Raw genomic sequence first — 72,089 nt, forward strand, 5'->3', positions numbered from 1 at the left:
AAGAGTATCATTGCTAGGAAACAACAATATTTAACTAATATCAACAGGCTTAAAGTAACAGTGTGATAAACGTATATAAAGAAGACGAGCATCATTCTTGGCACTTCAAATATCATTTTTTTTCATCATCTACAGTGGAAAATGCATAATTACACAGTTTCACATTGATAGTAAGTGAATACAAAATTTGAAACAAAAACAAGCTCAATTTGAAGAGAACATTCCAATAAGCCATTGTATACACAAGCAAATAAACAGCTGCCACCATTCATCTTGAACAATAAACACTGAGATCACCATAGGGATGTGGAAGGATGGAAGCTCCTGTTATCAATTACCAAAATGGGGGATGTTCTTCAAGTGCAAGTGGAGCTTATTATAGACTCATATATAAAGGCAGTGAAGAATTTGTCAACATTCAAATGAACCACTGCATTCAGAAAAACCACTGGATTGAAAAGATTCCAGTATTTGCTACTTTACAAAAGAAAATCACAAAAATTGATTTCATAGAAATTTGATCTGATTTTGTCTAATTCTGTTTAGCTTAAGCAATAGAAATAATCCATAATATTAAAAAAAGTTAAACTATGAAACAATTACTCTTTCCTCTAACCACACAAAATTTGTAGTGCAAGGTAAGTAGGTGATTAAATACAATTTGCTCCTGGTACTACCTCAGATTTCAATAGAGAGCAGTTGTTTCAGATTTTCCATTGCCCTGGGGCCTTCTCTGAAAGTTTCCCAAGTCTTCGTTCATCTACTTGGTTTTTCTGAGAACTGTGAAATTCTTAAAAATTTTCAAGACTCTTGCCAAGCAATAGAAACCAACCATAGGGATTTGAGGACCTGAAATGGTTTTGCTTTTTTTGTTTATTTGTTTTTGCTTTTAAATCTGGTTGCAGAAAAAGGAATCCTTGAGAGCGACAGAGACCTTCTTGCGTTACGTGTGCAAGAGTTAGTTCATATGTTGTACCAACAAACAGACACCAGAGCAAATGTAAGCCAGTGACTTCCTGGGGTTTTCTTCCATAAGCCCAAAGAATGACTTTTATAGACCTCAAAGCCCAACAAAACTGTAGGTTGTAATCTCTGATGAACACATATAAAAATTAAAAAAAAAAAAAACCTTGCAAGCTCAATCTAAGAACACATGGGAGAAAGAAAGAAGGTAGAATAGAGCAGGAGTCAGTCCCAAAAACCAGGCAATGCTGTGCTCCTGGTCTAAGGCTTTGCCTAAGATTTAATGGAGGATACTGTGGTAAAGCATGGGGCCAATCACTCCAGTAAGCCCATTTGAAGGGTTTCTAGGCAACTGTTTGAGTCAATCTTTTTCTATAGCTTACAATCAATGGGACTCATTTCCACTGTATAAAAAGAGAGCAAAAGAAAGAAAAGGATAACAAGAAACTAGAGTAGGAAGGAGAGCCAACCTCGAGCATTTCTGGCCTATGGCCTGGATAAAACCAAGGACATTTATGGTCAAGGATAACAATTGGTGTTGCTGTCTATAAGCTGTCGACAAGCTTCCACCTCCTATTCCTATGCTCTCTCTTGAAGAGGTAACTCTAGCTGTTGGGATGTTTGGGTGGTGACTGATCTTCCTGATGAATAAGGTTGTTAGGTATGGTGATTGAAGACCCAGCTAAGGGACCTTGGAAGTGCAAAGGTTGGTTCCATTTGCATAACAACCAGAAAAGTGAAGGAAAAAAAAAAGCATTGACTGGTGCCCAGACAGAAACATGAGTGAAAAAGAGTAAAAGTAAGAGAGGGGTCAGGGTGAGTCAAACTGGAGTCCTTGGAAAAGTAGAAATGACTCCATCCTGCCAGAAGCAGGCATGAATTTCTGTGTATTAGAATGGGCGGAGGTGGGGGGGTGCTGACAAGAGTCAAGAATTCTTTCTCCTTAGTGTGATTGCATCTTTGATCTAGAAACCCTTCAGATATGTCTGAAAGGGATGCTTGAAGATACGTTTCCATTTGTCATAGGTATTTGAAGCCTTTTATTAGAAATGATTATCTGAGATGTGTAGTCACAGAGAAGTTTGGGTCCCCTTAAGTCCATCTATTCATCTCATTGGACTGTCTGGAAGACCTCAGGACTTGGTGACCTTTGTTTCTAGGGACAATGAGCCATCCAGTGGTCTCTTTGGCAAATGGTCATGGCTTAGAGAATTTCTTTCTTTTTGTTGGAAAGTTCGTATTTGATGGAACCCTTCTGCCCATAACTAAAATGAGCAAAAGCTATTTTCTTTTCCTCCCAGGGACTTGGCCTCTGGCTGACTTCCTATCATGTGGCCATAAGGGCCACCATTTCCACTCATACCCCCCCTCCCTTCTCTTTTTTTCTTCTTTCTAATCTCCTCCTGGTTACACTTTGAAAAGATCTCAATAGGGATTTTAAGGAAGCAGTCTAGAATATGTTTCAATCTCAAGAGTAATATTATATTCCTCTGGGTTAAATCAAAGGATTGAATACTTCTCTGAAAACTGGCATGTACTTGTCTGGATCACCTGAATTTTTTTTTTCTCACACCAGCTTTTATCTATCCTGGACCTTGTAAGGAAAAGAGAACATGTACAAGGGTACATCTCCCAGTCTGAACAGCATCCGTTCCCTGTAAGAGGAGAAGAGAAAAATATGCTTATGAGGAAACACTAGGGGTCTTGGCAGGCTCTGAATCCTCAGAGTAATGAGGAAAAGACTTAGTATCAACTCTTGGCTCCTGGCCACATACACAACAGAAAAGAGAGGGCAAAGATTGAGCAGTTATCTATGGAAGATCAAAAGAACATGGGAGAACATCTCGTTCCTCCTTTCCACCAGTCCTCTGATGACTTTCCTCTCGTCCCCCTTCGTGTGTGACACCCCCCAAGGGGAAAGGTCTATTGGACCAGTCTGTACTTTCTTGCCCCAGCCTGCGGGAATTCAACGAGACTTTAGGGAAGGGGCGAAAGAATGAAGGGACAAGAGACACAAGGAATGAGAGCAAGTCTGGGGTTCTGATCAAGCTCTGAAACTTTAATTTTGGGTGCAGGTTATAAAGACACAGCAAACCAGGAAGTTTGGGTGAGGGTCATTGCTTAGGGCTATCCCACTATTGAATGCTTATTGCCCTAGACCATCCCACTGTCATAACCAGCTTCCAGGAAATGACAGACGTTCTTTAAGTTCCAGGGGCCTGAGACCCGTGAAAGTCCTTTCCTAACCTTGCACTGACTAGGCTTTCAAGAACAGCAGGTAACTTCCTGGGTTCTCTTAGAACAGCAGGTAGTTTCCTGGGTTTGGCTCCCGACACTCTCTGAAATTACTTTTTGCTCCCTGTACTATGATCTGAATGTATTTTGTCTGGTTAGCTTTTAATCAGTGGGAGAGAAGGAAAATCAATCAATCTGAGACTCAACAGTAGCATGTGCAGCTCAATAAAGGAGTTAATTTGCTTGGTATAAACTTTTGAAAAGCATACTGGGGACTGGTGTAGCATGTTCAGTCCAATAGACGGTGGAGACTAAGTTTCCTGACCCACAGACCTTGAAAAAGAAATGCCTGATAGATATTTTTCTGCACTCAAGTCTAGCCTGAAAATAAGCTGAAGAGTGGTAAAAGATGATCTCCATTTTAAACTACTAATTTAAATGTCATTTTACACACACATTTGCTCTGTAAGTGAGTAAGTAGTTTGAGAGACCATACATGAAGGTCTTCTGAATTCTAAGAGACAACCGGACTTATACAAGAGGTACTGAATCAAAACAACCCCTCCTCACCATCCTCATCACCTAGTGAGACACTAAGAGTTGTCTCATATTCAGCCACTTCAGAACGTAAAAGGGTGTCTCAGTAGCTGGTCTGGAGGCTCTTCTAGGGATTGTCACAGAGGCTGGGGTGAGGCACAGAGAAGGTATCAACAGTCCAGCTGGCCTGCCAATAATGTGTACACATTTCTCTCAGTTTCAGTCATATCCTCTCATATAGTTTGTAGGCAGTGGGGCTCACTTATGTTATAAAAGAGAAGAAAGGTAAGAAGAAACTACAGCAGAAACCACAGGCCCATTCTAGCATTTCTGGCTTTTGGCTTAGACAGAAACAAAGTCAATCCTAGCGAAGGAAAGGATCAGGGTCTCTGTACCAAGCTTCCTGTCCATTTTCTATCTTCTGTTCCCATCTGTTGCCAGTGCTGCTAATTTCCAAGCTAGAAGCAGGGAGCTGCTGCTGTGTTTTAAATCACAATGTTACCTGCCCCAAATGACGAATCATACCAAAGTGGAAAGAAAAGTGGAAAGGAACAGAGAGAATTCTAATTTCATTGTCTCTTGATTTTTTTTTCCCTGAAAACTGTTCTCATACTTACCCTTAGATTACAAATGACCCACTGAAAACAACAAAAACAACAAAAACAACAACAACACCCAAAAACACCAAAAAAAAAAGAAAAAAGAAAAAGAAAAAAAGAAAACCCTAACCTAGTAGTACTAGACTCTTTTCAGTTTCCGATGGTGGAAGAGGATTTGGTTTGGGTTTGGGTTCTATTGTTGTGGTGCTGGCCTATTTGTTGTTATTCCTTTTTCCTTTCCAGTTGACATTTTCCTCAGACTACATGAAGTCCAGGAAAAGAGGGGAAATGCTATCGTATATCCAGGTCCCCTCTGTCTCCCCCGCATCGAGGTGACTATATTAGAGACTTCGCCATAAAGAGACCAGGAACCTCTTAGTCTGGGTAAGATTCTGTCACAAAATGTGTCTGAATTTACACAGAGTGAAAAATAGGCTTAGGCAGAGTTTTAAATTGTATTCTTTTAATGTTAGGAACTGGAACCTAAGGTCACACCGAGTTCCAAAGAAACTGGAATTGTTTTCTTTGTAATTTTTTTCATACAATGTATTTTGATCATATCCTCTTCCCCCAAATCCTCCTAGACCCTTCCCACTTCCCTACCTATCCAGCTGCATGTTCTCTCTCTCTCTTTCTCTCTCTCTCTCTCTCTCTCTCTCTCTCCCTCTCTCCCTCCCTCCCTCACCCCCCCCCTCCCTCTCCCCCTCTTTCTCTCTCTCTCTCTCTCTCTCTCCACCCCCTCACCCCCACACTCACTCCCCTCCCTCTCTCTCAAAAAAGAAAAAAAACAGAAAAACAGAAAAAATATCGAAACAAGCTAAAAGGAGAAAACAAGCAAAAATACCAAAACTAAACAAAGGTGTGTACACATGGAGTCGATGTTTTTATTGGCTGACTACTCCTGGACATGTGGCCTACTGTAGAATGTGGTAGATACACCCAGTGACACTGAATCAGATCAATCAGAGAAAACTGAAATTCCATTTCCAGCCAAGTATCAATTGTAAATGGCGTCTTGATTGAAAGTAGCACTTTGTGTCCCCTTCTCCTTCTCAGCCTGCACAGAACCTATACCTGACACTACGAACATGGCCAAAACACTGAGACTATGTAGATTATGGGCCTAGGGAAAAAAACCTATGATTATTCTGCTAAAGGAACATAGCAATAAAATGACTCCTAATAACACATTGCTCTACAATAGATCAGAGTATCATTCTGCCCTCAGGAAAGCTTCTTCTGTATTAGATGGTAAGTAACAAAGAAATACACAACTGGATACTGTACAGAGTGAGAGACTTTGAAGTATTCAACTGCAAATGGAATATTCTTATCAAAGCACTCCTGTAATACTTAGATATTAAATGTGGAAACCGAAGTAGAAAGATTGTAAGAGCCAGAGGTAGGGTATGACTCCCAGGAGACAGCACGTACAGACACAACAGGACTGGTGCACATATGAAGTCACCAAGACTGTGACAGCACACACAAGACATGCACAGGTTCAAACAGGAACTGGGATTTCTAATACTTTTTCTTTCTACTTTGATGAGTTGGGATTCATAAACTACAAACATGTACAAAACAGTTTGAGAATTCTGATTGACTACATCTGAAAAATATCCTCTAGTCACAATATACTTTGACTAACTTGCCTGGGCTCAAGCTCAACCTAAAAGCCTGACACTTGGAAGTCAATGTACAGCTGTAGTCCATCTCTCTTATTTGTAAAGTTTATTATAGTATGTAGTATCTTGTTTCTCTTGATTCTTTTAATATCTTAACTGTTGGGAATAAAAATCTGTAGCTAAATTGAATAGTGTAAGCTCGAAAACAAGTAGCATTGTAGAGTAATTGAGGATGAGAGAAGCAGCTTGTATATGGAACCAACACATACCAGGAAGCATAGCTTTCATGAATATTCCTCCTTTAATGTGTTTCATTTTCCTCTGAGAATACTGCAACACTGAAATTTTGTTATTGCAAGAAAAACTGAAGATCTAGGAATATAGCACAATTAGTGCCTACCCATATATTGAAACCCTGGGTTTGATACACACTCTGGCAGAAAACAAACCAGTCATGGTGATATAAACCTGAAATCATCCCAGCACTCAGAGATTGAGGCAGAAGGATCATGAAAATAAAGTAACCTTTGGCTACACAGTGAATCCAAAGCCAGTCTGAATTACAAGGAACTTTGTCTTAAAAGAAAATGACAAAGATGGATGAGAGAAAGAGAAAAAGATACTTAGCATAGGATTTAGCTAAATGCCCCCAACAATGCCAGCTCTCACTAAGAACTATGTCTATTTGCCCATGTCCTTATAGGAACTCCATGTTCCTCACTGAAACCCTGCCATCATTCAAATAAGAACTATTACTCTTTCCCCAAAGGGCAGATTGGCTTACCAGATTATGAGTGAAAAAACAATGACCATAGTCACTCAGGCTTGTGTCCTCTGCCTGCTGTCTGTCTCTGTTGGTCTCTCTCCCTTTCCTCCCACATATGCACACACACACACACACACACACACACATACACAGAAGCAGATAAGAATATGAAGTATTCCCAACCATCCTAAATCAAAAGGGATCCAAGCCCACTAATTTCTGGCAGTGTCTCTCCAGGCCGTAGATACATAAATCTGCCTGTATAGATTTATGAATACATTCTACAGTGAATATTGAATATTGAAAATTGAAGATTACTATAAGTAGAGAATAGAAAGTGAATGTGTAAGGAAGCAACTGATCTAATGAGCTTCTCTTTTTTATTTCTTAGAGGACAGTTCTAAAATATTTACTTAGCAACATTGGGACTTCTATTTGTTTATTGATTTGTCACAGATTAATTACCATTGTGTAAATTAAAAATTATCTAAATATAGTGTCTGGATTATTTATAATGACTCTGGAAGAGGTGGGTCCTTTGTGTAAAACTGGAGGTGGACGAGATCGCTGGAAGCAATGAAAGTCAATGCTGTGATAACTAAAAGGAAAACAGCAAGAACAAAGGCCATAAACAGCCCTTCCCATAGACTGGACTCTGGCCTTCCTCTACTGCAGGAGAAGCTTGGGATGAGGGTTGACTGATTGAAAGCCAAGAGCTGCTAGGTGGAGATGGCTATGCAAAGCCAGAACATCTGCTTGGGAGACAGTAAACGCACAGGCATAAGGACTGTTTCTAGTCCAAAGTGAAAGCTTGATAAAGGAGTCAGGGTGGGTAACAACACGGTGTGGTCTCATTTTTCAAGCTGTGCTCTCTGTGTATTTGTGTGATCTATTTCAATTAATAGTTAAAGAATCAACAGCATAATATTACAAAACACAGGAAGGCAGAGGAGGAGAGAGGAGAGAAGAAAGGGGAAGGAAAGAAAAGAAAGGAAGGGAAGAGGCAGGGAGAGGAGGGTATTTTGTCTCAACATGATTAGTGGGGAAGTAATACATTCCTAGACTTTGAGTGTATATCAGTAGTCGCATTAGGATGCTAACAATGCTAACACTTTAGGAAGTTGTAGGTGGTAAGATAAGCTGGAGAGGAAAATAGAATTTCTGGGGAAAGATGAAACTGAAGACCTCCGCAGAGGGGAGATCCTCTCTCAAGTCTCAGAAAGTCGCGACCACCCAGTAATCTGCTCGAGACACCATGTACCGGAGCAATTGCGAGGTTGTTTATTAGGGCGTGACAACTAGCTGCAGGTCAATTCGTATGCCCACGCAGGAGCTGAATTGACCCCGACAGACAGTTTGAGAAGGGTTTTTAAGGGGAAAAACCACAAACCAAGGACTGGGGAGGGGGTGAGAGGTTGCTAGGGTGGTGTAACATGAAAATAGTGGAACATTCCAAAGGAACCCAACCTACGGGAGTCAGGGTCAGGTGAAAACTCTCTGTACGCTTATCTTTCTCAAGAATGTGGTCCTGCCCTGTTACTTCGGCCTTGCCCTGTCACTATGGTTCTCAGCTTGGTTCCACCTGGCTAAATTGCATTCTAGCCAGTTCCCGTAATTAGTCTGTCCACATTCTTAACTTGCTTCATGCCTCCATGTCTTTGTAAAGAAAGCCTAAAGAATATTTTATGTCTAAAAAGAATTCTATATACCCAGTATCTATAATTTTTCACTCTACAAAAACACACATTACTTGGGACTCTTGTTAAATCCCCATGGACCAGCATATAAGCGTCTGTGCTGTGGAGTTTGGGACATGACAAAGAAAATGAGGCTAGCATCCCAAATTCAATATCATATCCTCAGTCTTTAGAGAATATCATCAATTATAGCTTCCATGTCAACTCTAAGACATTAAGACTAGAGAACTTGAGAGACCTAGTCTGTTCAATGGGTAGCAACTGCAAGGACTCTGGGAAGGCTAAAGACTTGTAACATGACTGTCAGAAAAGGAGGTAAAAGAGAAGGTGGCTTTATCTTTTTTAGACTTTTATTACATTTTCTTTTTGCAAACTGTTGTGGTTTGATATGAAAGGTCCCCTATAAGGCCATGCATTTGAACACTTGGTCCCTGTTGGTCATGCCAGTTTCTGTCCTGGGACCTTTAGAAGGTAGAACATTGCTAGAAGAACTGTGTTCCAGTGAGGAGGGCATGGAAGTTTCATAGCCTGGCTCTACTTTCTGTTGTCTTTCTCTGCTTTCTGTATAAGAAGGAAGTGTGACTGACGCAGGCTGGCCTCACACTCCTAGTACTGTGTCTTCCTACCATAGGAGCTTGCAGAACTGTGAGCCAAAATAAACCTCATCTTCTTTAAGTTGCTTTATGTCTAGGTGAATTATTACAGCAACAAGAACAAAAATATAGCCAATACAAGGACTACACAATTGTAGCAGTTCTTTTGAGCCTCTGGCTACGTGTGGGACTGCGTAAGGGTATTCTGGGTCATGGTTGGGCAGTCGCCTAGAACCCCGAGACTGAGTGAGAACCTGCAGGAGGAGTTTGGTGCGCCCCAAGAACCCAGGGTCCTGAAAAGCAGTCCAGTCTCCATAGAATTACATTGTTCGGTTAAGTAGGCCAGACAATAGGCCTTGGGCCCTAGGAATTTACATACTAATGAAGACCAGAGGGCCCCTCCCAAAGTAGACAGGTAGAGGGTGTGACTAAAGGCCTCAGGGCCTAGGGATTTACATACTAATGAAGGCCAGAGGGCAGAGCAAATTAAGCATGCCTCCCCAGATCCTCACCATATCCTCCCCCAATCCTCCCCTTTTCCCCTCTCTATATAACTCAGGACTGCCCTGAGTTTTATGGGACGTACTTCCAGATTCATCTACCATCCGCCATGACAATAAACCCTTTTGGAACCAATGACTTCCTCGTGTTATTGGGGCCTGCCACCTCCAAAGCCTCCAGGCTGCTGGAACCTTAGACATCCTCCCGCATGTGGGACCAGCTGCAGTGTGAAAAGCCTCCGGGCCACCACCACAGCGGCCTGTAATTTTCCCCACAACTACGAATAGTTTATTTGATGCCTAAAAGAAAGTAGAATGACATTTTAAAAAACTATAAAAGTTTCATGTCATTTGCTGGATGTTAAAAACTAGTGGCTGTTTAGGAAGTACTTGAGAGGTCACTAGACATAACTTGGCTACTATTGTAGTAACGAAGCAGAAAAGAGAACAGTAATTAATTTAGGGAAGCTCCAAGAAGGGAGCCTTTCTGAGCAAATCTCTCTATACATACCGAGTTGCACTGCTGTTATTTTCCTGACTCTGGAAGACAGCAATTTGGAAAGAGGAGGGAATGGAGGCACATTGATTAGATCAAGTGCTGATGTCCTCACAGGCCTCACAGTGGCTCATCCTAAAAATAAGCAGCAAGTCCAAGGCTGGAGACCAAAATCCTGATTCTAAATCTGAGTGTGCTTTCCATATTACTTCAACCTAACTTAGTCTGATAAGGGAAAATCAAGACTTAAAAATTTATGTATACATATACCTGTGTGTATAGTGCATATATACACAAATGAGTGTGCGCGCATGTGTATTTGTGTGTGTGTGTGTGTGTGTGTGTGTGTGTTGGCACCAGTGCAAGTATTATTGTCTTTGAGTCTAAGGTAAACCAACCAAGTTGCCACCATCTCTCCAACAGCATCAGCGATACAGTTTTACTTCTGAAAGGCTAAAAAAAAACAACAAACTCTATGAAATGTAGTATTGGTATTGTTGTACAGCTTCTATGTGCCAAGCACAGTGTTAGTGACTATCACCATCTGTCAGCCACATTCTTCCAGAATCAGCTCTACCCAGGAAAAGTCCTTTCTGTATTGAGTATATTATATATCAGAACCAACACAGGTCAAGTGAAATAAAAGTTATGATACCCTTAAGTAAATGTTTTATGAAAATTGTATTTTACTTTTTACTACATATATAATTATGCACATGGAATATAATATATGTTATTTGCATATTAGATAAAAACAGTTGTCAGGTTGAAACAGTTGATGTAGAACTAGTCTCATTCTATGATCATATTGTTTTCCCATCACATTTCTCAATGCAAAAGTCCCACTAAGTAAGCGATATGTGTTGAGAAAACAAAAGTCTATGACAGCCTTGAAGCCCCTGGGATGAGGACATGTATAAGTTTCCTGTATTACCATCTCATCAGTTACTCATTTTAATAGCATGTTTTACCCAAATAATTATTGATTACTTTTAAAGCTACAAAATGACTAGCTGATGATTGTTTTTAAAAAGTATATACTTGGGCACCAGGAAAAACCAACCTAGTAATTTTCCACCAGGCAACTTTTTCCAAAGCTCTTGCTTTCAGATAACACAGTGTGTTTTTGATTTTAAGTTTCAGACTTGGCATGCCTGTACTTCAATGAAAAACACATTCTTTAGGAAGAGAAAGCTCTGTTAAGAATGTGAACAAAACATTTAAGGACAATGAGAAGTTGTATCCCCCTTCAGAAACAGGCTGTGTTAAAACTGTAGTGCAATTTAACACATCCCAAGGACATCACTGGCATTCACTACACTGGATTAGATAAAAAGGCAATTGCCAAACTCCATTGTTGCCTCTCAGGAAAATAGTAGGTGTCAGAAACTAAGGCCTTACAAGTGGCAATGGTATTGCAATAACCCACATGGAAGTGACATATTGGAATCCTGAGGGTGGGATATCAGTGGCCAGTGATGAAATGATGCAGTGATCCAATGATATAGTGGCCAGTAATGAAGGGATGATGCAGGGATGATGCAGGGATGCAGTGGCCAGTGATGAAGTGACAGAGTGAAACAGTGACCAGTGATTCAGTGGACAGTGATGAAGAGATGCCTGGAAGCATAATGAATCAATGAACTGAAGAGAATTAATGCTAATAGGAAAGCCTTAAAGGAAGCTCTGGCTGATGATTGCTGATTCCACTTGCACTTACTTGAACCTTCCCATTGTAGCCCAAATACCATGGCATCTTAACCAGAAGCCAGTGCTCAAAGAGAGAAATACAAGATAGCATGTTCTTACTTTTTATCACATGAAAGGATTTGTTAATAAGTTTATAATAGGTAATAAATAATCCTTGGTGGCTTAAATGCATATTCTTCAAGATAATGATGAGTTAGGAATACTGAACAAACCCTGCCACTTTGCCTAAGCCTACAAACCACAGTGCAACATTCAGGATAAAGAGAACTCCTGGTGGACAGTCATACTGATCCTGCCTCAGCCTTTCCATGGAGAACCAGATAGCATGGTCTTTTTATAAGAATGGATGATCCTGGTATCAGAAAAGCAAGATGCCCTTTTTGAAACTGAGCATTTTTTTGTACAGCTATATTCTTAGGACACAGACAAGACCTCAAAAGACTCAGCGGAATGGAGAGCTCTTTCAGTGTTTGGTTGCTAATGAGTTAATCTTCAAAGTACACAGTTTTCTCATATCATATTGGGTTAGGAAACATCAGTGTTTCATGTGTGATTAGCAGTGTCTCTGCAAATTTTACCCTCAGTGCTCAATAAAATCCTTGTGCATATTATAAAAATGGCATCTCAGATCTATAAAACTTCCCATTTCACATGATTTAGTTTCAGAGCTCTACTCTATCATCTGGATGCACAGTTGACAGAGGAAACCATATCATTCAATATTTATGATGCTAGAAGATGACCAGTATTCCCCAGAGAGAGGTTTCCTGAATGTCCAGATTGGTTTTGGGGTAACTTTGCAACATAATAAACTTTGGAACATTAGGGGATTGTGTCTAGAGCCTACAGCTAGATATGAAACTATTAAAATGGTTTAAGTCCGTGACTAAGTTTGGGAAATATCAATCTAGTTAAAATTTACAACAAAAGACATTAACCAGGCAAGTTTGGTGACTTGACCAAGAGTACATTGCAAATCTGCTATGCCTTGGTTATCCACTACTGGATAATAAATAACACTGACACTTAGTAGTTTTAAGCAATATTAAATCTCAATTCTGTGAGTTGGGATTGCAACTACAGCTTGAATCAATCAATATCTCTGCTCAGAATCTTTTATTAAAGCTGTACCTAGGCAGCTACCAATGGTGAAAGAACATTTGAAAGCTGACTGAAGGAGAACGTCAGTCTCCAAGATCATTTATACAGCTATTGAAAATAGTTATACAATAACACAGGCATTACCAAAACCCAAGTATCCCTGCAGGTCACTTAGTGTACTTGCAATAGTTACTAGTGACACTTCAGAATGCATTGACTTTTCTGAAATCAGGGAAGGGACACAGACAAAGTTATTGAAGGATGGAAATTATACATGCTACATGATTTAAAACACATATACAGGAAAAAAACACAAAAAGAAAACCCACTCTTTGATTAATAAAACTATGAAATTTTATTCTTTATCATATTCCTCTAGTTATACAACTTTTAACAAGTAAAATGCAAATTATTATAAGTGAACTTTTAATGCTTTAAAACTGTTTAGCCATTTAAAGTAAGTTATGATTTCATGTTTTCTTTTAAAAGGTATTGCTGACTACATTTAGGATTTTTTTCATTTTTAAATTCATAATTATAACTCCTTGTATATAATTTTTATTCCTGAATATGTCTAAACCCAAAGGAGATTTTTAATAGGCTATTCCAAATTTGCAACTCATGACAATTTGCAGAAGTAGGAAAAAATATGGAAGAAAAGGCCAAGTACCTCTGGTCTCTCAGACAGAAGTGGTCAGAAGGTCAGATGAATATGTACTTGAACATCTGCCATTTTGAAGGGGAAGATCAGTTTACAGTCCTTTGTTTCTGTTGAGCCACTTCTCATAGAAAAATGGGTGCAGTCTAGAAGAAGCCCTGTATGATGAAAGTGTATTGCAGTGTCTACAAAAGCAGGCTTTCAGATGCCTGTGCCCTCATGCATGCCCTCACCAATGCCCAGCCTCTGGCACGGTGTCGGGTATACAACAGCTTCAAATGTTCTCTTTCCTCATTGTGCTTCAGCCTGACCAGCAACCAGTGTCCCACTAGTCTGAAGAATAAACCCTACTCCAGCAAGAGAAGCCCCAGGGCCAGAACCAAAATAAAGAAGAGGAACCTGGAATGATGCTGATTTCGCCTAAAGAGATTTTTTTTGGTAAAATCCAATTATTGACACTGAGACGGTCAAACAACTGTGTAAGTTTTCTACTGTCCCTGTGAGAGCACTGAGCTGTGACTCCCTACAAAGAAGCTGATAGCTTTGTCCCTAGTGTGATTTATTTTCACTAAATCAAGGTTGTTTACTTCATTAACAGATCAGTAAAGCTTAATTTTGACTTAAATGTTTCCAGAGCATAATTCTTTCAGAGGACCCCAGTACAGTAATATAAACTGTGCATATGGTCACACACAATTATAAGCTTAGAAGAGACTGCAACTCCATGACTTCATCACAGTGGCTTTTGGGACTGGAATAGTAATTACAGCTGTGTTTGCTGCATTCATGATGGTCCTTCATATGAAATAATAGGCTCCTTCCATTTTTTGTGAAAAATGGGTCTTTCAGAAATAGAGAATCTGAGTAAAAATTCATACTTGCAATGTAATGAACTATTCCTGTCAACTTGTGATCATTTCCTTCCTTTAACTTAGGATTTCCAATTTAAAAATAAATTATGACAGAAGGCCTGGTAAAAGTCACATCATGCAATCCAACACAGGCTTGAAGAAACCAGGAAAGTTAATTTTTATATAACTTCAAGTTAGGAGAAACAGTGGTGAGAAAACACATCAAGCAATTTATGGTTGATATTAGTATTAAATATTACTCTTAAGACTTTGGAAACTTTCCAACTCACTGTTTCATCCCTGAGAATTTTTTTATATGAAAAATATGTTTAAAACTGTCAAGAAAAAAGTTGTTTTCATGTCTGAACCCTACTTCTTTGTTCTAGTCTAAAATTTAGATTCCTGCCTGAAATTACTTCTTTGTTCTAGCCTAATGTCAGATTCCTGCCTGAAGCCCACTTCCTTGTCCTTGGCCAATGTCAGATTCCCGCCAAGTAGCCCATTTCCTTTATTGTCATGCTTGTTCCTTGAATATTTGCATCTATTGTATTGCTAGTTCCTCAACCTATAACTGACCTTAATACTTGCCTATAATTAAAATGGTATAAAAGCAAAGAGGAGGAGGGGGAATGGGATAGGGGGTTTCTAGAGTGGCAAAATGGGGAAAGGGGAAGGCATCTGAAATGTAAATAAATAAAATAGCCAATAAAAAAATTGTCAAGAAGTAGTCCTGTGAAACACAGATTACAAACAAAATCCTATCTCGATTTCTCCTTATTTCCCCCAAACCATTCCCATGAAATTACACATTAGGCAAAAAGTATAACGATCGTCAGGATAATTAAAGCCAATATCATAGGAATGGTTAATGCGATAGATTCTAAAATCTACAAAAAGTAAAAAAAGAATGTGGCAGGAAAAATGCAAAAATCTAACAAAATTTAACAGCAACTAGAAACTTTATATCTTGAAACTTTAATTTATTTAAAAATTGCAGGGGCCTATTATATAGTCTTTCCAAGAAAGGGCTGAGGGGCACTATAATACTTGCAATGAAGTCTTTTCCTGAGAGCATCCCTCAGGGAAGAAGATATACACCAACATCAGTGCATTCCTAAGTGTGGTCAGTATGCACCAACATCAGTGTATCCTTCAAGTAATCGATATACACCAATATCACCTTCTAAGCTATAGTGACACAAGTGCCCAAATGACAACTACAATGCTTTTATTCTCCCCAAGAAAATGTTACTAGAATCTACTTTCTGTAAGTCTTTGCTTTCTTCACCTAAGAAATGGTCACTATTCCCAGGAGAGTCAAACCAGATTCTCTCAGAAAAGCATATGTCATATTTACCCACTTTAGGCATTAAAACTGCATGAAAAAGAAACCTAGTGGATATATTTATCTGTGAAGACACCCTTAGTAATGATAAAACAGTATTTATGAAGATAATCATGCAATATCTCAAGATCATTATATGTTGTAATGAAAAGCCTCCTTGGTTCACATATTAATGACTAGTTGTACATAAAAAGAAGATGGGTCTCATCCCTTATGACCAAACTGGATATAGGTCCTTAATTGCCATAAAGAGAGTAGAATCTAATCATGATCACTATATAAATTCTCAGAAATATATTCATAGTCCAGCAATATAAGAATAATATTTTTAACAGTGTTGTCATAGATTTATATCATTTCCTCCTATCATAAACTAGACCCTTAGAATCTAGATCATAGAGAGATGTTCTCTTCAAGCGTTCTGTGAAGGTCCAGAAAAGCAGGATATTTGCTTGTGTATAGCACAGGGAGAAGAGGACTGAAAGACTTCCTTGGGCCTCTGTGGTCAACTAGGAAAAGGCAGGCTGCCAGGGCCCTGAGCCTCAGTGGGCTTACAACTCAGGAAAAGAAAATGTTGCTCTGGAAAAAAAATAAATAAATAAGTAAGGTAGGACAGCAACAAAGCCTGGCATGAGCTGAGACAGATTGAGAGAAGATACACAATCAAAAGAAGTCAAATAGACATAAACAGGGCATTTTAAGTGCCTCGGGGGCCAGACGGTTCTCTCAAGTCAAAGATTATCTGATTCCTGAAGAGTCAAAGCTACAGAGACACCTAGGTTAATTTGGAGAAACTCTGGAAACTCTGAGCTGATCTGGAATTGTGTGATGTTTCTTACCATCACACAGACTGAATGCTCAGAAAGTGAGATTAAAATCATTTGTAAGACAGGGTTACACTTGGACACACCTTTGTGAAAACAGTACCTACTAAACAGTGGCATGCATAGTATGTTCAGTAAGTTCTGATTTCCAAGTTATTTCTCTCAGGAAACTGAACAGCATCATCAAGACCCAGAAGCTGGCCTCCTCAGAACGTCTCTACCTTGCTCCCTGAAGTCAGCACAGATATGGCTGCTTCTGAGTTTTCATTCCTAAGCAACCATTTTTTCCAGATCTAATTTTAGCTGGAATTGTTTGCTCATCAACTGATCCTCAAGGCAGTTACAGTTGTCTTCCAATGTACTCATTAATATATTGGCTCCAAGCAGACAATTTTAATAGGCTTCTCATCTAACTTCAAATTGTAATCTGTGTCTGTGGGTCAAGGAACTGTTTTCTATTCTGGTGGATAGTTCCTGGATAAGAAAGAAGACACAGAAGATGGAGAGAGCACTTATAACAGGGAGATTTGGGTGCTCTTTGTCATGTCTGTACACTCCTTGAGTACTTTCTGGAGGCGAGGAGGTAGGTGGTTGGGATACAAATAAAGGAATTTTTGCTGAAAAATAGACTTTCCTTTGCATACTTTAGTGATCACTGGAATTTTTATGCAGAAATCTTTGACTCCAAAGGCAGAAGCTGAGAAACATCTAATACCAAACCAATTACACTAACTTCTAAAGATTATTACCACATTATCCTATGATCATAGATGACCTTGTTGACTTTCTAAATATGAATATTGTCTCCCTGAAAGCAAGAGCTATCATTTGTCCATTGTTATCATTACCAATCCCTACAACGATGCCTGCTTCTAATATGCAGTAAATGCTCATAGAGGGAGATAAAATACTGAAATAAATTTGTCAGCATGACATTCACACATTTGTTTGGTTTTCTGAAATATACAACCAAACCAGAGTTAATTGTTCTTTCTCCTGTCCTTCTCTATGTTTAAATGAGAACATTTCACTGAGGACTGGAATGTCCTCCAATCATTAAGAACAAACCACAACATCCACTTCAAGGTAAACAGGAAATCGTGTTCTGGGATGTTGGTCAGCTAAGAGAATCTTTCTGTAAAAGCAAGATGCTCCCATAAAAATACAAGTTCACCGGTTTAGATTGAAGCTAAACTCGGACTCTATTCAGTCAGTGATGTCACTATCAACTTTTACATGTTTAGCATTTGCACTCTTAATGTTAATAGTTAAACTTCTCCTATTAACATATAGGACCCACTAAAGGAGGGGTCCTATCGTGTCTTTCAGTTCCTGGTAGACCAAAAAGACTAAGTCCCTGTTTGTGTAGCTGTATAATATTAGAAGTTTTTTTATTTGTACTATATAATTTAGTCTTTTCAAACTTTGTTTTCACTCTATGAATTAGAGATTACCTTTTTCTTTTTAATAGATGTGTACAGAGTGGCTAAGGGACCAAGCAGTCAAGGTAATATGGCATTTTCTTTTTCCTCTTGAGCTCAGTATTCCATTGCCTCAATCCAACTTCTTCTTTGCTGGGATTACAGTCTACCTCACCACACCTCGTCTTTGTGTCGCTTTTAAATGGCAAATCTGGGGCTGCTAACCCTACAGTGCCCTAGCTCTCTTTCATTCCATCTTTCTCTCTTTCTATAGAAAACTGGGTTATTTGGTACTGCTCTTTTAGAATGCAGGGAGATTTGTTACTTCATATAAAAGCATACAGGGGAGTCTTAACTATGATTGTGGATCAGTAACTCTACAGAGAAAGAAGAACCAAGTGCAACTGCTGTATATCTACTAGATGTCTAAGACATTTAGAGCCTAAACACAGATCTTAGGGTTATGTATTTTCCTGAGGTGATACATGAATTTAGAGATGCATTATCTCATTTCCTGTGGCAAAACTTTCTTGTCTTGGCTCTGAGAACGGTCTCAGACAAGGTGCCAGTTCTTAACTACTGATAGAATCCTGGCCCAAGGATCCTGGCTTCACTACAGCTTCCTGTCACCCAGAAAGGTTAGCGAATATGCAAACGTTCCATGCAGAGCTGGCCTGAAAAGATTCAATTGGAAATACTTATCTTCTTTCTTTAATCACACTACACTGACTTTCATTCCATGCATAACCTTGGATTCTTACTAACTGTTTTCATAACTTGACTATAAATTCAAAAGGAAAAGAAAACAGACATTGCTAGTTAACTGTTTCAGCAGATCGCTTAAATCCTGATGTAAAGTACTCATAGGGCATGATTTCCATGTGTTACCTGGGTAAGATGTTAATTAGAAAAAAGAGATTTTCTGCCTTCCTTCTAGGAAAACTAGATTGATGATCAGTGTAGTAGATATAGAAATGCAAAAATAACAAAGAAAGGCAAATATTTACATAAAGCCTCAGCAGATTTTTGAGCTCTGATTCAGCTATTTCCTTGTTTACTAGATCTCTCTCTCTCTCTCTCTCTCTCTCTCTCTCTCTCTCTCTCTCTCTCTCTCTCTGTCTCTCTCTCCCTCCCTTCCTCCCTCCCTCCCTCCCTGCTTCTGTGTGTGTGTGTGTGTGTGTGTATGTGTGTGTGTGTGTGTGTCTGTGTGTGTTCTTAGACTTTTAGAATGAGAAGAAGCCTCCATTTTTTTTTATCTAAGTATCTCTGCACAGAAGAGGAACCAAGCACAGAGAAAGTAACTGACTTCTATTTGATCAGATTTAAGTACCACTGTGCATTGCACCATGGATTATATATTTCTACAAATGGAAGGAGTGCTGTAAATTAAACCTGAACACAGGTTTTTATCATTTAGAATTTGATGGCAATTCCATTATGAAACAAAAGTCTTTTTATCAAAAATAGCATTAGGAAGAAATTATCTATTATAGATTAAAACCAACTGAAGACATATTAACTGGATATAATATATAGATCTATTGAATCCTGATTTCCATAAACCAACTGTAAAATTTACTTTTTCAAATAGGTAATGAAAATTAAATATGGATATGGTACTGGCTTTTACTGATGAACCAATATTAACAATACTGAGTCTACTAGACATGTTTTTAAGTCTTATAAAAAAAAAAAGATGGGGTGTTCAGACTGGTGAGGTGGCTCCATGCTAAAGTGTCTGGTGAATAATCATCACCCCCTTGGTTCAAATCTCCAGGACCCATATAAAAATCTGGGCATGATGGCATGCAACTTTTATCTCAGCACTGAAGTGATAGAGACAAGCAGACCCCAAGGACTCCCTAACTAGAGAGTCAAGTAGAAATAGTGAACTTCAAGTTCAGTAAAATTCCGTGTCTTAAAGATAAAGTAGATGAAAGACATCTGATGTCAACCTGTGGCTTCCACATGAGCATACACCCATACCCTCCTCCCATAAACAGTGTTCAAAGGGTTACTTACATTTTGAGTTTAATCATAGTTATACATTGTGGTGGCTTGAATGGGATGACCCCTATAAGTTTCATAGACTTTTGAATACTTAGTCTCAGGTGGGTAGAACTGTTTGCAAAGGATTAAGAGGTGTGGCCCTGTGTGAGATGGGTCTCTAGGGATGGGATTGGAAATTCAAGGGACCCATGCAATTCCCAGTGTCCTTTCTGCTTCCTGCTTGTGGATCAAGATGTGAGCTCTCAGCTGCTGTTCCAGCTGTCTGATGTCAGCCTTTGCTTTGCCATGATAAAGTCTAAAATCATAAGTCAAATTAAAGCCATTATTCTACAAATTGCTGTGGTCACAGTGTCTTACCACATCAGTAGAAAAGAAACTAAGACAAAGTATATATTCAATATATGTAAAATATATTTTTTAAATTTCCTCACACTCAAGGCCAAACTCTTTTGACTCCCATTTGAAACTTAAGTATTTTACATAATACCAAGTTCACAGAGAAGATGCAAAGATAAGTAGTAAGAGCAGAATTTCCATATAGCAAACTCAACATATTTTACTGTTATTTTCAGGTGAATATTTAGTATATGTGTATGTGTGCTTGCATATCCTATGTGCGTGATTATATCATCTATCTTTAGATGCTTTTCTTTTAATATATTTGGACCTTGTGAGAGTCTTCCAAAGGTATTTATACTAACACCTGTAATAGCTTTGCAGCCTTGAAATCTTTTTTGTACAGATATATCTTACACTCTCAGAACTAATGCCAAAGGGCTAGGTGTGAGCATGGTGTACCTACATAAACACAGCTGAGTACTTTTCTGCATAGATTGTATTCCTCAGAACAAATACTATAAGTATAAAAATTCTAATTGGTTATAACACTAGACTGGTGAAAGGGGTTCAAACCCAAGTATTGTAGACATTTTTTTTCCTGAAACATATATAAGGAGCAGCCCTTAATTCTGGATAGCTTGTCAGAGGATCTTGGCAAGTGTTATGACTGAATCATTGTGAATCCATCCCTACTATCAACAAAGTTCAGAACATGTGCCCCCCAGATGGTGGTTCAGTGCCATATGCACATGTAAAATAGGATGTATGTAAAATTATCTCATGTGCCTCAGAGAGCTACATCCTGGGAGTCTACAGGTTTTATGCCACATCTATCAACTATTGCCAGCATTCACCCACTCACAGCAACTAACTGGTGGACAGATTCTCTACAGCTAAAGAGGATACAAATTCTTCTGTAATCTATCTAAAGAAGTAAATAAAGGAAAATGATTATATCATATTCTTTGCTACATGAACCTTTATATTTTCATTATTAAAGGTTAATAACTAGATATCTCTTGATTATTGTAAAAATATATTTTAAGTGACTGTCTAAAGTTTGTGAGCTGAATTATTATTAAATGCTATTATTGGCATTTCTGAAATTTTCTCCTTACTTAAAATAGAACAATTTTATTACTTATATAATTGAGCTGAGACTACTGTGTATAGTTTTACAGTGCTAAACATAGTAGTGACCATATTTTTTAAGATAAAATGCCTTATGCTTTAAATAGTTAAAAGCCAAATTGAGTGACTTTCTTTACTATATGTTCTAGAAAAACAAGTCTAATATTCTAGTACTTTACCAAATTGTAAGTAATTTGTTTTCTGTATGTTTTCACAACTATAATCCACTTTGCCAGTATAATATTGTCATACTATATAAAGCAGAATATAAAATACTTCATATTTTTAAATTAAAAACTGGTATGTTTATTTTCTAGATGATAATTTAAGAAGATAATCTCTTTTGAAAGTTTCATTACTAGCATAATGAAAATACCTAAATTTAACATGTCATTTTGTCAAAAGTATACTGAAAGATAGTATGTTAAAATAAACCATCTATTTGTATAAATTCATAATGTTAGTAAACATTATATCTGATGAACTTCATCAAAAATTACAGTATAATTAACATTTTCCTTTCTTAGATTCAACACGACTTTGTTTCAATAGCGTCCCTCTCTGAGCACAGGTGAATGACAGACTTCTAAGGCAAGCAAAGACCTGAGTTTTCTTCTTGGTGCTGCTCTGAGTGAGTGAGTGAGTGAGTGAGTGAGTGAGTGAGGAGTGAGTGAGTGAGTGAGTGAGTGAGTCGAGAAGATGAGAGTTGTGGGACTGACTGGTGGATTCCATTCCTTTAGCTGTGAGGCAACAACTTTCCCTCAATGGGCCTTCACTGCTTCAGTGACAATTAACATTACACAAAAGTACACAGAAGTCATTTATATATAAATCTGCCTTCTACTTGAAAGGGCCATTTGTAGGCTCTTTGACTCAGTTCTACAGTAATGTAACTGTAGGCTTTCCCACCAGTGCATAAGTTCCCCAAAATAACAACTCTGAGACTTAATTATATTTATGAGTAAATGCTTAGGCCATAAGTTTGATTCTGCTCGCCAACTAGCTCACAACTTAATTATCCATTTATTCTACTCTAAGTTCCCCCACTTGGCTGGTTACCTGGTCCTCAGTTTCACAAAACTGTCTTCCTCAGGGTTCATGAAAATCTCCTCTTGTCTCACACAATCCCAGAATTCTTCTCTCTCTCCCAGTTGTCCCACCTTCTAATCTTGCCTTCGCTCATCAGCTAATAGCTTTTTATTACCAGGTGAATACTTTTACACAGTGCACAAGAGATTATCTCTACATGATAGGGGCAAAACTAAAACATGAGGCCTCTTTCACATGCACTGCTAGTGATCATGAATATGCTCATTTTCTGATGTGCAAATACTCCCATAGACAAACAAAAAATACCTCATTTGTCCAAGACAGACAAACATAGATCATCCTCCTAAATACCAAAGTATACTAACTGGAAGAAAGAAATTGATTAAGAATCCAGAGTTCTTGAGAGTTCTACAAAATGTTCAAATACTCATTCATCTGTTTTATGAAGGAGGGGAAGAAACAGTTAATGCTGGCTGAACTGGGAAACTAAAAGTTTTTGTAATAAAGCCATTCTAGCAGATATACAGGAATGCTCAATCTGCAGTTGAAAAAAGAGAAGGCTCTAAGCAGATTTGTTGTGTTGGAATTTTGATTCTCAGCTGACAAAAAATCAGTCAGACCGAAGTAAGGGGCTTCATTTCATTCTTGTGTTGGTAATTTTCCCTACCCTACCACAATAAAACCCGTTCCTGGAGATTTATTCAAGATGAATAAAAATTATACTAGGACAAACACATACTTATTGCAACATTATTCATAACAGTCAAAAACTAGAATGTCCACTAGCATGGAAAGGAACAAACAATTCATAATATGATCACATACCAGAACATCACTCAGTGATAAAAGAAACAAAGTAAAATGTAACAAATTATAAGAATTACAAAGCCTTTATACTAAATCAAAAAGTTGAACAAAAGTACATAATATATAATTCCATTTAGATGAAAATTTAGACCAAGAAAAACAAACTCAAGAGTCTGTAATACAGCAGGTATCCATAGCCAAAGGTCTGGGTGAGGGAACATGTGCAGAGCCTGACAAGAAAATGCAGGGTCTCCTTCGTGGTATTTCCACAATGTTATACCAATAACAAGGCCCAAGCAATTTTGAACTTACCACAGATTAAATGTGTGTAAACTATACTTCAATTAAGCTTAGACAAATAGACAAATAAATGATAGACAGATTATAGATGATGAAGAAGAAGATAGATAGATAGATAGATAGATAGATAGATAGATAGATGGTGGATAAATTAATTGATAGTCAAGAGAGATAATAGATGATTGATAGATAGATAGATAGATAGATAGATGATAGATAGATAGATAGATAGATAGATAGATAGATAGATAGATAATAGATAGATGATAGTTTACAGGCAGGCAGGCAGGCAGGCAGACAGACAGACAGATAGACAGACAGATAGATGTAATAGGAAATCAGAAACAAACTCCCTTTAAGTGTTGCTAATAGTACTCTGACTTATGCCCTGCAGTAATTAATTCAAATGTGAGGCTTTTGCCAGACCTTTGTTCTAAGTTAGCATCACCATGCCACCCAGTGTGTACATGCAGCTGTTCAGTTGTTATCTGTTCCCAACGTAACATTCTGAAAACATCCCTGGTGGTCGGGGAATTCACAAAAAGCACTGTCAGCCAGTGAGCGTGTTCTTGGTTAAGCAGTTCTGTGCTTTTTCACTTTCACTGAGTCCTACTGAGCATAATGACCATTTTGTTATTCCAGTACCTTTGTGGACACTATAAAAAATATAATACTTTCCATAGAGGGAGCTGAAGTGTGCATCTGGTTTCTTTCTTTGTCTTTCTTTTGTTTTGCTTTTTAAGCCTTTGATGAAGTGTGGAACCTATGACTCACATCTCTGCAAAGGCTGACTTTCTTTTTCTTATCTTCATTTACTTGAATCTTACAAGTGTTTTACTTCAGATACATAGATGACAGATGATAGATAGATGATAGATAGATAGATAGATAGATAGATAGATAGATAGATAGACATATATATGTAATTTGCCTATATTTTGAGTGACTTCTCTGTTCTCACAACTGTTCATGAAAGGTATTGTTTGTAATTGATGAGAATCTTCTGTTTTTCTAACATTATATTTTTATTAATTACTTGGGAATTCACATCATGCATTCCAATCATGCTCACTTTCCAATTCTTTCATGTCTGCTCCCCATCCCTTCTGACCTCAAAGGAAAAGACAAAAGAGAGAAAAAGGAAAGAAAAAGAATCCACTTTGTGTTGTTCATAAGTATGTCCATAGGCATGGCCTAACTCCCAGTGACCACCCCTCTAAGGAAAGCTGAGTCCTTCTCCACCCACATCCCAGCCAGAAGCCATCAACTGGGAAGAGCTACACATCAACATCCCTATAGCAATTTGTAAGAATTCTCCTGGATGGCTTCCTTTTTTAGGCTGTTACATTTTTGGAGGTAAGGGTGGATGTAGGGATTGTCGCAGAAGCTTTCTATGTTCCTCTTTCTCAACTGTGCACCTGCAGTCATCTACACCACTACAGGAATAGCTTCCTTGCCCTTTACACTCAGTGGGACCATGGATCTTGGCTTCTACATGGTTTCTTTTTTTTTAATTGGATGTTTTACTTACATTTCAAATGTTATCCCCTTACCCCATTCCCCCCCAACCAGTACCCCCTATCCCCTCACCCCTCCTCCTGCTTCTCTACAGATGTGTCCCTACCTAACCCCCCACTCCCACCTCCCCACCCTCAAATTCCCACCCACTTGGGCATCCAGCCTTCATGAGACCAAGGATCTCTCCTCCCACCTATGCCCAACAGGGCCATCCACCCTTACATATACAGCTGGAGCCATGGATTCCTCTCTAAGTGCTCCCAGGTTGGTGGTTTAGACCCTGGGAGCTCTGGTTGGTTGGTATTGTTGCTCTCCTCATGGGGCCGCAAACCCTTTCAGCTCCTACAGTCTTCACTCTAACTCCTCCATTGGGAATCCCATGATCAGTTCAATGGCTAGCTGTGAGCATCCGCCTCTGAATATCTACATGAACATTCACATGATCTCCAGTATCAGTACATGTTGAGGATCTCTGCTTGGTCTGCAGTAGCAATGCAGCTTCCTGACATCAACATCATCCTCAGCTGAAGCACCAGCCATGGACCACCATGTCCTCCAGGAGAAATATGGACCATGGAGGTCTTTCAAAGAAGAATAATCCAATAAATGGACAATTCTTTATTTTGGACGTCCTGTCACTGTTCAGAGCCAGGGCGAGTATGTGTCTGAGCAGAGTGTTCTAGGGATGAATTAGTGTAAGCTCCAGGTTGCTACACACCATCCTGCAGACCCTACTGGATAACGACCTGTTCCTCTAGCAAACGCAGTCTTCTCTCATATCCATTAGCTGTAAGTCTCAAGTTTCACACCACTCTGCTCCTCCATCTTTCCCACCTCTCCATCACATATTTGTTTGTCATAGGGCATTGGAAGCTGTAATATGTCACTGCTGTATGTACAAACCTTCATTGCAATGAGTTGTTGGTCTGGTTCAAGGACTCTGGCTTCTGCCACATCATCAATACTGGAGCATGGCTGAGATGTCTCTCAGATATCTTGTTGTTGTCCAGAGTCATGGAGATTCTGTGGCTCTGGTTCTGCAGGATTGGCCCCTTCATATGCTCAAGCAGCTCATAGATGGGAGTAGATGTGTGATGGCTATTCCTGGTTGTCAACTTGATTACATCTGGAATGAACTACAATATAGAAATGGAGGGCACACCTGTGATCCAGATCTTGAGGCTGGAAGATACAGGCTTATAACCCAGGTCTTGACATGCAGATTTGAGGTATAGCAGCCATGAAAAGCTTAGGCTCAGGCAAGCTGATTACACACTTTTAATCAGAGAAGAGTGAGGCAAGCAGATCTCTGAGTTTAGGGTCATCCTGGGACAAAGCAAGCTCCAGATCCAGGCACGGTGGTTCACACTTTTAGTCTGAGCTACACTGGTGGAAGCTTACATAAGAACACTGAAAGAAGGAAGACTCACTATTCTTCACCTGCTTGTGCTTGCTTGCCTGCACATCTGTAGAAACCTCTTCTTGAGGATTCCAGCATATATAGAAGACCAGCTGAAATAATTAGCCTCTTGGACTGAGCAACTACTAGACTTCCCATTCACAGCTGCTGATTGTTGGGTTAGTTGGACTGCAGACTGTACGTCATTACAATAAATGCTCTTAATATAGAGAGACATTCCATAAGTTCTGTGACTCTAGAGAACCCTGACTAGTACAAGATGTTAGGGTGAACCAACCAGTCTTGAATCTGGGCCTGGATGGTACCTGAGTTGGTCAGCCTGCATTTCAGCCTAGCCAGTGAGGGCTAGTGCCAGCCAGTTGAGAATCTTCTGGTGGAAGTAAAAATAATTCCAACTTGACTCTCTAAATGAGTATGCCTAATTTAGGTTTATTATCATTATAAAATAGATAATGAAGTAAAAGTCTTAACAAGAATTTTAAATGCAAATATAGAAAAGAGAAAAGAAAACTTAGTAGTAGTATATGTTGCAGAAGATAATTAACATCTATCCCAATAATTAATAATTATGGAACATTATGGTACACTTGACAAACATTCCCCAACTTAAAAGTAGAAGAATACCTCATAGCTGACCACAATTAAAAAAAACAATCCTCATTATAGGGCATTGGAAGCTACAGTATGTCACACTGCATTATAGAAAAATTATAAACATCTGCCCAAAATAATTTTTGTCCTATTTTGTAGCTGGAGGTATTTGAAAAAGACACTTTTAGCAGGGGGTGGCGGGGGGGCTGAGACAATGGCATGACGGCATGGCTCTCTGGAGGGCCAGAACTCCAGAGCTTTCCTTGTGGCCACACTAGCCACACACCACGATCGTCTACCCTGCTATCTGACACCACACTCATCACCTGGTAAATCAAAACTCTTAAAACTTACAGTTAACCAAACAGATTTATATGTCAGCAAATATTCAAATCCCAAGATGTCCACACAGTTTAGACATGTTATCCCAATTATCCTAACCTTTAGATTTCATATCTACCTATGCTACTTAAAGCCACATGGGTCCACATCAGCTTCCATTTTCTTCCACCTTCTCCCTCCCTTCCTCTCTCTCTCTCTCTCTCTCTCTCTCTCTCTCTCTCTCTCTCTCCCACCACTCTTAGCTCTGCCTTCCTTTTCCCTGTCCAATCATAGTCTTCTTGATACACTAATATTTAAAACAAATTGGGCAGGAAAATTTCTGCTGTACTATTTAGCTTTCTTTTTGTCTTGGTGTAGTAATTTGGGGATAAAACAACAACACAAGGCATTTTTATTTCTACCTTCATTTGTTAAAGGAACCAAATAAATAAATTAAAAGCTTACTACCAAGTGGATTCTACTAGTAGATATGCAGATAAAGAAAGCTGTTGATGGAAAAAAAAAGTTCTCATCTTAAAGCGAATAAGAGATAGTTTATTCTAGAACCATTCTGAGTAACCACGGCCTAGGAACAAAGATTTAAGTTACTCCAAATTCCATGCTGCAACGTGGAAGCAGTTGAAGTTTTATAGCCTAACAGAACAAAGAAAGTCATAAATCAAGACAATTTAAATACATTGGTGAGTACATCAGAGAGATAGTTACAGAATGATGGGAAAAGCTTCTCTATAAGCCTCAGATGTCATGTGATGACATTCTTAGCTTTGGAGTTAGTGAAAGCCAGTGGTCTGATAAATTAATAGATTTCAAGGTTTTATCTCTTAGTTATGGGATGTTAGTTCAGATACAGACACATCTAAAGAATGGCTATTCTCAGAGAGAGGGGCTAAACCTAGCACAGATACTATAATTAGACTCTGGACCTGCAACATCCCAACCTCTCTACATCGTGACAGTTTTAAACAGCCAATTGGTCTTTGCAGACACAGCTTCCTTCTAGAAATTTTAGTTCATGAAACTAACCAATGTTAAGAAGATGGTAGACTAGAGGCAACTCTGTGTGAGCCAGGAAAGTAGAGTATAAAATAAAGAAAGAGTACTCTCTTATAAACAGAAAGAGAGAAGATATTTGGAAATACACAAAGAAAGTGAAAGTTCACCTAAAATAAGCGGGTGACTCGGAGAAGGAAGCCTATTGTCTATGTGGTTCTTGCCAGAGGAGAGAGAGTAGGAGTTTCTTTTGGAAAGCAAGCTAAGGGAAAATACAGATGCTCCTACCTTCAGGACAAGCCCTAAGCCCTCACAAGCCTAAACCTAGTTCCAGGTTTTGATGAGACAGTGATTTTTCTAGCAGATGGGTCAGTGTTGCATAGAAATCCTACTTTGTCATCCTAAATAACTCTTAGAACAGCAGCCAAGTTCATTTTGAGAGATGATCTGTTGCTAAAATCTGAGCTCCGAGCATCTGAAATCAGAAAACGGTCATGTGTTAGAGAGTATCAGTTTGGTCTACCTCACCGCTGCTTGAAGGAAGGCTAGGAGGAGCAGTGGTGGAGAGCAAAGGGTCAGAACCTGCCAAGACATAGGTACAGGTAGCAGGGGGGCTTTGCTAAGGTTGGAAGGACATGGGAAGGTAGCTAGGAACAATTCTCATCAACTGAGAACCACTCTGAATTTTGATAGCTCTATATATGAATCCTGCAGGTGAATCAAATTCTGGAGGTTGGCAGTTGTTGAGTACTGCAGATTCTGACAACTCAAGGGTTCCAGGAATATACTTGAGCACAAGAGCATCCAGATAAAAGACTGTTCTTTGAAGGGCCTTGAAAGTATAAACCATCGTTTTGATTAGGTACATCTCAATGTGCCTTCAGACACTCTTCAGCTAAAGCAGTATCCCACCTCTGGGTATGATGTAACAAGTCTGATCAGGATAAGAGAGAATTCCCAGCCCACAGAGTGCAAAGCCATATGTAGCCAGCAGAGGGTCCTCTGGCAGACATCAAATGGTTGTCCAATACAGATTCAGCAACTAGAAAAGTAAAAGAGCCTACCCCTTCTTTCAGTGTACCCATCATCCTCTACGCTTATATTTATATTTTTACTTTATCTTATTATTTTCATCTTAAATACACTTACATTTCAATTTTCTCCATCTTAATTTGTTTGATTTGGGTTTTGAACATTATCCTTTGTTGTCCTTGTCCTTTCTTTTGTAAACTTTTGCTCCTTTATCTTTGACTTCATAATGCTTCACTCCATCCCTCTTCTCCTCCTCCTCCTTCATCCTTTTTAAATGTTACTTCTCCACTAAGTCTCTGCTCTCTCTGCATCCTTCCTTTACCTCATTCACTTACCATTTGCACATTGACTCAAACAAATTGGAACTTCATTTTAACGTTTTCACTGTTATGTTCATTGACGATTTATTATTGGGCTTCTCTCGATTGTAAGTGTATTTCTGCATTTTGATAATGTGATGCCTTTTCTATCAAAGTATCTGTTTTCTTTTGGATGGGTGATACTGAAAACCTAACTGTCAAGAGTAGACTGAATAATATAGTCTCTCACTCCAAAACGTGCTATGGATACATATTCAGAATTCCAAGAGGTTTCTACCTTAAGTTCTGAAAAAAGATGATTCTGAAATTACACACTTATTAGAGATCATGGCTATCTTGGAGTTGCCTTTGCAGATTGGAGTTGGTGATGCTCTGACATATGTATCCAACAGAATACAATTTTTTAGTCATTATGGCTTAAAACATACCTCAATGTCAAACAATCTTAAAAAGATCTAACTACACTTTAAAGGAAATGCTCATAAAACATAAGGGAGATATGGGATCTCCCAGAGAGAGATTAAATGATGCTTTATTGACTTTAAATTTTTAAATGTCAATGAGACAGGTAACCCAGCTGATGAAAAATACTGGATTTTAGAAAGGGCTGTGAATTAATTAGCATATATGTATGATAACATTAGAATGGAAGGCAAGAAATATATTGCATTGGGGGAGAGACTTTATATTTGTTTCCACAGGAGATGAAAAGCTGTGGATCTCATCAAAATTAATAGATTAAGTTTTATCAAGGGAGATCTCCTGAAAAACTTGGTTGCAGACATAAAAAAAGAAACCAAGCGCAACAACAAAATGGGTAATATGAATGTTGACTCCTCTACTGGGAATGGCTCTAAGAGTGGCTGAAAAATGTCTCTGTGTAGCTAATAAATCTTATTGGCCACAGGGTCCTCAGAACTTAATATGACATGCCATCCTCTCCTATGTCATGGATAGAAATTTATATTACAGTTTGGCTATACAGTCCAAACTGACTTATAAAGTTTGATACCTTTCACCTACTCAAACAAAGAACAAAAAATCATCTTTAGCAGAATTATAAACACTGCACATTCAATACACATGTTAATGCAGAAATGTATGTTACCTTTACAAGTTTATATGTTTACAAAGCAAAAGGATAAACAACAAAGAAGACAAAACAAGTAGCCCACGTGATCAACCTCGAATATTGCCTCCATGGCAGTTTCTCAAAAATCTCCACCCAGAGCAACTTCAAAACGACTAAGATCTTCCAGCCTCACAGACTATTCCAGCTAGGACTTTCCCATCACACAGAAACTGGACAGCAAATATTGCAGCTAACTTTCTTAGGACTTGGACAATACTCCAACTTTCTTAGGGTACCCAAAAGAGAATGTCTACCTCAGACAGAAGGAAGCAATTTTAAGAGAATGACACCCTATTCTCAAAAAGTAGGGTGGCTAGTTGTTGGTAGTTCAGTGGGTGATGGATATTTGTCATCTTTTAAGGAGAATTGTTTGCAAGTTGTTAATGATATTGGTCAGGGAGAAATAAATAAAGAGGGTTAGATTTGGGGATCTTGTTTTTCTTTCTTTTCCTTTCTTCTACCCTTTTTATCTCTCTTAGTGTTAGGGGAAAGAGGGAAAGAAGATAAAAAGAAAAAAGGGAATATAGGAATTATAGGATAAAAGAGTAGATTATTGAATCTACTTTTAAACAAAAGGACATCAACAAGCCAAATAATTTATATTTGTATGAATCTTTGTATATTGATATACTTTTAAGGTTATGTTTGTTACTTCTTATATGTATGTTTCAACTCTTGTTTTGGGTATTATACCTATGCAACCAGTTTACAAAAGTAAGGTAAACTTCTAGCCCTTGAAAGCTCCTATTACAGATGGTTTAGGAACATTGAGAATTGCAAGTTAATAGTCAATCAAACTTAATGTATTTAGTTAATTACAGAAATAAGCTATATTTAGCTTCCTGTAGATGTTTTCAAAGTTGAACAGATAGCTAGAAATGAACAATGTTTGCCTATTCAGATATGCTTTAAATTGATAAGTCTTCAAACACTTTAGAGATCTACAGAATACGGCATTTAAGATGTTTCATTAAGGCACTGTCAGCGTGGAGTCACACCATGGAAGACCAAGAATTGCCGTGTTTTGAACACTTGGGGCTGGATCCCCGGCCCCTGCAGGCTGTCACCAACTTGGGCTAGTTGCAACCTGTGCTGATCCTGGAAAAGGCCATACCTCTGGTGCTGGAAGGGAAGGACCTCCTGGCCCGTGCCTGCACGGGCTCCGGGAAGACAGCAGCTTATGCTATTCCGATGCTGCAGTTGCTTCTCCACAAGAAGGAGACAGGTCCTGTAATGAAACAAGCTGTGAGAGTCCTTGTCCTTGTTCCTACTAAGGAGCTGGCATGGCAGGCCCAGTCCATGGTCCAGCAGCTGGCCTCCTGTGCTCGGGATGTGCGAGTAGCTAACGTCTCAGCTACTGAAGACTCAGCTTCTCAGAGAGCTGTGTTGATAGAGAAGCCAGATGTGGTGGTGGGGACCCCATCCCGAATATTAAACCACTTGCAGCAGAACATCTTGAAACTCCGGGACTCTCTGGAGCTTCTGGTGGTAGACAAAGCTAACCTTTTTTTCCTTTGACTTTGAGAATGAACTCAAGAGTCTTCTCTGTCGCTTGCCTCGGATTTACCAGGCTTTCCTCATGTCGGCCACTTTCAATGAGGATGTACAAACTCTGAAGGAGCTGGTACTACATAATGCGGTTACCCTCAAGTTACAGGAGGCCCAGCTGCTGGGGCCAGACCAGCTTTAGCAGTTTCAGGTGGCCTGTGAGACTGAAGAAGACAAGTTCTTGATGCTGTATGCCCTGCTCAAGCTGTCACTGATTCGGGGCAAAGCCTTGCTCTTCGTCAACACTCTAGAGAGGGGTTACCGGAGAGGGGTGACTGGCTCCGTCTTTCCTGGAACAGTTCAGCATTCCCTCCTGCATGCTCAATGGAGAACTCCCACTGCGCTCCAGGTGCCACGTCATCTCACATTTCAACCAAGGCTTATATGATTGTGTCGTAGCGACAGTGCTGAAATTTTGAGACCCCCCCCCCAAGTCAAAGGCAAGCGGCGAGGCCGTGGGTCCAAAGGAGACAAGGCCTCTGATCCAGAGTCAAGCGTGGCCCGAGGCATAGACTTCCACCATGTGTCTGCGGGCCTCAACTTTAACCTTCCTCCCACTGCAGAAGCCTATGTCCATCCAGCAGGCAGGACAGCCAGAGCCAACAACCCAGGCATAGTTATGACCTTTGTGCTGCCTACAGAACAATCTTGCTTGAGAAAGATTGAGGAGCTTCTCAGTGGAGAGGGTGAGGCCCCCTATCCTGCTTTCCTACCAGTTCCAGATGGAGGGATTGAAAGCTTTTGCTATCGCTGTAGGGACGTTATGCGCTTGGTAACTAAGCAGGCCATTCGAGAGGCGAGATTGAAGGAGATCAAGGAGGAGCTTCTACACTCAGAGAAGCTCAAGACCTACTTTGAAGACAACCCTAGAGACCTTCAGCTGCTACAGCATGATCTGCCCTTGCACCTGGCAGTGGTAAAGCCTCATTTGGGCAATGTCCCTGACTACCCTGTAGGGAATGTAAGCCAGGCCAGTATGTCAGGTTAGAATAACTGGGAATCTGCCCAGCTATAGTGACTAAAGCTTATAGTAAATATAGTAAGTCCCTGCATACTTATTCAAAACAAGGGCCAGCATAGATATTTATAGTTATAGGTTGGAGTCAGAGGGGGAGGGTACTCAATTATATAATCAAAATAGATTATATTCAGGGATAAACCAGCAATCTAAGAGTACACATGGAGGGACCCATGACTCCAGCTGCATATGTAGCAGAGGACGGCCTTGTCTGGCATCAGAGAGAGGGAAGGCGCTTGGTCTTGTGGAGTTACGATGCCCCAGAGTAGGGGAATGCTAGGGCAGTGAGGCAGGAGTGGGTGGGAGGGTGGATGGGTAGGTGGGTAGAGGAGCATCCTCATAGAAGCAGGGGAGGGGGATGAGATAGGAGGTTTGTGGAGGGGAAACCAGGAAGGAGAACATTTGAAATATAAATAAATAAAATAATCAATAACAATTAAAAAGAAGAAATTATAACAAACAATTTTAAAGAAAAGATAAAAGAACATATAAAAGAGCATTATATGTTCTTTGAATTCATTGAATTATAAAACTTAAAGAATCAACTGAAAAACATTTTGGAAAGCATCATATCTTAAAAAAAAACATTAAGAGGAAAGAATTCATATATGGAGAATACAGCTAATGGAATATTATATTTAAACTATAGTAAAGGAAGAACAAACTAGTATGATCCCTATATCCAAGAACTATATATTAGCAGGATGCGAAATCTAAGACTCCATAAAATGAAAGAATCTCAGCTAAACAGGAAAGGTTCAGAGATGAAGTTCATAACAAACTATAAAACAATTCAAATATAGTCAAAGAAGCAGACTTCTAAGCACACAAGAGGCATTTAGAACACTAAATAAACACAGCTCAAGAAGAACTCCTTCAAGATGTCAAATACGCAAGGAAAAGAAAAAATATTGAAAACAATAGTCAATACCCCAATTCATCTGCAAAGACATAAACATCAGGATAACATCAAATCTCCCCTTGACAACTTTAAAAGTCTCTAGAAAGCAAACATGAAATGACATATTGCAATGTACAAAATGAATAACTGCCAATCCAGATTGCTGCAAACAGCAAAGCTATATTTTAAATATGGAAGATAAATAGATTATAAGATAAACATAGACTATGGCAGCACATAACCACTAAGCCAGCATTGTAGATGATAATGAAGGGAACGTGATATTAAACTAGAGAGGAAGACAGACTCAACACAGGAGCATGAGATTTCATAAGTGGAATAAATAAACAAAGAAGAAATAAAAAGGAACCCTTCAAACCCAGTATAGCAAATGAACAACTCCTACCACTATTTTGTGAGAATGTGGATAACAGACAATAATCCAAACAAACAGAAAAACAACCAATATAATTACAAGAACTAATAAATACTCCCAATAATAACCTTAATGCAAATTACCATAATTCACTGATAAGGAGAAATAGACAGGTCTACTGGACTAGAAAACAAGATATAACTACCTGTTGTCTCTAAAGAGTAACACATACTTTAGTGGCTAAACAAACAAACAAAAATTTCACCCTTAAACTGAGAGTCAAACAGTGAAACACAATCTATCACATAAATGTAAACCAAAATCAAGCTGTCATAACTATTCTAATAACTGATAAAGTCAACTTATAGACTTTAAGGAAAACTTAGACAGAATAAAGCAAAACAAGGTCACTACATGCTAATAAGAATCAGAAAAACAGAACAATTGTAAAATATATAGGAATCAAATGTGGCTCCTCCTGATTTTATAAAATAAATGCTAATAAATACAAACAGGTAAGGTAGGTCTTGATAGCAATGAAAGTAGATGATTTTAATATGCCAGTTTCAGTTCTGGATAGACCATCTAAACTAAAACCAAGAAAACTCAAGAGTTAAATTGCAATAAATTTATCAGAAAAATACAAAGTATTTCATCCAATAAAAACAGAATTTTCATTCTGCTCAGTACCTCAAGGAACCTTCCTAAAATATATCACTTTCTAGATTACAATCAAAGTCATCAAACAAAAAGAATTAAAATAGGAAGATCACAGAAACTGCACATATACATGAAAACTTAATACAATCTTAACCAACAGGACGATTGAGACACTGGAAAATGAGGGAAGAAATTAATAAAAGGGGAGAAGAGGGGGGTTAAAAAAGATAAATAAGATCTTTCTCAAAGATCAAGTGACCATAGGTGTGTGGGTTTATTTCTGGGTCTACAATTCTCTTCTACTGATCTATCTGTCTGTCTCTGTACCAATATACATGCAGCTTTTATCACTATTGCTCTGTAGTACAACTTGAGGTCAGGGATGGTGATTCCTCAAGAAGTCTTTTATTGTTGAAAATAGTTTTTGCTATCCTGGGTTTTTTGTTGTTGCAAATGAATTTGAGGTTTGCTCTTTCTATCTCTGTGAAGAATTGAGTTGGAATTTTGCTGGGGATTGCACTGAATTTGTAGATTGCTTTTGGTAAGATGATCATATTTCCTATGTTTACCCTCCTCTTCAGGGCTCAGGAAACTTTGTAGAAGAGGAGGTGGGAAGACTTTAAGAGACAATGAGGATGGGAGACATCAAAGAAACAAGGCTGTCTACACAACAGGATTGATGCACAGGTAAGCTCACATAGATTGTGAGAGCATGCACAGGGCCTGCACAGGTCTGCTCCAGAGGGGGTCCCAGTGATGAGAGGAGAACTTGGACACAAGGCTGCATCCCTAACCCACAAGCTATCTCCAATTAATAAGGACTCACAAGTGAACAATTAGTTTCTCCAACGATGTTTTCACTGAGGATGCAAACCACTCTTAAGGGTTGTCTCCATTCACAGAAAGTAGATGGCCAACACAAAATGCACTCAGTGGTATTTTGGGAGGTGTTTGTGTGCTTGTTTGTTTACTTGTTTTCTTACAATGCTTCTCTAGTTTTTTTTTCTCTTATAGATCTTTTGAACCAGTATTATAGCTTCTGGGTTTTTTTTTTAATGAGTTTTCTGTGTGTGAGAATGTGTCTCAGCATCCCCGCTTCTTGTGCTATTTCCTTTTATTATTGCTGTTTGTGCTATTTTCTTATTTTTATTTGTGTTTGTTTGTTTTTTCCCTGTTCTGGTTTGTTTGTTTTTATCTTATCTTATTTTATTAAATGTCTGTTTATATTCTAATGAGAGAGAAAGAGAATAGGTGTGGACCTGAGTGGGTGGGGAATTAGGGGAGATCTGGGGGGGGGTTGAAGGAGGAGAAACAATAATCAGAATAAATTGTATGAAAAACTCTATTTCTAGTTTTTTTTTTTAAGTGAAAAAATAAAAAGACAACCAGAAGAATCTTTACTAAATAATTCAATGAGCACTCCAAGGTCTTTCCTGGGAGGGTGGAGGGGATGAGCTGGGTGGAATTGTCAGGACAAAAGGGAGCTCAGGCAGAGAAAGCACAAGAATTTAGTATACTGACATATACGTGCAAAAAAAAAAAAAATCCATGATGAAACTTGTTACTTTGTATGCAAACCTAAAAATTAATTTTACAATAATACAAAAAGACTGTGTGGATAGCATACTCTATAAATAATGCTGTAATCCATGCATGATAAACATTTACATATCAGAGAAATTTACGTGTTTTACTTTTTGTGGGTGGTCCCGAAGATAGTACATAAAGGATAAATCATACCATATGCCTACAGGCAGTAGAAAATGCACCATGATTTAGTAGAAAAACAACAAAATTTCCTTAATCTCTCATTAGATATGGAAGAGTGGAAGTCACAAACAACATTGGCAATGTCTAAATTACAAAAGTGGCCGGGCAGTGGTGGCACATGCCTTTAATCCCAGCACTTGGGAGGCAGAGGCTGGCGGATTTCTGTGTTCTAGGTCAGCCTGGTCTACATAGTGAGTTCCAGGACAGCCAGGGCTACAAAGAGAAACCCTGTCTCGAAAAACAAAGACAAACAAAAAACAAAAAAAAAAATTACAAATACTGAAGTTTGGTCATTTGATCAATCATCCTTGAGGTTTGCAATATGGTTGCTGTTTTTAAAAACTTTTTAAAAGGCTGCTATTGCCTCTCCCATTTGGCACTGACCACTGTTCCATCTCCTCTGCGCCTGCATGGATGCACGGTTTGCTTTGGAAGCAGTATGACAGACAACCATCACCACCAGTGGGTCACAGTGAGACACAGACAGAGGTTTCATCCAAAAAGTAATGAAGACCACATTTATGAAAATAAATGAGAAAATGACATTGAAGGAATGACAAGAAATCTCATTTCCTATTGCAACCTTTAGAAGCACTTTCCGAATTTCTAGGCGGGATGGAACTGGTTTTAGAAAACAATAAAAATAAAGAATAACTGGAAATATCTAGCTTATATCATAACAACCTGCCAAGAGAATCTTCCAGATTCGTTAGGTGGAAAGCCATCCTTCATTCTGGGAACTGCAAGCTGTGGTCCCCATCTAAGAAGCAGCTGGAATCCATATGTCTTATTAACCATGCAAAGCCTCAAAAGGGATTCAAATCCTTTTCCTTGCTTTTATCCTGGCGTCTTGGTCACCTTCACTGTTTCTAGGGCTCACTTAGGAATCGTGGGCCCCCATTTCTTTCCTTAATAAGCCCTTTGTCTCAGGAGATTAAAAGTCCCTTTCTTGACTGTATGCAGAGCAGGAGGGGAGGGAGAGGAGGTGCTCTGCAGCTGCTTCAAGGGGTGCACTGGCAAACTGAAAAGAAAAATTAAAGCAGCTGTCACCTCTTTGAGGGCTCTTGGCACCTAATACAAACAAGTCACCCTGGGGAGTGAAAGCCTTAGATAGGTTTAAAAATGGCTGTGTTCCTGTTTGATGGTCACACATAGGCCACATGTTCCTCTGTCCCACTGAATCTTTATTTGAAAAAAAAAAATCATGACTGTGCTCTGAGACTGAAAAAAAGGAAAAACTCCCATGCAACATTGAGGTTCCAAAAATCAACCATTTGGGCAGGAGGGAAATTTACAGTGTTATATTTTATTTTATCTAGATACTTGTCTATACAAGGAAGGCACAGTCCATATTTTTAGTTACGTGGAAATCTATAGAGTTCTGATCGTCATTTCCCCAACAATTACCTAAATATGACTCTCACTCAGCTACTACCTTATTGATAGAAGACATGACTAAGTAGGAAACATACTAAACTATGGAGCCCTGGATGTTGTCCCGAGAGTTGCTGTTGTGACTTAAAATGTTACTTTGCTCAAGTTTACAGAATAAAACACAGGCGATGGTCAGGGGTTTCTAACACTTCATTATATACATATTTCACCATTTTCCCATAGTCAAAATGAAGCAATCATATAAATAGAATGGAAGCTAAAATTCAGGTCTAAATAGAATTTACCTCTAAAAGAATAAAAATTCATAGAGAACCCCCCACCATCTGAATTAAGGTTGGCAGGTTCACAAGCCTAGGTTCCAGGAACTAGCTGGCCACCCTAAAAAATTAGCCAGGGGGCAAGTCAGCCAGGTCGGCTGACAAACAATGGCAGAACTAGTAATACAGATTGACCAAGCCACCCTGGGAAGTGACTGATCACAAGGTAAATGACTAGGCTGAGGTCACATTCCTGAAAAGAATGTATACAGGATGTTACTCACTCTCCAACCTGTTCTGTGACTAGTGGAATAATAAAAACTTTCTGTATACAGGATGTCACTCACTCTCCAACCTGTTCTGTGACTAGTGGAATAATAGAAACTTTCTGTATACAGGATGTTACTCACTCCCCACCCTGGTTTGTGACTGGCTGAAAAATAGGTTGAAACTTACCAGCTATTGTTGTAATATGAGTTACTGTTCCCCCTTTTTTTGGCTTCCACTTTCACCCCCCTGGTTTTCGGTTTTCTCCTTTAAATACCCCTTCCTCCCGAGCCTGGGGGTCGACACTCTTCTGTCCGCGTACGGGACACGAGTCTCGACCCAGCGCTGAATTTGAAATATACCTCTTGCTAATTGCAACAAGAATCGGTGTCTCGTGGTCTTTGAGCGGACGTAATCTCTCGTGGGATGAGTGGGGGTCTCCCCTCTCAGGGGGCCTTACACCTCCACCTTCATTGAAGCACTGGACTGAAGATTAAGTTCTAGATACAACATTAAACCCAAACTCCACTCCCACCCTGTTCTGGTAACAAATTATATTTGGAATTATAGCTTAGATCAATTAAGAAACATATGTAGAATTCCATTATTATTCTCTTTAATATATATATACACACACATATACATATATATACAAAAGCCAGGTTTGTTGGCATATGCCACCAGGGAGGCAGAGGCAGGCAATGAGTGCTCTGTGAGTTCCAGGCCAGGGTGGTTCACATAGTGAGTTCAAGACAACCAGGGCTCCAGACACATATGTAGCAGAGAATGGCCTTGCCTGGCATCAATAGGAGGGGAGGCCCTTAGCTCTGTGGAAGTTTGATGCTCCAGTGTAGGGGGATGCTGGAGGGGTGGGATGGGAGAGGGTGGGTGGGAAAGCACCCTCATAAAGGCAAAGGGGAAGGAGGAGAGAGAGGTTATGGTATAGGAGGCTTGTGGAGGGTTAACTGGGAAGTGAGATATCATTTGAGATGTAAATGATTGGAAATTAATTAGAGAGAGAGAGAGAGAGAGAGAGAGAGAGAGAGAGAGAGAGGGAGGGAGAGAGAGAGAGAGAGAGAGAGAGAGAGAGAGAGAGAGAGAGAGAGAGAGAAAGACAAAGACAACCAGGACTAAATAGACAGCCTGTCTCAAAATAAACAAACAATAACCAAAAGCAGGTTTCCAAGTAGGAATCATGAGAAGTCAACAGCAGAAAAGGAGAAATAAAAAGAGAGTAGAGAAAATGAAACAAGCACTTAGGGTCATTTATTAAACTACAATATGATTAAAATATTCTAGACTAGTAACAGTTTTAAAATATAGCTCTAGGACCAGAATCACCTAGGAATTTATTAGAAATGTGCATCTTCATGGAGTCTGTAAGATGGCCCATGGGTAACAGTGTTGGTTAATGAGCTTGATGAACTCAGTTTAATATCCAGGATTTACATGAGAAAAGGAAATAATTTCTCCAAGTTGTCCTCACCTCCACACCCATGCTGTCACACACACACACACACACACACACACCTAAACATATTCATTTGCAAACACAGAAGCACAAACACTCAAATAAATGAAATAAATTATATATAATGAAAGAAATAAGCATTTTCAGATCCTGTTCAGATAGCCTCTGACTGAGAAGCTAGACACTCTAAGGTACTCCCTTATAACCTGGAATCGACTGCAGAGTCCCCAGCTCAGCCTGCAGGGGGCGGCATCTCCTGCAAACGGATGTTTGAACTTTATTAAATCATTTATGGTTAGACATTTTGATTAGTCATCAAAATACATTGAAAATGAATGTAACAAAATAGTTGCAAGCCCTAGGACAGCAAATCTAAAGTCAATAGATAGCATGATTTCTGGAACATTATAGACTGTATCCTTGCTGAGAAATGGGGAAATGCAAGCACTTTCTAAAAATAGGGAGAGGAAAAAAAAGAAGGAAAATGTTCACCTGGTTTGAGATAACAGAAGAGATAAACATGCACATAAGTGCATGTCTTTTATAGAAAGATACAATCTGTGGAACTGAACATCTGTCTCAGGGAATTGCTCAAGCACCATCAAGTGAGTTCAGGTTCCCAGAACTCATGTGAGAGACAGATGTAAGGGCTTGTATCTTCAATCTCAGTGTTTCTGTGAAGAAATGGGAGGTAGAGAGTCAAGTGGGTCTGGAGAAATTCATGGACCAGCTAGCCTGGTACATAGCAACTAATGAAAGATGACCTCATATTGTAGGAGTTAAGAATCAACACCTGAGATTGTCTTTTTCTGACTTTCACACATGGACCATGGCCCTAGTCTCTCTCTCTCTCTCTCTCTCTCTCTCTCTCTCATACACACACACACCCTCCCTAAAAGAAAGAAAGAAAAGTATGAGCTGTTGATTTGTACTAAATAGATCTGAAAATATCAACTTCACAACACAGGTCACCAGCTATGGATTGGGTTCTGTGACAAGAATATTTACTTATGCCGTCATGTTACACCCTTACAAGACAGTCAAACAATTGATCTCAAGACAACTTAATTGGTAGTAACACCTAAAGTAAATGCTTTCCAAAGGACTACAAATACATAGATCAAATAAGCTGACTAGAAGCTTTGCACAATCCTCTCTGATGTTCATCTATGTATCTAAGTGACTATTACTCAAGTTCTTAGGAAAACTTGGTGAATTTTTCATTTTCATCGCTCAGAATCTGGAGGACTGGATCCTGTTTCTAAGCATTTTGCAGTCCTTTTCTCTTTGTCCGTATCAATTTAAAGCTGAATACATGCAGAAATGGTGACCTCCACAAACAAGGGGAATGTGGTATGCAGCGTCTGTAATCCCAACATGCAGGAGGCTGAGGCTGGTTAGTGGGTTCCAGGCTAGCCTGAGTTAAATACTGAGGCCCAACCTAAAATATGAAGAAAACGGGGAGGGAAAGAACTGTCAGCACCTTTTCACAAACCCCGAAAGAAATTTTAAAAACTAAGTAAATAGAAATTCATATGTAAGTCTTTAGCTTTACATAAAACTAGTTGTTCAAGTACTAATATCTAATCTTGAATTCAGTTAAAACTAAGATTAAAATAATATAGTTGTCTACATAAAGGAGGGTCTATGCCTTAACACATTGTTTTAGAACTGTAAATTATGTAGAGATAGCCACTAAAAGTGACTCAAAAGGAAAACAACATGAAGCTTACTTGGAAGCTCAGAACAAATCCTGAGGTAATCAGGCACTAAAGAAAAACTGATTCTCACTCAGTGTAGATACTCAGATTAGAAGACAGGGCCTTTTCTTGGATGGAATCCATACTTACTTCATCCTTGACCCCAAGCTCATCAGAAAGTTATATTATTTGAGATAAAACTAAGCCGTATGATTTCATTTTTGTCATTTCTATTTTTCAAACACCAATATATTGTATTTTCCAAGTCAATAGGTTCAAATCTTTTATAGATTGTTTTCTGTGTATATACATAAACATGTGTATGTTTGTGTGCCTGTGTGTATGTGGTATATGTGCTCATGTGGATGTGTGCATAGATGCACATGGGTGCATGCCGGTACATGTGTACATGTAAATAGAGGTCAAAGGTTGACATCAAATGTCTTCCTTTAATATTCTCCACCTTATTCTTTTGAGGAAAGGTCTCTTACTGAGCACATAGGTTCAGCTAAGCTGGCAAATCAGTGAGTCCAGGGATCCTCTGACACTTCCTATTTTCAGCCCTGAGTTGCAGAAGTGCACTGCCATGCTTACTTTTAAATGGAAACTGGGATTCTGGACTCAGATGCTCATATTTGCATGGTAGGCATTTCACACACTGTACTATTTCTCCAGCCCCTGTATCTCTTCCCCAGCCCCGGCTTGTTTCATAGTCAATATCATCAGCAGTTATTAAAAGACCATAAAGACCAAAGAGAACATATGCTGTATCTGCTTTGAACAGCTTTACAAATGTGTTTAGGGTTTACTAGAATGGTAGCAATATCTACACCATGTCCTAATAATCATATTGCTAAATGTGTATGTGTTGTGCTATTTAGATTAGATTCTTAAAACAATAGCTAAAAAATTTTTTAAAAAACCACTATTGACTTACTTAAATGTATCAGAGAAAAGGGTTTAAGTTCCATGTTGAATTATAGGTATCTAGAATTTGGATCAGTTCATTAAGTATTTTATCAGTAAAATCAAGCTACAAATATAAATACCCCTCTGTTTTAGATCAACTGAATCACCAATTAATCTAATTTGATGAACTGAGCAGCCTCCAAGGAATGCTTGAGAATTTTGCTTTGTCAGGTGGTAACTAATGCAGTACATTAAAATCCTAAATTTCATAGATGTTTTCCCTAGGACACTACATTATTTTGACATTTTGAAATTCTTATCAGGAAATAAATTTTAGAAGTATTTGCCAGGTGATACTTTTTTCATTATTAAGAGAACTGACAAAGTGGTACTCATTCTTCCTTTTTAATTTTAAAACTACATTTGTATTTATTTATTTATTATGTGTAGGTGTGCACATGTGTCATCCAGCACCCTTGAGGTTAGAGGACAACTTGCAGGAGTCAGTTCTCTCCCTCCATCTTATGGGTCCTGAGGATTAGACCTGGCTCACTGGGATTGGTGACAAGTACCTTCATCTGCTGCGCTATTTCATCAGCACACCGTTAATTCTTCAAACAGCGCTACTCAATTATCATAAAGTTTCTTACTTTCTATTCTTTTGTCCAAAATCACAAATAGAAGATAATCTTATAAATTAGATAATCACCATTATGGTGAGACTGAAGTCACTAGAGAAGGGCATTTGTGATATTTATATTTTATGAAATATCTGAAGTTTGGAAATAATGCCAAAACTTCTTTTATGGAAAAAGAGCGCTTCAAACATCATATGTTCCTCCTTCCCCCTTCCCTCCCTCCCTCCCTCCCTCCCCCCCCCCCTCCATCTCCGCTCTCTCTCTCTCTCTCTCTCTCTCTCTCTCTCTCTCTCCCTCCCTCCCACTCCCCTCCCCCTTCCCCTCATCCCTTCTCTCTTCCCCCTCCCTCCCTCCTCTCCCTCTTTCCCTATCCACTCTACCTCTTACCATTTAACTATATCTTTTGAGAAAAATCACTTACTCCTCCCTCCCTGCTTGTCTTCCCTCTCTCCCATCCCCCTCCCAACCTCCTCCCCTTTCTCTCCTCCTACTGCATTTTGTTCCTGTCCTACTTTGCTCCTCTGTTTTTGTGATAAAACATGGACAACAGTGAACTACAGACAAAGGGATTTATTGGCTTACAGGTTATAGGTCATCATCTAGGGAAACCAGACAGGAAGCCAAACAGGAACTGAAAGCAGGCACTGAAACAGAGAAATGCCACTGACTGGCTTGCTCTCCCTGGCTTGCTCATGGCCACTTGACCAGGGATGATACCTCCCACAGTGGCCTTCTGTATCAACTAACAATCCAGGAAATTCCCCCACAGACATGCCCATAGACAGGTCCAGTTTGATGGAGGCAACTTCTCAGTTAAGAATATCTTCCCAGTGTGTCTAGGTTTATGTGAAGTTGACAAAGTCTAACCAGAATAGTCCCTTTGTGGTGTCTTAGGACACTTGAACAGATGTCAGTGGAATATGATTCAAGAAACTTAGTTTATTATCTGCCTTTGCCATATGCCTCAAAATCTAGTTATTTTTTGTATTCTTTACTCTTTATATGAAAACCAGAAGTTCTAAAATGTTCTTGTCAGTCACTGAAATTGAACCTGTTGTTTGCACTTGAGGCACTCAGCACTAGTCTGTGTTGTATTTGAGGAGGCTGGAATTGGTCCATGTATTTAAGGAACTCATTGTTTGTCTGTGTTGTGTTTGGGGCCTTCAACAATGTCTGTTGTGTATTTGGTGGTGGGGGGTGGGTATCAGCTTCAGCCTGTGTTGTGTTTGAGCGACTCAGCATTAATCTATATTCTGCCTAAGGGGCTCAGCACTGGTCTTTGTTGAATTTAAGGGGTTTGGCATTGGACTGTGCTGTGTTTTAGAGGCTCAGCATTGGTCTGCCTTGTACTGATGAGTTTTGCATTAGTCTGTGTTGTATTTAAAGGATTTAGCATTGATCTGTGCTGTGTCTTAGGGCTTCAACATTTGTCTGTGTTGTGTTTGAGGAGCTCAGCATCAATCTGTATTGTGCCTGAGGAGCTAAGCACTGGTTTTTGTTGTATTTGAGGGGCTCAGCATCGATCTGTGTTGTACTGCTGGGTTTGGCGTTAGTCTGTGTTATATTTAAAAGATTCAGCATTGAATCTGAGGGCTTCACCATTGGTCTGTATTATATTCAGGGGGTTGTGTTGGTCTCTGTTATATTTAAAGGATCCACTATTGGTCTGTGTTGCATTTGGGGATGTCATCATTAGTCTCTCTTGGACTGGGGGTAGGCTAAGCATTGGTCTATGTTATTCCCATATCCTGTCACACACAGGCTGTTTACAATTAGTAAAGTACTATCAGTATCTCCTGCAGTTAGGAAAGTAATGCTTGGATTCTAATGAATTCACTGTGATTTCTTTTCATTGTTTCAAGGGTTCTAGTGGTCTAAGCTAGGCCTCCTGGAAAAGTGGATGTTGACAAATTTAGAATGTGTTCTACCATATGGCTTTCCATTTCTGTCACAGGCTTTTACTGTTTCCTTTGAAAGGACAACCCATTCCTTTGCAGTCAGGGAGTTCTAAGTCAGAACTCTTTTGTTATCTTTTAATTATTCCTGTGTAACACTTTCTCTGGGATCCAACTATACCACAGTTGATATCTCTGCCCCTTTCTTTTGAACTCATCACTGCCAGCTATTGGGCAATTTTTCCTTTCCTTTCAAATCTCCTTCCATATCATTTGTGGTACGTGCCTCAACTTTAAGGATCGTTACCCAAACTATATTCAAGAGCTCTACATCTGTTTGAAATTTTCTTTTTTTCCTTTTGTTTTTGTTTTTCCTTTGTTTGTTTGTTTATGTCTTGACTTATGAGCTAGGGGTTCTCTGCTAGACTCCATCCTGTTCTCCCTTCAGAAGTTCTCCAGGAAAATGAGCTTTTATGAAATATATAGATTGGATGTTCTCCCTCTAGCTTTTACTTAGTTGGCTAATGGAAGGTTTGACAACCTTTAAAAGCTATCTATCAGAACTCCAACTGCACAAAATGAGATTTTCTGACAGCTTCAGTTGGTATAATCTAAAATAGATCATGACATCTCTGTTAATGCCACACTTCCACTGGATGATCCCCAAGCAGACACTAATTTCAGCAGGAAAACACATTTATGAACTGTATCAGCCTTCTCTGGCAGATGGCTCTAGCTAGAGAGATTTCCAATAACTTTTTCTAAAATTCATTGTAACTGCACATTTGGAACTATGTGCCAAATCTTCTTCTCTTCTTTCCCTCCTGAAATGAGATGGTGGTTGGCTGGTTAATGAAACCTCAACAGACCTTCCTAATTTGTGTGACAAGTATTGTAGAATAGGTACATTACAAAACCAGTTCCATGTGGGTATCTCCTTCTTAGAGCACCTTGTCTAACATGTAGAATAAAAGAAGATGACTGGAGTACTATACCTGTAAGGTCTTCCATGTTGTCACATGTTGCTCTGGGTTTCTCTTTCTAGAGCTACAGTACTGTTGGCTTATCCATTTAATTGGCACAGTTCTTATTGGGCTCTCATAGCCTCTCAATCAACTTGTTCTTTCAGGCATAGGATTGGTACTTATCAGCATTAATTTTGCTCATGTAGTGTCCTCTTTTTAAAAACAAACAAATGTTTGCACAACCTTTTGTTACTATAGTTTTATCTTGAAATATTATAAATATATGCAAAAGAAACAAGAACCCTTCTAAGCTCTTCCCTCAATGCTTGACTCTTTTCTGACTCTTTATCTGTTTATCTCTTTCTGTCTCTCTCTCTGTCTCTCTGTCTCTCTGTCTCTCTCTCTCTCTCTCTCTCTCTCTCTCTCTCTCTCTCTCCCTCCCTCCCTCTCTTTCTCTCTTTCTGTCTCCCTCTATGTGTGTGTGTGTGTTTGTGTATGTGTGTGTATGTCTTACAATTATGGATTTTCCCCTACATTTAGGGAAAAGATTCATGCCAAATGCCTTCTATATGAGTCAGTATGTTTTTCCTAAACACAGGAAAAAAGTGAATTCTCTAAAAATATGCATGGCATAGTTTGAAAATAAAGAGAGAGAAAGAGAGAGAGAGAGAGAGAGAGAGAGAGAGAGAGAGAGAGAGGTCGTTAGCACTAGTATCCAATCTGTAGATCTTACTTAATATTTCTCTGATAATGTCTTCTATAGAATAAATAGTTCTAGTTTTTGAATCCAGGATCATATGATGCAATTCATCCTAAAAATTATGTCACTGTTACCAGAGAACTCCCTCAGAAAAAGACCCTCAATGTGTTTGTTTGCTACATAGTTGATGAATATAACGTAAATAGCTTTTCAACTTGGTTCAAGAGAGGATGAGACAGGGGTCATCAATGGCACCTATTAATATCATAATCATTCATATTATTAGTGCTTCATAAACAGTATAGAGGTCGAAAGTAAGAGGCCAAAAGGTTGTGTCATTTAACTGTCATATAAATTGTCATATTTACATATGTGTGTTGTGATACATATGTATATATACATATATATGAGAGCCTCAAATACATACAACACAGATTATAAGAAAATCAGAGGATTATATAGCCTTAAAAGACTCCTTTATTTCCAACAACCCCTGCCAAGATATATTACAACCAACTATCAAGCATAGGGATGCAACATTTAACCTTGTCATCTCAAACAAGAGATTGCTGTGGAAATATCAGAACTCTGAGACATAAGATGAAGACACAGGGCAGACAAGGAAAAGTTGAGAACTTCAAGTCCTCAGAAGATAGGGAATATTCCACAATGTAACCAGACTCTCTTGATTTTAATGACAACCATGGGATGCCAGTGTGCTAGATGCCTAGAAGAAGTGTCTGTCAAGCCATATCAGCTGCAGGCACAGGACTATGATAAGAGCATTTTAACTTATAAAAATTTGTGATAATACTTGATTGATTATGAGATAACTAGTAATAAAATAGGTGCTGCTAAATGTATACAAATGGAAAGACAAGGGATCTAGTGCAGTAACCTGATTCCATGTTATTGGAATTCACAGACTCACTGTTGAGTCAAGCCTGAACCATGTCATGTGGCTTCTTCAATCAAGGGTAGATCACATTGACAGGGCATGTCACATAATAAAAATTATCACTCTAGGAAATGGTTTTCTACTTGGGCTTTTCTCAGGATATATATATATAAATACAGAGATGGGGATAGATAGAGATAGAGATATCCATATCTTTATGCCAACAGAAAAGTGTAGTCTTCACCTTTCATCAAGGAAACTTCTCTTTGCATCAGAAAGGGACCACTAAAGAAAACTACAACCAATCAATATGCAGAGTTGGAGAACCTAGTCCTGATGGATACATGTCTTCAAGTTCAGGGAGCATTGCAGAAGAGACGACAGATAGACTGTAGGAGTAGAGAATCAGTTTTCTGTGAGGTTGTATCTCTCAGTGCTATCATAAGCTACACTCATAAAGTCTTGCCAACATGAGCTGAACAAGGATGACACAGATGAACATGCTAATCTGGACAGAGGATAGTCTTCAAGACCTCAACCTACCAAACAACCATAGGCAACTGAGGAATGTTAGGAGCAGAAGTGATTTTCCCGAAGAAACATACAAATTGGTTGTTCAGTGCCAAACTGTCAGTTCTGAAAATATACATTATAAGTAACATTATATAAACTAAGTAGGTTAGATTTCAGTGTATGTATATGTGGTGTATATATTTGTATGCAAAAGTAATTAATGAAATTAATGAAAAAACAGTCCATGAGTTTGAAGTAGAGTGGGGAGGGGTATATGGGAAGAATGGAAAGAGGAAGGAACGGAAAGGGAGACATTTGTATTTATATCATAATCTCAAAAATAGAATTAAAATGTATTTAAAAGAAACTGCTTTCTGGTAGGATTGCAAACTGGTACAACCACTCTGGAAATCAATTTGACGGTTCCTCCGAAAATTGGAAATAGCTCTACCTAATGACGCAGCTGTACCACTCCTGGAATATAGCCAAAAGATGCTCCACCATATCACATGGAAATGTGCTCCACTATGTTCATAGCAGCCTTATTTGTAGTAGCCAGATGCTGGAAACAACCCATATGTCCTTCAACCAAAGAATGGATACAGAATATATGGTTCATTTACACAATGGAATAATACTCAGCATTAAAAACAGGGACATCATTAATTTTCCTGGCAAATAGATGGAACTAGAAAATATCCTGAGTGAGGTAACACAACCATGCATGGTATGTACTCACTGATCACTGATAAGGGGATAGCCAAAAATTTCAGAATACCCATGATACAATTCACAGACAGTAGGAAACTTAACAAGAAGGAAAGCCTGAGTATGACTACCTGAAACCCACTTAGAAGGGAAACAAAATAATCATGGGAGGCAGAGGGAGGGAGGAAGCTGGGTGGGAGAGGGGAAGGTGGAGGAGAATATGAGAGGCAGAATCAGGTATGAAGAAAAGCAGGAAGGAAGCCCAGAGGGCCTGTTGACTGTTGGAGTGGGCCCAGACAAAGTAGTGCCCCACATTGGGCACCACTTTTTAACTGCCCATTCTGCCTCACATTCAGGGGCCACTTTGTCCCGGCCCATTCTGCTGCTCTGGTCCGCCGGTCAGGGTCTAGCAAGAGAGAGAGTGGGGATGGAGGGGCAAGAGATGCGAAGAATGGAGACAAGACAGAGACAGAATCTGATCAAGTCTCTCTTTATTCAAAGGAAATCCTGGGTATTTATATACTTTACCACATGCCTTGCCCTCGTAGACAAGCAGGGGAACACAGCTGAAGGCACTATGTCATGTGCCTTGCACCATGGATACCACATGCGCCTTACAACTGGCACTAAACAGCAAAACAAGATATGTGAGAAAAACAAGATGTTTATCAGAGTGTGCTCAGCAGTTGTGGGCTGTTGAAAACAAGTATCTTGTCAGGGTATATGGCTGAAGATGGCTGCAAAGATGATAGCCACTTTCTGCTAGAAGTTGTCTCCCAACAAGGGCCAGGAGAATGAATTGAAATATTAAGCAGTGTAGGTTAGGGGGCTGGGGAACCTCTAGCATGTCCCAGAAACCTGTGATGCTATAGGCTACTGGGACTCAATGCGGAAGACGTTAACCAAAATGCCCAACAGTGGAGAGATGGAACCAGAAGAAACCACCTCCAGTAGATAGACATGGCCCCTAGTTAATGCAGGGGAGCCTCAACCCACCCATCTTCAAAATTTTTAATCAAGAATTATTTCTGTCTAAAGGACAAAAACAGAGCAGAGACTGAAGGAAAGGCCATCCACTGATTGGCCCAACTTGGGATCCATCCATATGCTCACACACCAAATCCTGACACTATTACTGAGGCCATTTTGTACATGTAGACAGGAGCCCAGATGGCTGTCCTTGGAGAGGCTCTACCAGCAACTGACTGAGACAAATACAGATACCCGCAGCCAACCACTGGGATTGAGGTCCAAGACCAATATGGAAGAGATAGAAAAAGGACTGAAGGAGCTGAAGAGAATTGCAACCCCAAAGGAAGAACAACAGTATCAACTAATCCAAACCACTCAGAGCTCCCAGAGACTAAGCCAAAACCAAGGAGCATGCATGGGCTGGTTTGTGGCCAAGGGCACATATGTTACAGAGAACTGCCTTGTATGGCCTCAGTGGGAGAAGATGTGCTTAATCCTGTGGAAACTTGATGTTCCAGGGAAGAGGGATGTTGGTGGGGTGAGGTGGAGATAGACAGGCAAGTGGGGAAGCACTCTTTCAAAGGTGGGAGGGGTGGAGGAGGTAAAGAACTCAGGGAAGGGGGAAACAGGAAGGGACACAAGTATGGAATGTATTTTCTAGTACCATCCATTTACCTAAGAATTTCTACAATTCATTGTTAGCTGAGTTATATTCCATTGTGTAAATGTACCACATTTTTTATCCATTCCTCTGTTGAAGGACATCTAGGTTCTTCCCAGCTTCTGGCTATTATAAATAAGGCTGCTATGAACATAGTGAGTGGAGCGTATGTCCTTTTTATATGTTGGAGCGTCTTCTGGGTATATTCCCAGGAGTGGTATAGCTTGGTCTTCAGGTAATGCTATATCCAATTTTCTGAGGAACTGCCAGACTGATTTTCAGAGTGGTTGTACCAGCTTACAATCCCATCAACAATGGAGGAGTATTCCTCTTTCTCCACATCTTCGCCAGCATCTGCTATCACCTGAGTTTTTGATCTTGGCCATTCTGACTGGTGTGAGGTGGAATCCTGAGTGAGGAAATCCAATCACAAAAGAACATACATAGTATGCACTCACTGATAATTGGATATTAGCCCAAAAGCTCGCTATATCCAAGATACAACTCACAGACCACATGAAGCTCATGAACAAGGAAGACCAAAGTGTGGGTGCTTTGGCCCTTCTTAGAAGGGGTAACAAAATACTCATGGGAGCAAATATGGAGACAAAGCATAGGGCAGAAACTGAAGCAGGGGCCATCCAGAGACTGCTCCACCTGGGTATCCGTCCCTTGTGCAGTCACCAAAGGTAAACACTGACGTGGAACCAGATATAACTGTCTCCTTAGAGGTCTACCAGAGCCTGAAATATATAGAGGTGGAAGTTCACAGCTAACCATTGAGCTGATCATGGAGTTCCCAATGGAGGAGTTAGAGAGAAGACTGAAGGAGCTGAAGGGGTTTGTGGCCCTATGGGGAGAGTAATAATACCAACCAACCAGAGCTCCCAGGGTCTAAACCACCAGCCTAGGAGCACATAGAGAGGGACCCATGGCCCCAGCTGTGTACAGTAGGAGAGGATGACATTGTCAGGCATAGGTGGTTGAGGAAGTCCTTGGTCCAGTGGATGTCCACTAGGGCATGATGTCCAGTGTGGGGGAAATCGTGGGTGGGGAGGTGGGAATGGGAGAGTGGGTAGGGGCATATCCTCATAGAAGCAGGAGGAAGGGGGATAGGATAGGGGGTTCCTGGGGGGGGAATGAGGGAAGGGGGATAACATCTGAAATGTAAATAAAATATCCAATAAATTTTTTTTAAAGTGTGGAATGTAAATAAAAATAATTTAATAAAGATTTTTAAAGGATATGTATGCCCCTTAGAGAATTGATGGGAGGAACCAAAATTGATTAAAGTTGGAGAACATAGAAGTAGCATCCAAAGGCTTCCAACTAAATCAGAAGTAACTAAAACAACGCTCTAAACAGTAAAATCCTCAATTTCTCCTTTCTCTGTAAGAAGCAATTAGGAGTAAGACGCAGGAAAAAGAAATGGGAAATGTAGGTAAAGGTCTGAAAATGTTAGTTTAACAGAAAAGAAGTGAGGAAGAGAAGGAAACTGGTTATTATAATCAGTGTGTGATTGCTATAAACTTTGTGTATAATACATAAATAAAAGGACAGAAGAATTTCTGAACTAATATTCATAAATTTAAAATTAGCAAAACATCTGGCACATACTGTTGTAAATCATAATTCAAAATAGCAAATGTACTAAGAAAATAAAATAATTTTAAAAATATAATCTATAAAATATTATAATGGAAAAACTCATGTTAATCTGTTTATTTAAAATATACCAAATGAGTATTAAATACGTTTATAATAAAATAATTTGATTTTGTTATTATTATTATTATAAAAGTCAATTAAATTCCATAGAATTAATTAATTTTTAATACCATCCCATAATTTAATGCTAAATGATATAGGACTAGAGGGAATAGAAAGAAAATACCTCAACATAACAGAGGCTACATATGAGAAATGCACAGCCACACATCATTCTAAATAAAGGAAACCTGGAAGCAGTCCCACGGAATCCCTACTTGCAGATGAAATGACACTTCATTAGAGGCCCCAAAATCTTATCAGAAAACACTAGAAATTATAAACAAATTCAGCAATGTGGCAAATTACATAATCGACTTGCACAAATCAATAAGTTTTCTGTACAACAAAATGTACAGAAAATAATATCATGAATATACTCCCATTCATAATAACATCAATGAAAATAAAATATATATAAATAAACCTAACCAAAGAGTTTAAGGATATTTACAATGAAAACCTTAAACCTCTGAAAAAAAGAAAAAGTGGGAAGACATCCATACTCATGGATTGGTAGAATTAATATTGTGAAAATGACCATTCTACCAAAAGCTACTACATATTCAAAGTAATCCCAATCAAAATCCTCATCTCATTCTTCAGAGAAATAAAAAAAAAACTATCTGAAAATCTATAAGAAACCATAAATGACCTGGGATGGTCACACTAATCCTGACCAAATAGACCAATGCTAAAGAGATTACCATTCCAGATCTTAAGATTTATTACAAAGCCATGGTAATGAAAACAATATGGTACTGGCAAAAACAAAGAAAAATTCTAATGATTTTTTTTAAAATAATGATGTTAAAAATAGATGAACAATTCTTAAGAATGCAGATTCTTGAGTTCACTTTAAGCTAACTCATTTTATTAGTCTAGCACGAGCTACTCTAAGCCTGTCACGTGAAAGTGCTATCGTTTCCAATAACCTCAGGGTTTCCTTCATTCTGTGATGGATTAGGCTGTGTTTATCAAGAGCAAAGATTTCTAGGTATGCCAAGGAAATAATTAAGTTACTTTTAAACAATATGCAGGAATTTTATTCAGTCAAATGTTTACAGTTACACGGCATAGATGCAGTTGAGGCTATTTCTAAGTTCTGAGCATCATACTCATAGGTGAATAATGCTATAGCCAAGAAAATGGAGGGAAAAGCAAAATATGAAATGGACAAAGAGAAGCATGTGTGCTTGCTTAGGGACTCTGTGACACATGTTGTGTATTCTCAATTCTATTAGCTCTCTTCACAGAGTAAAAACCTTATTTTTTCAAACAAGGAACTAATTAATTAAATTTAACTTACCAAGTACAACAAGAAAGAAATGGCAAAGCCAGAATTTAAGGAAGTAATGCCAAAATTGTGTGTGTGTGTGTGTGTGTGTGTGTGTGTATGTGTGTGTGTGTGTGTGTATACATATATGACCTTATAAACAATATTTATTTATTTATTTATTCATTCACTCATTCATCCATTTATTTTTTACTGTGAATTATATTTGGGGATAAAAATTTATCTTATGCTTTCTATGGGATATTGAAATTATAAAAGCTTAAGAAAATATTTTTAAAAATTAAATATTATCTATAATTATACACTTTACTAACCCCACTTTTACATACTCTGAACACTGATCACCCTTGTATGTGTATGAAGCCAGCTTTGAAGAACCTGGATCATGACAGTGCTGGAGCCAGGCACCTAGATCAGAACCCATGTCCATCTGTGCATAGGACAGGCTATTTGGCCATTTCTGAATTGAGTAAATAGTAATAGTTTCAACATCACAGGACGTTGTACAATTAAATGAATTGTTCATGTAAATAATTTATTATTCACTTCAACTTACAAGTGTTCCAAGTGACTATGTATTTGTTTGGCCTAAAATACTTTTATTACATTTATTTGGTATGGAAGAGGCATATGACTGCCAAGGTGCACCTGAGAAGGCCAGAAGACAACTTGTAAGAGTTTCTTTTTTCCTTCCACCATGTGGGTTCTATGGCTCTAACTCAGGTTGTTGAGCTGAGCCATTGTACCTGCCCCTAACTCTTCTTCAAGAGAGAAATGTTTTCATGAGTTTAGACTAGAAGAGACATTGAATATTTCAATAAAGTATAGTTCCAAAGTATACCCTATTAACAGTCAGCTTTCAGAGTTCAAACTGTTCTGAAACAAGTAGGTAGGTTTTCCATAGCTCTTTTATCACCCTGGGCCCCACTCACACACATGGAGCATATTACTTGGGACTATATTGGATTAGAGGCCTTCTGTTGTGCAAGCCCAATTGTGTGTCTGGTTATAGACATTCCTTTCCTCTATTTCCATCTGCATTATAGTCTGGGCAGTGTCATCAATGCCATTGTTAAAACTGGATCCAGATGGAAACAAAAACATTTACTAGCCTGGTACAGGAAATGCCACAAGAAAAATTTCAAATGCGACACATGGCAGATAGGAGAGGTTCCCTGACACTAGGCCAGGTTTAAACGCTGCAGTGTCGGTTCCACAGTTCTGCTTTATGCCAACTTTTCTATCTATTGCAAAGCATCACATTGCTAGTCTTTGCAATAACAGTATTGTTTAGAAAATAAATAACTGCTAGCTCTATGTTATCATCTGTGTGTCTCCAGCAATAGGGCATGAGAAGAAATTAAATAGTTCTTAGAATGCTGCCCATAAAAATCCAAACTGGAATTTTAATATGAAGAGTATGCCACAAAAATAGGACATCAATAAAAACATAGACCAATACAGTTTTATTAAATTTATTTATTTATTCCCTTTACAACCCAATATCAGCCCTTCCACTCCTCCTAGTAACCCCTTACGCAAGTCCTCCTCCCATTTCCCTTTCCCCTCTCTTTTGAGAAGGGGAAGCCCCACTCTGGGTATCAACACCCCCACCACACCCCTGCACATTAAGTAATTACTAGACTAGACGCATCCTCTCTCACTGAGGCCAGACAAGGCTGTAGATTTAGGGAAATAGCATCTACAGGCAGGAAGGCAGGCAGGCAAGCAGGCAGGCAGGCAAGCAACAGGCTCAGGGACAGCCTCTGCTCCAGCTGTTCATTTGCTACATATCTGAAGGGGGGTTAGGTCCAGCCTGTGCTCACACTTTAATTGATGGTTCAGTCTCTGGGAGCCCCAAGGGTCTAGGTTAGGGTCTAGCCTCTGTTGATCTTTCCTGTGGAGTCCCTGTCTTTTTCAGGTCCCTCAATCTTTCTCCCAGCTCTTCCACAAAACTACTCAAGCTCCATCTAATGGTTGGATGTGAATCTCTGCATCTCTTTCTGCAGGGTGGAACCCCTCGGAGGACAATTATGCTAAGTTCCTGGTTACAAGCATAACAGGGTATCATTAAGAGTGTCAGGGATTGGTGCTTGCCCGTGGCATGAGTCTCAATTTGGGGCAGTCATTGGTTGGCAATTCCTTCAGTCTCTGCTCTACCTTTGTCCCTGCAAATCTTGCCAATACTTTAAAGTATAAAAATTCTTGCTTTTATTTTTGTTTTAAGGTATAACAGTTTATTTATTTTGAAATTTTAAACAAACATCCAAAGTGTTTAGATCATGTTTCTCTCCCACTTCTATCTCTAATTACTCTCAGGCTTATGTCGTCCCCCCCCCCCTCATTCCCCCTAACTGCACAACCTCTTTCTGGTTTTAGTAGGGTACTGATCCCAATTTGTGCTGCCTATGGTTCTTTGGTGTGAGCCCATTCCTCGGACCATAGTTGACCTATCAGAATCCTTACCCTTAGGGAAAACCAAAGCTATCAACTGTTATCAGCTCCTCTGCTAGGATTCTGGGCTCAGGAGCTAGTCCATGTCAGTATGTTGATGGTTTGATCTTACAAGGGATTGTTCAGCAATCACAACTTCTGTGAGTTGATAAGTATGATGACTCATCATTGCCAAAAGATACTCTGTCCTTTAGATCATCCTCTGGCTCTTATTATCTTTCCCACACGCTCCCCTTAGTTTTCTCCCCACTGGTCCCTGAGCATTGTGGGGACAAATGTGGTATAAATATCCCATGTGGAGTTGAGCATTCCACAGACAATTGTTCTCTGAGCTTTGACTAGTTGTGAGTTATTTAATGAACCACCATCTACTGCACAAAGAAACTTCTCTGGTGAGGTCTGAGAGCTGTATTTATCTATGAGTATAATCTATAGGTATAAATCTATAAGTATAAGTCTATGGGTATAAATCTATGGGTATAATCTATGAGTAGATGTGATTTTTATTTCCTCAGAGGAAGGATGAGATGAGAGCCATACCCAAGCTGTGCAAATACCCTACTTAAATTGAAACTTGATTGTTTCTTTCTCTGATCTAACTACCCCTAGGACTAGGACTAGAAGTTTCTATCCTCCATACAATTTAATCTTCCAAGATAATTGATTTAATCTGGATTCTTGAGGCTTCTGGCTGAATTGCTCTGCCTAGCTTCATACTGGCAGTATGTTCTAATCTTCTGGCTCCTTCTCATTTTTTCTGTCTTGACCTGTATCTAGTCTGTCACTTTGTCTAGTCTGTAACCATCTCTGTAAATTTGTCCCAGTAAAACTGCCATACACACACCCATACACCTCTCTCCCTCATTGCCTTAAGTGGCCTCTCTTTTCTGTGATATTCTTGTGTGAGTTGGGTGTATCCTATCTGTGACTCATTCTGTCAAATCTTTCTCTGATTCATCACTTTGTCTGCCACTCAACTAAACATCACTTTCAAACATGGCTGATTCCTTCTACAAACTAACCTTAACTTCATTGTTAGAAATTAAAGGCGTGTGCTAAGGGGGTGCCTGTATTCTAGCCAGATCATAGAGACCTAGAAGGTCTTTGGATGTGATCCTTTGCCACAGCAATCATGTTGTTGGAATAAAATTCCTCCACAAATTCAAATTTAGAGGGCAGTTTGATATTACGTCCATTTAGCAATATAATCATAATAGAACCATTCTGGGGCTTCTCAGCACCCAACCATGGGTTCTTGACCATATTTACAGAACCAAGAATGTGTTTTCTCCTGTGGCATAGGTCTTAAATCCAATCATAAAACTGTCCATCATTCCATGTCTTAGTTACTGTTTTTTTGGGTTTTTTTGCTGTGAAGAAACACAGTAACCCATGTAAATATTAAAATGAAAGTATTTAATTGAAGGCTTGCTCACAACTTTAGAAGGTTAGTATAGCTGGTTCTTGCTACTTCTTCTTGTTCCCACCCTTTATCCTCCCAGTTTCACTCCTGTCATATCACTAGATAGGAAAAAGGGAGAGAGAGAGAGAGAGAGAGAGAGAGAGAGAGAGAGAGAGAGAGAGATCTGAATCTAATTTCTTGCCTTTCATTTCTTCTTAGGGCATGACTACTAACAAACTGCAACCAAACTCCCTGAATACCAACAACCACCAAATCCTCCCTCTCAGTGCTCTTGAATTTATATACCCAGTGAAGAGTTCCCAGAATTCCGAACTTTACACAATTACAAAAATTATCTGCAGCTGGTAAAACAACGCCTCTGCTAGAGCACAAGGCAAATCATAGTCAGCTGTTGTGTACAGTCCAAAGCAGCCCTATATCCCCACACCTAGGATTAAAGTGAAAACATGGTCTTATAATATTTCTGTATTTTTAAAAAGAAACTAAAATTCCAGAATTGTCACTACAGGTTAGTCCATGATCATCAAGGCAGAAAGCAGATAGTCATAGCAGTAGCTGAGAGCTTTACACCCTAATTCCCAGGCAGCAGGTAGAAAAGGAGACAGTGGGCCTGCTTGACAAGGACTTGTAAAACTTCAAACTCCACCTTCAGGGACACACCTTCTTCAACAAGGACACCCCTCCTGATCTTTCCAAACAGTTCAACTGGGGAGTAAGTATGCAACACATGAGACTATCCAGGGCATTTTCATCCAAACTACCACACTCCAGGAACATCTCTGCTACCACTGCACCCATGTATATATCTTGCCACACTTGTCACTATTGCAGCTTCAAAGTTGGCTGCTGGTGAGACTGCTGATGCTGTTGTCCTCCAGTAGACAGAATACTACATGGAACCTTCCAGTACTACAACAGCTAAAGACCAGGAAGGACACTTCCTGATAAGAATTAACTTGATTTCTCCATGTCTTATGGCAAACAAAACAAGACCTGTGTGTCCTCAGCAAAAGATACTACTATATGGTGAGCAACCTATAACTTCTTAAAGAAGCATTATTTCCTGTGTGGAGTAACTAATTAAACTCCTTTATGTAAGTGTGTGTGTGCGTGCATGTGTATTTAAGATGCTTATAAAATAGTAGGTTTCCATGAGACTTTTTTCAAAATCACTTTACTCTCCTTTAATTATTTTAATTGTTATTTTAATCACTTTAATTATTCCTTTCCTACCCTTCCTTCCACCTTACCTCCCATACCTCTCTCCCTTAAAGCTCCTTCCTCATTATCCCCTTTTTCTGCCTTCGTATCATCTGTATTTCACTATTCTCCCAAAGTACAAAACTATTTTAAACGTTTATACTACAGGTAGTATTATTTAATTTCAACTGTTCCTGAAGAAATCTAACAACTACGGCTTGCCACTCTTTCTGAGTCCGTGGAAGAAAACATGCACCAGCATCCTAGTCATTAGTCAGATCCGTTTAACTATTCTGGTTAGCAGGTTGGAAACAGGCATGCTTCAATCACTGACCAAAGCACTAAGTCTGTCTCTGTCTTCTTCATGAGTTGTGGAAGGGTCAGATAAATGCTGGGGAGATCGTTAACCCATCTCTCCTAAGATGAGGCTCCAGAAAATGACAAGAGAATGCAGCATCCAATTTTTTTAAACCACGAAGGTTGGAGGTGCATGGCTAAAGTATAACCCAAACATTCCTGCTCAGCACGAGCTGAAACTGGTGTTTGTGCCAGATTAATAGAATGGCCTTTGAATTCTTCTTAAGTATATAGTGAGAAATAAAGTCAGCTAAGCCTAATCATCTGCTATCATCAAAAATATACTACTTCTCTTGCATCATATTACTGATATTATATATTGATAAGTGATATGAAGCTACTCTTAGACTCTCTTCATAAAGAAGATGTTACCATTCTAGAAAAATTTTGCCTGGGTTGGGAGAGAGTTGCAAATAACTGTATTCTGTGTTGTCCTTCAGAGGCATCCTTATAATTTATTTAATATCAAACTATTCACTTCAATTGACACCATCAAATACCTACTTACTTTCCAGGGCATTCTAAACCCTTCTTTCAAAGCCTTCTTTCTTCTTGCTGTGAATGTCGTTCCTAACCTTCACATCAAAAACATGGCCCATGAACCATCAACATGGTTCTCGAAAATGCTAATAGGTCATCTAAGTGGAAAATCTTACTTCTTATTCTGATATGGAATGATAAGGAATTACAAAGCTTGAGATATATTCTAGGATTACAAAAGCAGGACTAGCAAACTAAGGATAGGTTGTAAACCACAGAAAAGCAATATCTAGATTTTCTCATCCAGCCATATAAACAGGATTGTTCTCTAGAGACATTAAAAAATGGGGCCTTTCTATGTATTTGGAGCATTTCCTTTCTTAATTCTGAGAGTGAGGTTCCGAAAAAAGAATAGGGGTGTGTGTGTGTGTGTGTGAATCTGTGAGTCTGTGTGTCTCTTGTCTCTGTGTCTGTGTCTTTGCTTGTGTCTGTGTGTGTCTGTATGTCTGTGTCTTTGTGTCTGTGTCTGTGTATTAGAGGAAAAGGGGAGGGAAGGAGGAAGGAAGAGAGAGAGAGAGACAGAGAGAGACAGAGAGAGACAGAGACATACCCAAAAGTGAGAAATAGAAACATGTACAACACTTGTAAAGGAAAAGAAAAGGTCAATCCAATGCTTGCCAACCTCCTTATATTTCAAACAACCCAGAATAAGAGCCTAAAACTTGAGAGTTTCTTTAAATTGTTCATATATATATATATATATATATATATATATATATATATCAGTATAATAATAACTCATCAGCTGTAGTATCTACAGCAATGGATTTAAATTTTTCATCATACTACATGCCCTAAAATAAATGCATTTATACACATATGTAATTTCATAAAGATGAACCGTATAATTAATCTTCAAATAGCTATGGTTAACATTATATAACATTTTTTCCATAACTTTTACTGTGCTTATAGCTCCGTAGTTTCAAAACCAATCTTTTTCTGAATCTTATTTGGAGTCTAAAATTTTGGGAGATAAAAGCACAATATATATGGACTCATCAATAAATGAATCAATGAATAACAGATGTCATAAGCTCCTGGTGAAAAGGTAGATTAAAGGAGAAACAAGTTATTTAGAAATCACAGACCTTGATTGAGAAATGAAATGCTTGGGTAAGTTCTTATGGGTTCTGTATCCTGTTGTGCCCCAGGTCATGCTAACAATGCACTGCCACAAGTATGTATATTACAAGAAGGGGTCTTCCTTGTTTCCTCCATCTATTCAAACAATATAAGGGTGGGTAACCAGAACCTTGTGTACATATACAAGCCTCCCTTTAGCGAAAATGTGACCTAATGTTTACAACTAAGAAGCAATTTCTAGGCTCCCAAAATATTTTGAAGTTATAAAACTAGTTCCCTAAACTCATAGCTAGAACTTTGATTATGGGATTCGGAGGGTAGAAAAGGGAATATGGCTCTTCCTCAGCTCCAGGCCTCTCAACTTCGTGGTGTTGCCAAAATGTCACTTTCTAACAAGCTGGCTTTGGACAAGCGGGTCTTAATGAGGGTGGACTTCAATGCTCCTATGAAGAACAACCAGATAACAACCAAAGGATCAAGGCTGCTGTTCCAAGTATCAAATTCTGCTTGGACAATGGAGCCAAGTCGGTTGTACTTATGAGCCACCTGGGCCAGCCTGATGGTGTTCCCATGCCAGTTACTGCAGAACTCAAATCTCTGCTGGGCAAGGATGTTCCATTCTTGAAGGATTGTGTGGGCCCAGAAGTCAAGAATGCCTGTGCCAACAGGCAGCAGCTGGGACTGTCATCCTGCTGGAGAACCTCCTCATTCATGTAGAGGAAGAAAAGAAGGGAAAAGATGCTTCTGGGAACAAGGTTAAATCTGAGCCAGCCAAAATTGATGCTTTCTGAGCCTCACTGTCCAAACTAGGAGATGTCTATGTCAATGATGCTTTTGGGACTGCACACGGAGCCCACAGCTCCATGGTGGATGTGAATCTGCCACAGAAGCCTGGTGGATTTTTGATGAAGGAGCTGAACTACTTTGCGAAGACTTTGGAGAGTCCAGAGCAACCCTTCCTGGCTATCTTGAAAGGAGACAAAGTTTCAGAAAAGATCCACCTGATCAATAATATGCTAGACAAGGTCAATGAGATGATCATTGGTGGTGAAATGGCTTTTACCTTCTTTAAGGTGCTCAACAACATGAAGATTGGCACATCTTTGTATGATGAAGAAGGAGCCAAGATTGTCAAAGATCTCACGTCCAAAGCTGAGAAAAATGGTATGAAGATTATCTTGCCTGTTAACTTTGTCACTGCTGACAAATTTGATGAGAATGCCAAGACTGGCTGAGCTACTGTGGCAGATTGTTTGGAATGGTCCTGTTGGGCTATTTGAATGATAAGCCTTTGCCAGGGGAACCAAGTCACTCATGTATGAGGTAGTGAAAGCCACTTCTAGGGAATGCATCACTGTTATAGGTGGTGGAGACACTGCCACTTGCTGTGCCAAATGGAACACAGAGGATAAAGTCAGCCATGTAAGCACTGGGGGTGGTGCCAGTCTAGAGCTCCTGGAAGGTAAAGTAATTCCTGAGGTGGATGCTCTCAGCGATGTCAACCTAGTGTTTTCCACATCTCCATTTGGTGTTAGCACAAGACTGAGCAAGTGACCAAGATGCAGCACCAGGAACCCTTAAACAGTTGCACAGCCTCTCAGCTAGTCTTTACTGCATCGGGATTTGTTTACGTTCTTCAAGATCCTGTTTCAATTCCTTAGTGACTAAAGCCATTGTGCATTGTAGAGGGCATCTATTTATGTTTACCTAAGAATTTCTACAACTCATTGTTTATAATAGCTGAGTAATATTCCATTGTGTAAATGAACCACATTTTCTGTATCCATTCCTCCGTTGAAGGACATCTGGGTTCTTTCCAGCTTCTGACTATTATAAATAAGGCTGCTATGAACATAATGGAGCATATGCCCTTGTTATATGTTGAAGCATCTTCTGGGTATATTCCCAGGAGTGGTATATCTGTGTCCTCAGGTAATGCTATGTCCATTTTTCTGAGGAACCACCAGACTGATTTCCAGAGTGGTTGCACCGTCTTGCAATCCCACCAACAAAGGAGGAGGCATTGGTGTTCTGTTCAGGAACTTTTTCCCTTGTGCCCAAGCATTCAAGGTTCTTCCCTACCTTCTCTTCCATTAGTTTCAGTATATCTGGTTTTATATGAAGGTCCTTTATCCACTTAGACTTGAGCTTTGTAAAGGAGATAAGAATGGATCGATTTGCATTCTTCTACATGATGTCCTCCAGTTGAACCAGCACCATTTGTTTAAAATGCTATCCTTTTTCCACTGGGCAGTTTTAGCTCCTTTGTCAAAGATCAAGTGACCATAGGTGTGTGGGTTCATTTCTGGGTCTTCAATTCTATTCCATTGATCTTCCTGCCTGTCTCTGTACCAATACCGTGCAATTTTTTATCACTATTGCTCTGTAGTACAGCTTGAGGTCAGGGATGGTGATTCCTCCAGAAGTTCTTTTATTGTTGAGAATAGTTTTCACTATCCTGGGTTTTTTGTTATTCCAAATAAATTTGAGAATTTCTCTTTCTAACTCTGTGAAGAATTGAGGTGCTTAAATTTTCAAAGTCTTGGACCAGAAGTAGGCCTCTGATGCTACACAACAGTTATACTTCAGAGGCTGGCTTTTCTCCCCAGAGTTTCATTTTAATGAGACATGTTGTGACAAAGAAGAAAATAATCAGTGAAAAATAGAATTTCATGCAACTATGCTATGTCTCTTTTTCATGTGATAAATGTAACTTTTTTATTGAAGGTTTTAATTTTTATTCTAGAAGCTTTAGCTTTGTTGGAAAGCACACCTCACTAATTTCTGATATATCAAAACGGAAATTTCAGCTGTTATGGATAATATAGCCACTCTGAACAATTTCTATGAGACAAACAGACTCATACAAAGCATACAAGAAGGGCAACATTAAAAAATATTTCATTCTAGGGAAAGTGGAGCATGTGGCTGGAGCAGAGGCAACCACAAATGAGCAATGGGAGTGGTGCGGGGAATGATAGCTCGCTCGTGGGCATGGGCGTGGAGTCCTGTTAGGCAATTGTGGTTCCCGTGTGTCTTCTGCCCCAGTCGGCTGGGACCTCAACTCTGGGCAGAAGAAGTGCACGCAGGATTTTTGACTGAGTTCCTTCCATGTGGCACCAGGCGCCACAGGGCTTGTGCCCAGGTGTGAGAGAATCTCAGTCTGAAGCTCCACGGGGGCACAGGGCTCTTGAGTTGGGGATCCCGGGGCCTGGAGGTGGCCGAAGACTGACTGGTCTCAAGCTCTTGGGCTCCCAGGCGCCGCTGGAAGCTGTGGAAGAGTTGAGACTGGGGACATGTGGGCCAGACTGGCCCGCAGCCTAGAGGGTCAAGATGGGGAGCTCTGGCTGCACCCCTCAGTGTGAGACTCTTCGTTTGTCACTTGCTTAGCAGGGTCAGCTAACTTGGTTGAGTTGGCGGCTTCCATGACTGGAATGCAGAGAGGTCCTCAGGGAAGCATGGTGGGCTGTGGCTACAGCAGCTCATTAAAGGCTTTCTCTGTGGTTCCCCATGCCGGGTCCTGTGGTTCCCCATGCCGGGTCCCAAAAGACACGAGGAGGTGTAGGGGTTTTGCAGGCTTTATTTTCATGGTGGATGGAAGATAGATCTTGCTGTATCCCCCCCCCTTAGGTCAGGGCAGATCTGACTTAAATAGGGAGGGAGGAGGGTGGAGGATCTGGGAAAGAATGCTTAATTGGCTATGCCCTCTGTCCTTCAGGTATCTCATTAGTATGTAAATCTCTTGAGGCTAAGGCCTGTAGTCATGCCCTCTACCTGTGCTGGGTGATGCAAACCTCTCTTAGGGAGGGGCTGTATTGCCCTATGTGACTGAAAATCATGTGTGAATGGAGTGTCAGGGGCCTGGGGCCTGGGGACGTGGCTGAACACCTGCTGTTGTCCCATTGAGGTCTGGGGTTCAAGGCCTGTGCCACATCAGAAACCAAATTATCCTTTCACAGCCCCACAGTGCGAAGCTGGTGAAGGTGCATAAGGCTATGGAGGGGAGAAGGAGGTGGCTGGCCACTGCATATCTGCAGAGTAGCTGACAAAGCTGGTTGTAAGCACTAAGGCAGTGAGAGATGTCAAAGAAAGATGACTGACCTTAATGCTCATGCCTTCCAAGCTATACGTATCGGACACCTGATAGATAAGAGTGGAAGGCAGCCTTCTGAAGGTCTTGTAAGAGTTTGGATCCATCAATTATGCAGCGGTGATACCTAAGGAAAGACTAACTCTGGGGGAGTTTGAGGATGCTAGTATTGTGCTGCAGTAAACTAAGCATCCATTAAACTAATTTCTATTACCTGACAACAGTGTTTGTCAGTGACTTTACTAGCTAGACTATGACTATCGCCTGCCCCAGGACTCTGCTGACTCCAGAGGCCTCACCAACACATTCCTAGGAACTTCTGAATCCTATCTATTCCATAACCATGGATGTTCTATGTAATTCTTGTATCTCTCACCATGGTGGAGCCAGGCATTATAAAAAGTACCCATTGGGCCCAGGGCTAACTCATTGGGGAAAGCCTCTATTCTGGCTAAAGAATGAATATGGAATCCTCAGAGCCTCAGTGTATTCAAGAATGAATAGGAAACTTGGAACTATACAAGCCCTAACCTCAATGAACCCTAACTGGCAGTAATCTCAACAAATGATAGAGGCAGCTTCTGCCCATGAATGTATATGGAGGGCTTTAGAGTAGGTACCACAGCCATCACTATGATGAAAGACATAAGCCTCCACCTTATCATAAAGTGAGAAGAATGAGCCCACCTGTGGAAGGGTAAGCATGAGGATCCAAGCCACAATGATCCCCAATATGACAACTCCTCTCCCTCTAATGCAGTGTGGAGAAGAAGTTTTTAGAAAGCAAGCCAGTATGCCACCTCGGGAGATGGCTAAAAGCCACACCCAAAGCTCAGCCATCACTCATCTCAACAAAAACCATATTTTCCAAAAGATGATTGCTCCCTTCCTCAAGCACCTGACATTATTCCTGGCCAGAAATTCTAGGGAGAAGTCAAATCCTGCAGGTGTGATGACTTCATAGTCAGGGAACAGGTAGCCAGGAACCACATCCAGCGCCCCAGCAATAGACCGCACTTCAATGCCCTTGATTGAAGTTTACCCAGAACTTCTTGGAGATCAGGAAACCTGAATGAAGCTACCAACCTCTGAAAGTATTCACACACAAGAGCAAGCACACCTTCTTAGCTACTGAAGTGGATCCCAGGAGTGATGCTCTAGAGACTGGGATTCCTGAACCATTACCATGTGGAAAACATAAATGGAGGGTCCCCTTACACCCCAAGGCATATCCTTTGTACATCTTTTGAAATACCCAGGTGCTGGGAAGGACCCACCCCTACCAGTAGGAAAACATTTTTCTTTTCTTTGTGCAACTGCCTTTTGTTTAGGTGGATTGGTTAGTTTGATACACAGCTTTGAATCATTTCACTGTCCTTTTCTTAATGTGTCCTTAGCGGAGGCTTCACCCTGGTAGAAATCCTGAAAGTCTGCTGGGGGAAGCAAAAGGGAACAGATATCTTCCAAGATGGAAGCTTCACTTGAAAGAATATTGAATCTGTGATTTTTTTTCTTCTTTTTACATTTATGCTCTCAGTGTTTAGAAAAAATTAACTATTTTCTATTTTTATTCCAAGTATGCAAATTAACAAATTTGATCTTACCTAAATATTTGCCAATAATAAGGACTTCCAAAGGCATAGCTACTGTTTTCATCTCTATCTATAGGCACTTCCCTGTCCACTCTGACATACTTCCCTTGCAGACATGACTCACTACCAAACCCCACTGGGGCATTGCATAAGGACTCAGTGGTAACATTACAACAGCTGCAGCAGCACTGAGTCACCAGATAGTGATGTCTCCACTGTTCTCACATCCCAGAGAGACTAGTCAACCCTGACTTTGATTAGAGAAGCAAAGTATCTACACTTCTTGCTCTTATGTGTGATGCTAGGGAGCATGGGATTATCAATGCAGCATTGGATTATATCAACACCGTGTTTTAATTCTTGCAGACCTAGAAACACGATTCACCAGTATTGATAATCACTAGGTAGAATTTTTCAGAATTTAGAAATATACACCAAGAACCACAAGGGAGACATTTCCACATGGAGGTGCTCTCTAGGCTTGCCCTCCTCGGGGCCAACCTGGGCTGCTGCTTGCTAACTCAGGCATTGTAACATGACAAGGCCTCCTGGGAGATCAGAAGCCCACAGTTCTTCAGCAGAGCATCCACCAGCCATTTCTGGATATACTTCAGTTCACTCACTAACTTTCCAAGAATTAATTCTCCTCACACAGATTTAAAATCGGGAGCTCTCAGTTTAAAAGAAGGTGAAGGGAATCTAATGCATTTTAGAATTTTCAATATAGTATACCACTCCTGGTTAAATTTATTTCCTTTTATTAAATTATCCCCAAAACAATACTCTCTCTTCTGGCTATGGTGTTAGATATCAGGTAGTTTTCTTTGTCTCCAGTTTGGAAATCTCCTTCTTAATATATAGAAATAAATCTTATTTTTAAAAAAAAATTTTTAAGTTTTTGAACAAGTAAGTGCAGTATGTACCACACCATCCATTATACCTCCCACCCTCCTTCCTCTTGCCACTCCTCCTTCTCCTTAGTCTCCAGTGTCCCATTGGTCAGTTTGACTCCTACTGTCATGTCACATACACATACATAATTTTATGTATCTATGTAAAGTATAAGAATCACAAATAAGAGTAGTTGCAATATTTATCTTTATGAGACTGACATAATGCATTTAACATGATTATGACCAGTTGCATACAATTTCCGGCAAACGACATGGCTTTGTTGTCTTTATGGCTAGAAAAACTTCCATTGTGTACACAGTACACTTTCCCTGTCCATTCTCCTGTTGTTGGACACCTGTGTTGGTTTCATAACTTAGCTGCTGCAATAAACAGTGATGATCTCTGTGATGGTTTAGCTTGGGGTACTTCAGATAAATAGACAGAAGTGATACAGCTGTGTTGCAGAGTTAGCAGGCTAGTTTGTGATCCCACCAGCACTGTTGAGGATTCTCTTTTGGTTTGATTCTTGTTTTGTTTTGTTTTGTTTTGTTTTGTTTTGTTTTGTTTATCACATCCTCTCACCATTTATTGTTATTTGTAATCTTAGGAAGTAAGGTATAAAAATTGACATACTTATTCAACCTATCAGCAATGTATCATATTAACACTGGCAAGTACAGTAGAAACAAATGACCAAAGTGGATAGTGTTCTGCATCTGAATGTTCAATCTAGGAAACATAGATAATGAAAATCAAAATTTACAGTCACTCAATTAAATCAGACTACATTAGGCTACAGTAACAAACAACCTTCAAATCTCAGAAGAGTTAAGATTTTTATTTCTCGCCAAACCCACTATAAATTGAGAGAAAGCTCTGTGCATCATAGTACAATCCAGAGATCTCCCACCAAGATAAAGGCTATAAGCCATCATACCAGAAGGGATAAGAGAGATTTGCACTGACACTTGAGAATTGCATAGCAGAAGTGGAATAGACAGTTTTGCTCCCCATACACTGTATATGTTTGTCACATGACCAACTTAAGTGAAATGGGCTATTATATAATTACATAATATCTTACTATATCATCGCAGTTTAACTTTAGATTTCCCTAGTAATTAAAGGTTGTCAACACATTTTCCAGTAAGTTTATTGATAAATCTTTCCTGATGAGTTGTTCAAAAAGGTTGTTCACTTCACTTTCATTGGTAAGCTCTACTAATTGTGACATATTATACTACTATATACATTCTGGATACAAGTTCCTTGTGGAAAATATGTTCTGTCAATACTTTATAAGTCTGCCTTAGTCTTTCACTTGTGTCCACTTGAGGAAAACACTCCTTCACATGTTTGGCCCAGCAAAACACCATCCCACACAGCTGACTCGCCAAAGAATCCTTAAGTTTCCACTTCAACATACGTATGTATGAAATTCTCAAACAATAAAAGAATCAGATATATAGCTTTTTACATGTACTTCTATTCCTCATCAAGAATAAACCTATACTAACTGAAGGTGATCCATATGTGCCATAAACCTCACAATTTACTCTTCTACATTTTGCCTTAGATGCTTGTGTGTGTTAAAGAAAGAAAACACTGTATGTCTTTCAAGCTTATCCTAACGTTTACTGTTTCTTGTGCTGTTCAACTTTCTCTGTAGCTCCAAGTCTCAATCCAGCATTTGTCTTTAGGCCTAAGCACATCCTTCAACATTATTTGAGTGCAGGTCTACTAAGGGTAAAACTGTTAGATTAGTTTTGATTGGAAGTGTTTTAGTTTCACTTTCACTCTTCAGGGGTGGTTTCACTGGATACAAAAAGCCATGTAAGAGTGGAGGGCCCTGCCGGGCACAGGTGGAAAAAGAGATCCTTGACCTCATGAAGGCTGGACGCCCCAGGGGGTGGGAATTTTGAGGGTGGGGAAGTGGGAGTGGGGGGGTAGGTGGGGGTTACATCCACGGAGAAGAAGGAGGAGGGGTAAGGGGATGGGGGTTCCCGGGTGGGTGGGGGATGGGGTAAGGGGATAACATATGAAATGTAAATAAAAAAAAAAAAAAAAGGAACTTCTCTCTGGTCTGCTTCTGAACATACTGCCTGTATGTTGGCTATTCTGTCTTGCTTCTGGTCACAATTAACTATAAATCCCTCATTGTTAACTGTACATAAGTCAATTTTCTTAAATTGCCTTAGGAGTACTCTCTACATCCTTGATTTCAGCAGTTTGCCTATGATATCCATAGAGTTGTGTTTTTGCTTCGTTTGTTTGTTTGTTTGTTTTCCTGTCTTTTTTATGTATTTGAGATGGGATGTTACTGTTAACCAAGCTGGTAATCCTTTCACCTCAACATCTCAAGTACATCTGGCCACATGCATCAATCATTGTATGTGGTTAAGACATATTCATCCTTGGAACTTTCTGAGTTTCTTGAACTCAAAAGTTTATGGGTTTTTTTTTTAACCATTTTAGGGGAAAATCATAATGTTCTCAAATACTTTTTTCTTCTTCATTTGTTTTTTCCTTTTGCAATGCGGGCTATATTCACTTTGAAATGGTAAACTCTTCAACATCTCCCTACAGTTCAGTTCAGTAAGGCTGCAAAGTTTTTGTGAATTTTTTTTAAATGACTGCCCCATCCTATTGATTGCTGGTTGTGTTTACCAACTTCTTTTTATGCAATTCTTAGTCTTATATTAGCATATCTATTTCAAATATGGTATATCAGACAACAAATTTCCATCTTTACATTTTCTATTTGCTGCCCTTTTCCAGTCTCCACTCCTCTTGAGATTACTCATCTGTTCAGTCATGATGAAACATATTTCTTCCTGCCCATAAAAATACATACAGTAGATTCAAAATATCTTCCTGTTAATTCTGACACCTAAGTCATCTTATTGTCTTGCTCTTTCGTGCATCTTCAATTGGTTTCTGCCCTTCAGTCATTGTTTATAATAATCACCTTTCACTTTTCCTCCTTACTATGAAAACCTCAGAGTTGAATTCTCAGCCACTTCTGGTCTGTCTTTCTGGCCATCAATATTGGTGCTGGTTTATTAATTCCTGGTCATCTTTTTCTCCTTGACCAAATTTGTCCAATTATTTATAGGTTTGGAGCTCCATATATTTGTTGTATTTAAAATATTTAACAGAATGAGCTTCAGTGTTAAGATCAATGGAAAAAAAGTGTAAAACTATGCAAACTAAAGCTTCTGCTTTAACGTCCTCATTTGTATTCTTGGCTGACTCTGGTCATAAGAAAGTTGCTTTCCTGACCTCTGTCAGTCAGCTCTTTGGGGAATATGTTCAGGCAAGCACTGTATGGTGATTGTCAATGCTTCCCAAGCCCTGCTGCTGTAGACACAGCCATATGAAGACATTTCCTGCATGATCAGAAAACTGCTGTTGAAGACACTGCCTGTTATGTTCTTCAATAATAAAGTTGGAGAACTCCGTGTTTTCTTTTCATTGCTACCTGGGGAGTTCCTGTGAGAGTCAACTTCAGAAAAAACAGGCTTTCATCAAGTAGAAACTGTGTTTTCCTTGCCAGAAATCTTAATGCATACATCACCAAAATTGGATCTAAAGATAAATGCGGGGTCCAGCTGCACAAGACTCAATCTAAACACTCCCTATTTATCATGGGCTTCCAGTGTTGCTCCAGAGCCATTTTGGCCACTAGAGAGTGTGATCTGGGAATCGAACTCAACTTTTAAGAGAACTAATATATGGAAAGTCTTAGCTTTGTAGAAATTCAGCCTTCAAAATGATCATCATACAATGAAACCATAGTACTAAGAGAAATGTGAACACAACAAAAACTGATTTATAAACCCTTCACTGGAACTTGGAAGCTGAATGTTACCATTGGATAAATAATCAGGAATGAGGTAATGAAGTTCCCTGTCCAGTGAGTTAAAAAAAATTAACAAACCTACTCATGTGAAAACCTACTAAAAAATGAGAATTCATCAAATAAAAGCACAAAATATAAATACAACAGGCTACTTCATAAAACAATAGCAAATAAATTTTCTCTGTAATTGCAGTAATAAAAATATTAATTTAACTAATAAAATTATGAAGTCAGAGGCTTTGAAAAACAGAAGGCCATGACCTTCAGTGTAGACTCTATCATTTACTAGGTAGGAGAATTTCAGCACATTTTTTAGCACAGCTTCTCTGTCTGGCATTTGTAGTGACTAGTACTGCTACATGGTAGAGTGGTTAAAATGTTGAAATGACATAACCTATG

The 72,089-nt window shown here is 39.3% G+C and overlaps 2 pseudogenes; both read left to right on the forward strand.

Moving 5' to 3' along the window:
* Positions 1-31,905: 31,905 nt before the first annotated feature.
* Positions 31,906-33,442, forward strand: LOC114637998 (annotated as a pseudogene).
* Positions 33,443-61,631: 28,189 nt separating this feature from the next.
* On the forward strand, positions 61,632-62,806 carry LOC114637999 (annotated as a pseudogene).
* The last annotated feature ends 9,283 nt before the right edge of the window (positions 62,807-72,089 follow it).

This window comes from Grammomys surdaster, unplaced genomic scaffold (assembly GCF_004785775.1).
Source record: "Grammomys surdaster isolate TR1022 unplaced genomic scaffold, NIH_TR_1.0 125476, whole genome shotgun sequence".
Classification (NCBI taxonomy): Eukaryota; Metazoa; Chordata; class Mammalia; order Rodentia; family Muridae; genus Grammomys; species Grammomys surdaster.